Genomic DNA, 72,089 nt, shown 5'->3' with positions numbered 1-72,089 from the left:
CCTAAAGGATGATGCCCTTATCTGTAAAGTTGATTAATTGTATGACGATACAAGTTGATCAATTCCTTGAAATTGAACAATTCATTTGTGAGAGAGAGAATATTGATTTCTTATTTTAATGAGATTAAATAAGATTTATTTTAGTAATAAATTGGCTTTATTACTAAAATTGTTTATTGTTTGAGAAACAATAGACATAAGAATGAATGGTTAATTATAATTACAAGATATTGTGAAATATAATTATATGACCCATTTTATTTATGTGATCAAGTATCACTAGTCAATTTGTTGGAAGTAATTTAATTAATTTATAAAAATAATATTTATGTGATAAATATGCATTTAATTAATTAATAACATGTAACATACTACATGTGACATATTGTGTGACAAATGACAAATTGACAAAATAAAATGGTAGTCCATTTTACATACATGGACCGAAATAGAGGGAGTTATGGTGGATTATGGGTGAATTATTTTATGTGATAGAATATTATATTCATGCCTACACCATGTAGCTTACAAACCTACTCTTACATCTCTTACACAGCCTATTACCTTGTGAAGAGAAAAAGGATAAAGTAAGATGCCATCCTAGGCATTTGGTGAGGCTTCAAACCGTGTTCCCTCCTTCATTTAGAGAGAATTAGTTCTCTTATTTTATTCTTACACATCACATGCCAAAGTTTATGCATTATTCTCTCTTCTCTCTTTAATCTTCATCTAAAATATGAGAAGATTCAATCAAATTGTTCATATCAAATTACTAATATTATTAGTGTAATATATGAGTATTGGTAATCAATTTTAAGGTAAACTACTAAACAAATATCTAGCAAATATTATTTAGTGGGGATAAGGGATAATCTTGGGTGCAATCAAGAGGAGAATCTCTACTTTGGGATTTTTGGAGGATCATCCTAATATTCATTATAGCTCAAGAACTAACAAGTAGGAGATCTTGTTGGTGCCCAAAATGGCCGAAAATTTGATGGTGAGAAAACGATTTTCTCATCTTTTGTTATTTAGTTTGCATGCATAAGATCCTTAAGTTTTTATGACTAAAACTTTAAACTAAAATATATGATATTTAAAATATGATTTCCAACAAGTGGTATCAGAGATTTATGGTTGCTGCATGCAAGATCGGGATCGTTTTTCCGAGATAATACGATTAACGAATAAAAACTTGAAATTTGTGTTTTATGTTGATAAATCACGAAATAACTTTGCATGTTAAAAATTTCTGGTCCTAAGTGATTTTTAGGACATTTTGGTTTATTTATGGATTTTTATTGTTCATTTTTTATATTATTGGCATTAAAATGTGATTTTTATGAGGAAAATGTCATTTTTGGACGAAAAATAGCTAAACTTCGAATTTTCTAGTGGTTTTTGGATATGTTTTCACATATATTATCTACTGATGGCCTGTAAATTTTCATGTTAAAATGAGTTGTTTTGCTCGAAATATGGATTCTTTAATTTAAAATCGTATTTAAATGGGTAAATAGGTTAATATGAGTTATATTTCGAATATGGTCATGAAAAATTAGTATCTTGTCACATGCAATTTTACAAGATGTGTGTAAAATATTTGGCTATAATGAAGTCTTTTTGCATGATTTATGAGTTTTTGATGAAACATCACATAAATAGTGACTATAATTAGTAATAATGCTAAAACATACTTCATGACTAAAGGAAAAACGTCACATGTTGCATTTTATAATATATTTCAGATCTAAAAGTGAAACGTTGATGAAAATAATTTTTCTCAAATTTTTATGGTCATAATTGTTAAAACCGATAAACCGCAACATTGTTTTTTTTTCTCGATAAATTTTCGAAATTTTTAACCTAAGTTATGAACATTATGAGTGTCATTGTATTTTTCCAGAATGTTCATGAGTTTAAATTTCAAATTTTGAAATTATTTGAAATTTTTATAATTTAATTTGGAGTTTACAATATATAATTGTATTTTTGGGTCCATTATGAACAATATTAAGAAATCAAGTTTAATTATTGTCAAAATGTTAGTGGAGACTAAGTTTTGAGTCCTGAGATGGTTAGGGTAATTAACTTGTACATAAATATGAATTTATGTAATTATTGTGATTTTAACAAGTTATAATCACGCAAATCCATAAAAACCGATAAAATATACGATATTGGCTCTTAAAAAGGCGATTTAGCATATAATTGAGCATGTTCATACATATTATAATGCTGCATTTTATTTATGATTGTCATAATTTTGTTTTATATAATTTTTGAATTATGTAATTTTTACTTAGTATGGCCTTAGTTTTTAATTGGTATTACCCGAAATGTATGGGAATATCGATTCGGTTGTATTTATTGTGATCTCGTATCACCGTTTTGTAATTTAATAGATTTATTTTTATTTTTTATTACAAATGTATAATAGGGAATTATGTAATTCATTTTGTAATTTAATTATTCCGGAGTTCCTTGAAGACGGTGTCATTCAAGAAGGCGATCCTTCAAAGAAAGTGTTGCCTTGAAATGCGTCCCAAGACCGAAGCTCAAGGGACCAAAGGAGTTGGTTTCCGAATTTGTAATAGTTTATTAGATTTACTATTTTAGGAAGGCCATACTAGGATTTTATTTATGCTTTGCATTTTATTTATATGTTGCATGCATCGCTAAATCGCCATAACTAAACATGCATTTTTTAATCGAGTAAATCGACCGTGTCAATTATAATTATCGTAGTTCACCGCTTTAGTTCACTTAAATCGTGATAGATAATAAATTGACATGACCTCTCGCTAAAATAAACAATTGAGACTTAGCCTTACCAAAAAGTAGAAACAATGAAAACCTATTTCATGAGGGAGTGCACTCGGCTCTACCGGGGTACAAACCTTGTTACGTAGGGGAAGTGGGTGATAAATGTCTATCCACCGAATTTATGTTAATAAAGGGTATTTCGGCACACCGTGCCCTAAGTTAATATGAATTTGGATCATGAACACATTTATTCGAAATTTGGATTGAACTCAATGAAAGTATTCACGACGATTTCCGGATGTGTTTCGGGCTAGAGATAAATATTAATGTAATTTTATCGACCAAGAGTTCTAAAAGTAGAATCGATTAAAGAGTTAATCCACCGAGTTATGTTAATAAAGGGTATTTCGGCACACCGTGCTCCAAGTTAATATGAATTTGGATCTTGGAATCATTTATCATAGTTGGGTAGAGGTCACTATGTAAATGCTTTACTTGTTATTTACAAGTATTAATAAAATGATAAATGTTAAGTTTTCCACTATTCCGTTATCATATTGTTCAATTTCTTTACCACAATTCATATACGATATCATTTCGATTTTTGATTCAAATCTCCATTAAAACATCGTAACTAAAGACAAAATTTGAATTTTTCTTCTAAAAACCTCGTATTATCCATTGTAAGAGTCTCTTGTGAATAGTATAGATAAAAGTTATTCGTGATCAAAAGGGTTTTTGATTCTTAACTAACATATCTACTTACAATGAATTGGTTTCATATGCTTAATTGAGTTAAGTACTTTGAAACGTTAAATCATTTTGGTGACTAGATTTGTTGGAAATCGTAATAGACCAAAATACAGCAACCACTTCAATGAAAGTTTTAAGACTAAACAAACGAATGAAGAGTAGTCTTAATGAATTTCAATTTTGCTTCTCTTAGCAAAGACTCATTGAAATGAGTGGGAGCATTCTCTTCAACCGTTAAGAAAAGGATAAGGTTTTTAAAGAAGTAAAATTAGAATGGAATTGATACAAGGTAATGTTAAAAGTAAAGTTATTGAGAATAACGATACTAAACCTATCAATCCCGACCGATAAAGTTTCCATTGTCTTAATTGTTGGACGCTAGAAAGGAAACTACCCCAAATTATTGAAGAATCAACAAGTTAATTGTGGGACATCTAATGGGACCTTCTTCTTTAAATGTTTATTTGATTGACATAAATTTTGCTAGTACTACTTCGTCAATATTAGAAACCGGTGGTGGTTTTCATCATTGTATTTGATACATAGGATGATTAGAATATGACGACTAGCAACAATGATGTTGAGAGATAGAGTCATTGTGTACTCAATCTAGTTTTTGGGTTTAGAGTTGTACTTAATTGTGACTATTAAGTGCATAAACTCTAAATAAGAATATAAACTTGTTAAGATACAAAAGAGGTTTCACTTTTGTGACCCTATATACCATGATTTGATGTATGGCTAGCCCATTATCAAGGTGATTATATTCTAAACCAAACTAGAATGATATATCATGTAGATGATGCAAGACTCAAGTTGGTAACCCAAGATTGAACCTTAGATTTTGGAATGGTGAACGCAAAGAGTTATCAAGTACTCTTGAAACCATTAGATCTTATGGTATATGCGTATCTTGTATTCAAAGCAAGATGTCTTGTGCCTTTTGGTCGAAAAGGATATCGAGGTTGTAAATCATTGATCCAAAATAGGTTGATCATTTTCTTTTACCAACGATTTAAGTTGACGCTAATGTGTTCACTTAATAAGGTAAATAGAGAAATCTTTGAAGAAGTTCAAAGAGTTCAAGGAATCACGATTTAGTCGTGATGGGATTATCAAAGTGAAGACTTTGATATAAGCCAAATGAAATGTGATATAGTATCACAAGTTAATCTCTTTTAACACACATTATGGGATAACGTGTTGTTGGATAAGAAATCAAATGCTATTCGATATGGTTTGGACTTCGATCAAGTTACTTTGAGTTACTTGATCCTTTTGGTGATTTTATCATTTTGTCTAAATTATTTTTCCACTAAATCTAAAACGAATCATATGAGATATGAAATGGTAGGGTACCATGTATGTAAGTTTTCAAAAGAAACAAATGCTCATCTTTCCTTACTATAATCACGATTACAACGGGATTGTGGCTCCTGAAGCTGTCTTTCTAGAATACAAGTTCATTTCTAGAAGACGGAGTGGGAGAAATTATTCAAGAGCCACAAAGAATGTTATGTCGCAAGAATTTGGTCTTTCTTGGCTACATGAGACGTTTTGTGTAAAACGTTGTTTCTTCAAAACCTAGGAGGTTAAAGTCATCACTTGTTGAAGATGATGAATTAGTGTTACTTTTAGAAACTAAATAGCTTGTAACTTACAAAGAAATTGTTTGATTCAAGTTGATTACTTCTGGAAAGTAATGAACATATGACTTACATAAGAGTGTTTAAGTCACAACTCAATACAAGGCTTAGAGCCATGAAAATCCGAAATAAAATTCCAAGTGAATTGTTAGATATCAAAGCTTGATTGGTAGCAAGAGGTTTTGCACTAGTTGAAATGCTTAAGTCTATTTGGATCTTCTTAGGGATTGTGTTTCATTATGAGATATATAGCGAGTGAATCTAAAACCCACTTCTTCAATTAGAAGGAAAGTATTCAATACATGTCTTGAGTTTTGTAGATTCTTGCAATCCTAAGATAATGTGAAACTTAAGAGAGGGTCTTGAGTAGGACATCAATGAGTTGGAATCAATGATTGGATCATGGTATAAAAATTTTCCCGATAAGTCAAGAAGTTGTGTTTATACATGAAGTTTAGTGGGAGTTACGAAAATTTTAGTAGTCTTATATGTGGATGACATATTGATCATTGCGAATGATTTAAGACTTTGGAGAAATATACTACATCTTTAATATCCGGATTTATGGAGATAAATCTATATGATATTAATGTCAAATAAGGAGTCTTATGTTGATAAGATTCATGACTAGTTCAATCGAATTGAACATATTTGATTGATTCCATTTTCTTCCGCTGCCGAATCAATTAAATAGGAAATGATGTATAACACTTCATATAGTTTGAGTATGATGAATTGTTTCAAATCGAATTTAAGTAATATTTACCAAGTAAGCCATAAAGATTACCATTAAGTGCTTGCATTAGCATTAAGGATGTAAAGCAAAGTGTTTTTGATGCAATTTTGTGTAAGGGTGTTACACAAATGACAATTGACTATTGAGATTGAGCATGGTTTCCGACAAAACCATAATCAAAACACATTAGGATGGTTAAGATACCATTATGGCTGTGTTATTTAAGAAATAGATTTTCTAGAATCGTTCTAGGCAATAAAGAACAATGAGAAATATTTACAACGGAAATTGAGTACACTCGCAATCATGGGATGTGCAAGAGGAGTGAGTCCCGCACACCGTGAAAACAGTGGGAGCTATTTTAAGGCAAGAAAGCTTATGTCTAGATTGGATCTAGACACTTACTCAGAAAGTTTTGTAATGCAAATGTATACATTACGAAAGGAAAACAAGTATGTAGCAAGGTTGAGCAGGGAGTTGCTATTGTTGGAATATGTGTCCTCCGACAATAATGCGATCACAATTGTCGATCATATTGATCACATATTTAAATCTCATAACAAGAATACGAAAGGGATGATACATTACATATATAGTCAACTGGTCCACACATATCGGTAATGATTGGCTGGCTAGAGTTTGACATTACTATCGTGCGACGGTGGTGATCAGTTGATCCCTTGAGGTCACACCTAAAGGACGATTCCCTTAATTGAAAAAGGTTAATTAATTGTATGTCGATACAGATTAATTAATTCCTTAAAATTGAACAAATTTTATCATAAGAGAGAAAATGACATTTTATTATAATGCGATTAAATAAGATTTTATTTAGTAATTTAAGAAGTTATATTACTAAAATTAATCGGTGTTTGCGAAACACGCGAGATGAGAATGATAAGTTAGTTATAATTACAAGATGTTGTGAATTATACTAACTAGTATTTAAATGACCATTTTATGAGAAAGTAATTTTGAATTACTAATCAATTTGTTAAATGTGATTTATTTAATTTGTAAATGATATTTAATTTGTTAAATATGCATTTTAAATTAAAACATGACATAAGACATGTCACATGTCACATGACATCCAATTGTACAATTGACAAAAATAAAATGGACTCCATATTACACATATTAACCGAAATATTGGTGGGCATTTTAGAAGTTTTGTCTTATTCATTTGTCTTATTCATTTGTCTATGACACTTGATAGTGACTTGACTATGACAAAGCCTTACACTAATTAGTCTTGTGAAGACAAAAAGGAAAAAGGAGAAGGTCCTAAAGGAGCCCCAACCCACCGGTTTTGTGTCGCACAATTGAGAGAATTTTTTCCTCAATTTTTCCATTCTCTCATGTTTTATGAAAAACCAACATTCTCTCTCTTGTTCTTCATAAAGTCAAGTTTTATGAATCAAATTTGTACAAATCAATCACTAATAATACTAGTAGTAGTATATGAGTATTAGTAACCGATTTTAAGGTAAACCACATTACAAATATCTAGTACATATTATTTTGTGGGATTTTGGGATAGTCTTGGGTGCTACTTATTGGAGGGCTTCTATTTTAAAGTCATGGATGATCATCCTAATGTATTTTCTAGCTCAAGAACAAATGAAGGTAGGTGACCTTCATTTGTGCCCTTTTGGCCGAATTTATGATGGTGAGAAAATGATTTTCTTATCTGTTCTTATTTAGTTTGCATGCATAAGATCAACAATTTATTTTATGACTAAATAAATTAATTCATATATGAATATGTAAATTAATGAGATTAATGATTTCCAACAAGCGGTATCAAGAGCCTTAGGTTGTTTGCATGCAAATCGGTTATTGTTTTTCCGAGTTCTACGATTAACAAACAAAACTTATAAATTTGTGTTTATTATGAAATATCACGAAATTTATTTTCATGTTAAAGTTTCTGGTCCTAAAATGTATTTAGGATATTTTGGTTTATTTATAGATTTTATTGTTCATTTTATATAATAATGGCATTAAAATGTGATTTTTATGATAAAAATGTCATTTTTGGACTAAAAATAGCTAAACTTCGATTTTTCCAGTGGTTTTTGGATATGTTTTCACATATGTTATCTACTGATGGCCTGTACATTTTCATAATAAAATGAGTTTTTATGCTCGAAATATGGATTTTTCAAGTTAAAATCGTATTTAAATGGGAAAATAGGTTAATATGAGTTATATTTCGAATCTGGTCATGGAAATTTAGTATGTTGTCACATGAAATTTTACAAGATGTGTGTAAAATGTTTGGCTATAATGAAGTCTTTATGCATGATTTATGATTTTTTGATGAAAAATCACTTAAATAGTGACTTTAATTAGTAAAAATGCTAAAACATACTTCATGACTAAGGAAAAACGTCACATGTTGCATTTTATCATATATTTCAGCTCTAAAAGTGAAAAGTTAATAAAAATAAATTTTCTCATATTTTTATGGTTATAATTGATAAATCCGATAAACCGCAACATTGTTTTTCTCGATAAATTTTTAAAAATTTTTAACCTATGTTTTTGAGCATTATGAGTGTCATGGTATTTTTCTAGAATGTTCATGAGTTTAAATTTTAAAATTTGAAATTATTTGAAATTTTTATGATTTAATTTGAAGTTTATGGCAAAATTTTGTATTTTGAGTCTATTTATGAACAATATTAAGAAATATAAGTTAATTATTGTCAATATGTTAGTGGAAACTAATTTTGAGTCCTAAGATGGTTAGGGTAATTAACTTGTACATAAATATGATTTTATGTAATTATTGTGATTTTAAAAGGTTAAATCACGCAAATCCGTAAAAACCGATTAATATACGATATTGGCTCCTTAAAGGCGATTTAGTATAAAATTGGGCATGTTTATACATATTATAATGCTGCATTTTCTTTATGATTGTCATATTTTAATTTTATGTAATTTTTGAATTATGTAATTTTACTTAGTATGGCCTTAGTTTTAATTGATATTACCCGAAATGTATGGGAATATCGATTCGGTTGTAATTTATTGTGATCTCGTATCACCGTTTTGTAATTTAATAGATTTATTTTATTTTAATTACAAATGTATAATAGGAAATAATGTAATTTATTATGTAATTTAATTATTCCGGAGTTCCTTGAAGACGGTGCCACTCGAGAAGGCGATCCATTAAAGAAAGTGTTGCCTTGAAATGCGTGCCAAGACCGAAGTTCAAGGGACCAAAGGAGTTAGTTTCCGAATTTGTAATAGTTTATTAGATTTACTATTTTAGGAAGGCCATACTAGGATTTTATTTATGCTTTGCATTTTATTTATATGTTGCATGCATTGCTAAATCGCCATAATTAAAACATGCATTATCATTTTAAATCGAGTTTATCGACCGTGTCAATTACAGTTATCATAGTTCAACGCTTTAGTTCACTTAAAACGTGATAGATACTAAATTGACATGACATCTCGCTAAAATAAACAATTGAGACTTAGCCTTACCAAAAAGTAGAAACCATGAAAACCTATTTCGTGAGGGAGTGCGCTCGGCCACACCGGGGTACAAACCTTGTTAGTAGGGGAAGTGGGTGATAAATGTGTATCAACCGAATTCATATTGATGAGGGATGAATCGGCTACCCCGTGCCCAAGTTAATGTAAATTTGGATAATGGACACATTTATTTGAAATTTGGATTGAGCTCAACGGAAGTATTCGTGACCGTAGTCGCATGTGTTCCGGGCTATAGATAAATATTAGAGTAATTTTATCGACCGAGAGTTCTAAAAGTAGAATCGATTAAAGAGTTACTCCACCGAGTTTTATTGATGAGGGATGAATCGGCTACCCCGTGCCCAAGTTAATATGAATTTGGATCTCGGAATCATTTATAATAGTTGGGTAGAGGTCACTATATAAATGCTCATATCTTGTTAAATTATTTACAAGTATTATTATAACGATAAATGTTTTGTTTTCATTATTCCGTTACCATATTGTTCTATTTCTTTACCTCAATTTATATACGATATCATTTCGTTTTTAGTTCAAATCTTCATTAAAATATCGTAACTAAAAACAAAATTTGAATTTTTCTTCTAAAAACCTCGTATTATCCATTGTAAGGATCTGTTGTGAAGAGTATAGATAAAAGTTATTCGTGATCAAAAGGGTTTTTTTTTCTTGACTAACATATCTACTTACAATGAATTGTTTCTCATATGCTTAATTGAGTTAAGTACTTTTTGAAACGTTTTGGTAACTAGATTTGTTTGAAATCAAAATTGACCAAAATACCGCAACGACTTCAATGAAATTTTTAAGACTAAACAAATGAATTGAAGAGTAGTCTTCATGAAATTCAATTTTGCTTCTCTAAGCAAAGACTCATTGAAATGAGTGGGAGCATTCTCTTAAACCGTTAAGAAAAGGACGAAGTTCAAAGAAGTAAAATTAGAATGGAATTGATACAAGGTAATGTTAAAAGTAAAGTTATTGAGAATAACGATACTAAACCTATCAATCCCGACCGATAAAGTTTCCATTGTCTTAATTGTTAGACGCTAGAAAGGAAACTACCCCAAATTATTGAAGAATCAGCAAGTTAGTTGTGGGACATCTAATGATACCTTCTTCTTTAAATGTTTATTTGATTGACATAAATTTTGCTAGTAATACTTCGTCAATATTAGAAACCGGTGGTGGTTTTCATCGTTGTATTTAATACATAGGATGATTAGAATATGACGACTAGCAACAAATGATGTTGAGAGATATAGTCATTATGTAATCAATCTAGTTTTGGGTTTATAGTTGTACTTAATTATGACTATTAAGTGCATAAACTATAAATAAGAATATAAACTTGTTAAGATACAAAAGAGGTTTCACTTTTGTGACCCTATACAGCATGATTTGATGTATGGCTAGCCCATTATCAAGATGATTATATTCTAAACCAAACTAAAATGATATATCATGAAAATGATGTAAGAATCAAATTGGTAACCCAAAGATTAAACCTTAAATTCTGGAATGATGAATGCAAAGAGTTATCGAGTACTCTTGGAACCATTAGATTGTTAATCTTATGGTATATGCGTATCTTGTATTCAAAGCAAGATATCTCGTGCCTTTTGGTTGAAAAGGAGATAGAAGTTGTAAATCATTGATCCAAAATAGGTTGATCATTTTCTTTTACCAACGATTTAGGTTGACGCTAATGTGTTCACTTAATAAGGTAAATAGAGAAATGTTTGAAGAAGTTCAAAGAGTTCAAGGAATCACGATTTAGTCGTAATGGGATTATCAAGTGAAGAATTTGATATAAGCCAAATGAAATGTGATATAGTATCACAAATTAATCTCTCTTAGCACACATAATTGGATAATGTGTGGTTGGATAAGAAATCAAACGCTATTCGATATGGTTTGGACTTCGATCAAATTACTTTGAGTTACTTGATCCTTTTGGGGATTTTGTCATTTTGTCTAAATTATTCTTCCACTAAAATCTATAACGAATCATATGAGATATGAAATGGTAGGGTACCATGTTTGTAAGTTTTTCAAAAGAAACAAATGCTCATTTTTCCTTACTATAATCACGAGTACAACGGGATTGTGGCTCGTTAAGCTGTATTTCTAGAATACAAGTTTATTTCTAGAAGACAGAGTGAGAGAAATTAATCAAGAGCCACAAAGAATGTTATGTCACAAAAAATACTCTACATGAGACGTTTTGTGTAAGACGTTGTTTCTTCAAAACCTAGGAGGTTAAAGTCATCACTTATTGAAGATGATGAATTAATGTTACTTTTAGAAAGTAAAGAGCTTGCAACTTACAAAGAAATTGTTTGATTCAAGTTGATTACTTCTGGAAAGTAATGAACATATGACTTACATGAGAGTGTTTAAGTCACAACTCAATACAAGGCTTAGAGCCATGAAAATCCGAAATAAATTCCAAGTGGATTGTTAGATATCAAAGCATGATTGGTGGCAAAGGGTTTTGCACTAGTTGAAATGCTTAAGTCTATTTGGATCTTCTTAGGGATTGTGTTTCATTATGATGATATACATATAACGAGTGAATCTAAAACCCACTTCTTCAATTAGAAGGAATTTATTCAATACATGTCATGAGTTTTGTAGATTCAATAATGTGAAACTTAAGAGAGGGTCTTAAGTAGGACATCAATGAGTTGGAATCAATGTTTTGATCATGTTATAAAAATTTTCTCGAGAGGTCGAGAAGTTGTGTTTATACATGAAGTTTAGTGGGAGTTACGGAGTTTTAATTAGTCTTATATGTGGATGACATATTGATCATTGCGAATGATTTAATACTTGGAGATATATGTAATACATCTTTAATATCCAGATTTATGGAGATAAATTCACATGATAATTAGCGTCAAATAAGAAGTCTTATGTTGATAAGATTCATGACTAGTTCAATCAAGTTGAACATATTTGATTGATTCCATTTGCTTCCGCTGTCGAATCAATTAAATAGGAAATGATGTATAACACTTCATATACTTTGAGTATGATGAATTGTTTCAAATCGAATTTAAGTAATAGTTACCAAGTAAGCCATAAAGATTACCCTTAAGTGCTTGCAGAAGTGTTAAGGATGTAATGCAAAGTGTTTTTGATGCAATTTTGTTTAAGGGTGTTACACAAATGACAATTGACAATTGAGATTGCGTATGGTTTCCGACAAAACCATAATCAAAACACATCAGGATGGTTAAGATACCATTGTGGCTATGTTATTTAAGAAATAGATTTTCTAGAATCGTTCTAGGCAATAAAGAACAATGAGAAATATTTACAACGGAAATTGAGTATACTTGCAATCATGGGATGTGCAAGAGGAATGAGTCCCGCACACTGGGAAAACAGTGGGAGCTATTTTAAGGCAAGAAAACCTATGTCTAGATTGGATCTAGACACGTACTCAGAAAGTTTTGTAATGCAAATGTATACATTACGAAAGGAGAACAAGTATGTAGTAAGGTTGAGCAGGGAGTTGCTAAGACCTACTTACAATGCCTATTCATAGGCTTAACATGATGAGTCATGTCATTTTAATTGGATTGAGATGAACAACTACATACAAGATCAAATTAGATTAAAATATGAAGTAGTAATCAGGTATTGACTATTCATATGTGAATCATATTTGTCGTTCGAGTTTTTAAATCTAAAAACTCCTTTTATACTTTTGTTACATCCAAACGGGTTGTAGAGACAATATTGAACCCCGTTAAAGTGAACCCGGATTAACATAGTATTTGCCCATAGTCACTTGTATGAGGTGACGTCTCGAAGTGACTATAGTGTGATGCGATTGATGGCAAGTTCAGTGCCATACAGTCATGTGAGATGACTAGTCGATCACATAGGCAGACTGTTAGGAACACTTTGTCGGGCAGTGACCGCTTATAGAGTTCTGGCAAATTTATATAGCCTGGTCGTGGCGAGAGCTACTATAGTATTCTAATGAATCGATTCTTTTGACTAAAGACTGTTTGCCTAAGATGGCACAGTTTCAGATTAGCTTTGATTTATGTTACTACGACCTTCGTAAATGGGTTCAAATGGGCATATTTTGGGTTATGATGGTTGTGTCTAGTCGAAGGGAATAGTGCGATAGGAATTGTCTACCCCTTGTCAGGGTTAAAACAATATCTCAGGGCCACTCGAGGAGTAATGAACTGGAAATGCGTGGCCACGCTCGGAAGGTTTCTATGGTAGAAAATTTCAGTCAATCAGTTATTCTCCAGATCGAGGAAACCACTCTCGATATGATCACTTGCAAGTACGACCCGAAAGATACCTTGCATTGAGTGGGAGATAGTAATAGGACAAGAGAATTGGTGACGCACACTTGTCGAGGACAAGTGGGAGATTGTTGGAATATGTGTCCTCCGACAATAATGCGATCACAATTATCGATCATATTGATCACATATTTAAATCTCATAACAAGAATACAAAAGGGATGATACATTACATATATAGTCAACTGGTCCACACATATCAGTAATAATTGGCTGGCTAGAGTTTGACATTAATGTCGTGCGACGGTGGTGATCAGTTGATCCCTTGAGGTCACACCTAAAGGACGATTCCCTTAATTGAAAAAGGTTAATTAATTGTATGTCGATACAGATTAATTAATTCCTTAAAATTGAACAAATTTTATCATAAGAGAGAAAATGACATCTTATTATAATGTGATTAAATAAGATTTTATTTAGTAATTTAAGAAGTTATATTACTAAAATTAATCGGTCTTTGCGAAACACGCGAGATGAGAATGATAAGTTAGTTATAATTACAAGATGTTGTGAATTATACTAACTAGTATTTAAATGACCATTTTATGAGAAAGTAATTTTGAATTACTAGTCAATTTGTTAAATGTGATTTATTTAATTTGTTAAATATGCATTTTAAATTAAAACAAGACATAAGACATGTCACATGTCACATGACATACAATTGTACAATTGACAAAAATAAAATGGACTCCATATTACACATATTAACCGAAATATTGGTGGACATTTTAGAAGTTTTGTCTTATTCATTTGTCTTATTCATTTGTCTATGACACTTGATAGTGACTTGACTATGACAAAGTCTTACATTAATTAGTCTTGTGAAGACAAAAAGGAAAAAGGAGAAGGTCCTAAAGGACCCCCAACCCACCGGTTTTGTGTAGCACAATTGTGAGAATTTTTTCCTCAATTTTTCCATTCTCTCATGTTTTATGAAAAACCATTATTCTCTCTCTTGTTCTTCATAAAATCAAGTTTTATGAATCAAATTTGTACAAATCAATCACTAATAATACTAGTAGTAGTATATGAGTATTAGTAACCGATTTTAAGGTAAACCACATTACAAATATCTAGTACATATTATTTTGTGGGATTTTGGGATAGTCTTGGGTGCTACTTATTGGAGGGCTTCTATTTTGAAGTCATGGATGATCATCCTAATGTATTTTCTAGCTCAAGAACAAATGAAGGTAGGTGACCTTCATTTGTGCCCTTTTGGCCGAATTTATGATGGTGAGAAAACGATTTTCTTATCTCTTCTTATTTAGTTTGCATGCATAAGATCAACAATTTATTTTATGACTAAATAAATTAATTCATATATGAATATGTAAAGTAATGAGATTAATGATTTCCAACAACTAAGACCTACTTACAATGCCTATTCATAGGCTTAACATGATGAGTAATGTCATTTCAATTGGATTGAGATGAACAACTACATACAAGATCAAATTAGATTATAGAATATGAAATAATAATCAGGCATTGACTATTCATATGTGATAATCGCATTTGTCGTTCGAGTTTTACTTTTAAACTCTTTTATTATACTTTGTTAAGTCCAAACGGGTTGTATGACGATATTGAACCCCGTTAAAGTGAACCCGGATTAACATAGTATTCGCCCATAGTCACTTGTATGAGGTGACGTCTCGAAGTGACTAGAGTGTGATGCGATTGATGGCAAGTTCAGTGCCATACAGTCATGTGAGATGACTAGTCGATCACATAGGCAGACTGTTAGGAACACCTTGTCGGGCAGTGACCGCTTATAGAGTTCTAGCAACTTTATATAGCCTGGTCGTGGCGAGAGCTACTATAGTATTCTAATGAGTCGATTCTTTTGACTAAACACTGTTCGCCTAAGGTGGCACAGTTTCAGATTAACTTTGATTTATGTTACTACGACCTTCATAAATGGGGTCAAATGGGCATATTTTGGGTTATGATGGTTGTGGCTTGTAACACCCCGTAATTTCCAAGTCATCCTAAATAATAAAACTCATATTTTTAAATAATAAGGATGATTCACAATAAAATTTTATCCTTTAAAATCTATTATTTTTCGACAATGATATCCAAATACCCATCCTAAACTTACACTCCTTATGCCGACGAATAACTACTTCGTCGTTGATGCTAATTTTATGATATTTTAAAGACAGATTTAGCTCTTGATCATAAAATGAAAGTTGTAGATATTTCTTTTAACTTTCCAACGCCACCGAAAACACCTCAATCAGAGTTATGTAGAGGAAATTATGCCCGAAATACGAAAGGCTATCGCAGAAATCCGCGAACAAGACCCACCCTCGTTATTCCTCTTTTCACCTTGAATTATCATTTACCTCATCACCTAGGCACATGGCAAGTTGGCAACTTGTTTTTTTTTCCTTGGAGCCCAAGGCCTACCCTCATAGGCATGTGACTACTTTACTTAAAGTAATAGCCTAAGGTTTAGCCTTAATCATTCCCTTAACCTATTCCTTTTTAGCCTCCTACTCATCTATAACTTACACAACACAATTTGCACCCACAAATCTCTCCTTTTTGCCGTGAGCTTCTACCCTAATTCTCTACATTTTATTTCTTCCATTCTAACATCTCTTTCATCTTATTCCTTAGTAAGTGTAAGTGATTATTTAGTTCCCATCCTTTTAATAGTTTTTTTTTTAGAGTAGTATTTAATTAATTGTTTTTCATTCTTATGTTTGTTCAAGAAGGTGATCAAGAGACATTGGTTGAGGGAGATCATTTGGGTTGATCTTATAACACTATCCTTCTTATTTACTAATCTTAATCTCTATCAAGGTAATTAGGTTTTCTCCTTTCTATGATTTTTGAATTTCAAGTGCTTTTATGAGGTTATAATAAGATTGATAATATATATGATGTTTAAAATCATGGAAATATATGAGATTCATGATTTATATAATAAATAGTAGTTTTCATTATTTTGTGATGAATATATACTTATTTAAATGTTTTCTATGATTTATTTGTATTTTTTATGTGATTTAACAATCTAAACAATATGTAAAATATATGGATGATTATAAAAATTATATTTTTGATTATATTCTGATTTATTATCATTATTTATGAGTTTGCATGTGATTATTTTAGTTCTATAATTATCATATATTTATTTGTTGTTATTTGATATTTAATCACGGTTTTATGTGATAATCGTCTAATAAATATATAAAACATAAAATAATTTCGAAAAATTTACTTCCTTAATTTTATTCTGGCCTATTATAATTTACATAATATTTAAATTGATTATTTTATTTTTATAATTATTATTGCTCTTATTTAATATATATTCGTGTTTTATGCAATTAATCTCAAGTAAATATGTAAAATACTTAAATAAATGTTAAAATTGAATGTTTTATCATAATATGACTTGTTTTAGTGTATTAATGTTTTTCATGTCCATTTTGTAATTTTTATAATCACTTTTGAATTTTATAACTAATTAGTCCATAAATAAGGTTTAATTGTGTTAGAATAATAAATAAATATAAATAAAATATTTACAATTTATTTTTATGCATATTCTGTCCTATACTTATGAAAAATAAATTATTAATAGTCGTGACACAATTTGCTTAATTATTTCTTTATTTTTGCATGAAATCGTCTATTAAATGCTATTTTAAGTTAAATATATGAAATGAGGTTAAATAATTTATTAGGTACTGTTTTTATTGAATTTATAGGTCCTTAAAATGTCTATTAATTTTGCATGGACAGAATATAACTTTTGTTTAATTGTTTAGAATTAATAGGTGTTTAATTATTTGAATTAATAAATGTTTATTAAGGAAATAAGTAATAATATATTTGATGTTATCATGTCTTGTGAATATATTCTCCATAAAGATGTTTATAATGTGAGATTACAATAATGTATGTGTTAAGAATTGATTGTCACTTCTACAATGCTAAATGTCATGTATATGCTTTTTGTGATATTGCCTTTCGTAAATTATATATTGACATGAGTGTCTCTTGTTTTATATTGGAAAAGTTGAACTTATACTCTAGCTTTGACGACCATTATTGAATTTCATTTGATATTATTTATCGCTCAGTTATGAGCATTTTGGCATGTTAACATGAGGTTATTCATGGTGCACATTTGTTATCTTTTGGACCTTCTTCCATTTTATATATGGTTTAGTTAGAGTATAAGATATCGAGTAGATTTCGAGTTATTGGTCTACTTGAGAAGAGCAATACCAAATCTGGGCGGCAGGTTTCGAGGTTATTGGCCTACCTAGTACCCTGGCATGGTTTCAGGTTATTGGCCTGCTATGGGTTGACCGTCCTTTTTGGATACTCTTATGAGTCTATGGATATGTCGTTTGGGGGTCAAGGGTCCGCACTTTTACGCCTTGACTGGTTAAGGGTCCGCACATTTACGCCTTAACTAGACATTATGTCCCTCGAGAGTCTGACCAGTCTTAGACACGGGTTCACGGTTATGTGTCCTGCCGTAGGGTTATTTTGGTGTCAGGTTATTGACACCAAGGTTTAGGGTTTCAGGTTATTGGCCCTAGACGGTGCTCGTTCTTGTCTCGTGTTTTTCTATGTATTTATGGTCCAAGATTTGGATGTGTTTACCACTCGTATATTATCATTACTCATTTCATATGTCATTCGGGTAAATTGGTGTTATTTCTTTTTCATTATGACCACCTTCTTTTACAGTATTTCGTATAATCATGTAAGTGACATGAAACTTGTAAGTTGTTACACATTTTAATTAATCATGTGGTATCATTATTACTCACTCATTTGTGATTATATACCTTAATATTAAATTTCCTTGAAGTTCACATGTTTTCATATTTTGAATGGATTATATGTTGTCTCTTATTATTTGCTCATAATTGTTTCTTGAAATTTCTTAAGTCATGGTTGGGAGCACTCCTAGTTACTCCCCACTGACGGTGGTTGTTGATATTTTTTTTTCAGGTTGATGTGCTTCTTGGTCATGGATGGGTTTTGAGAGAGAGATAATAAATAATAGTTATGATGTTTAGTAATCGAACCTTGTTGTTTTATTTTGGACGGGTTTTTTCATTCCCGAGAGTAGTTGTATGCATAGTTAACTATTACTTTATATATTTCGGTAGCACCCGGATTTATCGTCATGGTGTTTCCGCCACCATGGACTTTTATTAATATAAAATGCAATATTTATCTAGCTTATTTGTATTACTAAATCCGGGATTGTTACATGGCTAGTCGAAGGGAATAGTGCGATAGGAATTGTCCACCCCCTTGTCAGGGTTAAAACAATATCTCAGGGCCACTCGAGGAGTAATGAACTAGAAATGCGTGGCCACGCTCGGAAGGTATCTATGGTAGATAAATTCCGGTCAATCAGTTATTCTCCAGATCGAGGAAACCACTCTCGATATGATCACTTGCAAGTACGACCTGAAAGACACCTTGAATTGAGTGGGAGATAGTAATAGGACAAGAGAATTGGTGACGCACACTTGTCGAGGACAAGTGGGAGATTGTTGGAGTGTCCCCGACAATAATGCGATCACAATTGTCGATCATGATGATCACATGTTTAAATCTCATTTTTAAGAATACATAAGGGATGATTCATTTTATAGTCAACTGATCAACATTAATCGGTAACGATTGGCTTGCTAGAGTTTGACGTTCTTTGTCGTGGGGACGGTGGTGGTCATTGATCCCTTAAGGTCACACCTAAAGGATGATGCCCTTATCTGTAAAGTTGATTAATTGTATGACGATACAAGTTGATCAATTCCTTGAAATTGAACAATTCATTTGTGAGAGAGAGAATATTGATTTCTTATTTTAATGAGATTAAATAAGATTTATTTTAGTAATAAACTGGCTTTATTACTAAAATTGTTTATTGTTTGAGAAACAATAGAGATAAGAATGAATGGTTAATTATAATTACAAGATGTTGTGAAATATAATTATATGACCCATTTTATTTATGTGATCAAGTATCACTAGTCAATTTGTTGGAAGTAATTTAATTAATTTATAAAAATAATATTTATGTAATAAATATGCATTTAATTAATTATTAACATGTAACATACTACATGTGACATATTGTGTGACAAATGACAAATTGACAAAATAAAATGGTAGTCCATTTTACATACATGGACCGAAATAGAGGGAGTTATGGTGGATTATGGGTGAATTATTTTATGTGATAGAATATTATATTCATGCCTACACCATGTTGCTTACAAACCTACTCTTACATCTCTTACACAACCTATTACCTTGTGAAGAGAAAAAGGATAAAGTAAGATGCCATCCTAGGCATTTGGTGAGGCTTCAAACCGTGTTCCCTCCTTCATTTAGAGAGAATTAGTTCTCTTATTTTATTCTTACACATCACATGCAAAAGTTTATGCATTATTCTCTCTTCTCTCTTTAATCTTCATCTAAAATATGAGAAGATTCAATCAAATTGTTCATATCAAATTACTAATATTATTAGTGTAATATATGAGTATTAGTAATCAATTTTAAGGTAAACTACTAAATAAATATCTAGCAAATATTATTTAGTGGGGATAAGGGATAATCTTGGGTGCAATCAAGAGGAGAATCTCTACTTTGGGATTTTTGGAGGATCATCCTAATATTCATTATAGCTCAAGAACTAACAAGTAGGAGATCTTGTTGGTGCCCAAAATGGCCGAAAATTTAATGGTGAGAAAACGATTTTCTCATCTTTTGTTATTTAGTTTGCATGCATAAGATCCTTAAGTTTTTATGACTAAAACTTTAAACTAAAATATGTGATATTTAAAATATGATTTCCAACAATTTCATCTTGTAGCATGTCGAGGAACACTAGAACCGGCCATGGGAGGAATGCCCGCCAACCACAACAAGAGGCACCACCTGCCATTGCCCTTCTGGGCTATCCCGTGATAGCCTTTGGGAGCGAAGATCACCGGAACAACTTTGAGGTTCTAGCCACTAGAAGGATGGCCGCAACAAAGTGTATATCGGTGCTTGCTTTGGAGGCATTAGGAATAGAGAGGGAGTTATATGACATCTTTTCGGTTCTTGGATTGGAGGGATTGTACAACCTAGAGTAAATAAGCTACCATAACCTCACTCTCGAGTTTTTAAACCATTTCACCTTGTTGGGGTTGGTGTCCTCCACAGTTAGTGCAATGACATATAAATCTCTAAAAGGATTAAAGGGTATACTTTTGTATTATTATCAGTTGGTCCACGTTTATCAATAACGGTTGGCTTGCTAGATAAGTTTGACGTTATTGTCATACAAATGGCGGTGATCAACTGGTCCCTAAAAGTCACACCTATAGGATACGTTTGAGAGATGTGACGGTATGAAAATACAGTCATGTTGATGCCTAATATGACTAAGCGGTTAGTCGGAGTTATTGACTAATAATTAGTCAAACGCGATGTTGAGATAATTATTTAATACCGATTAAATAATACTGGCTAAGGTGAATTAAGCGGTTAATTCGGAAATTGAATATAAACGGTTATATTTAATTAATGTATATTGAATTAATTAATTATACAATATTGTCATTGTCGGACAAGTATTAATATGTCGATCGGTTCATGTTACTAGTCGATATTTTAAATATCCGATAACGGATGACGATTTATAATAAAAACCCGTCATATACATTTAGCAAAACGAGTCGGACCACGAGTTAAATAAGGAGAAAGTGGAAAGCCCACTCCCTCCCTGAGGAACCGGTCGGTCGACCGAATAGAACAAAAGGAGAGTCCTTCTCTCCTTTTTACCTAATCATTCTCATTTGAAGAAAAATTAGAGTTTTGGAGCCTTTTTCTATGAAATTCTAGATCTCACATCAGAAAACTCACAAAAGCTCTCTCAATATTGCAAGGCAATCGGAGAGCAATTTCTAGCACAAGGGGCATAGTCTCAGACGATCTTGGGTGCAACGATTAGGAGGAAATCTGCGTTGATTTCTGTTCTTAGGCCGATTTTACACAGGACCCGAGGTTGAATCTTATTCTTTTATCGTTTCTCTTGTTTTTCGTTTATGACCATTAATCACATGATAAATTACGTTATAGTCCTTAGTTTTAAGGGGTTTTATACGGATATTACCCTACAAGTGTTGTCAGAGCGAGGCCACGTAAATTTTCATCGTGATTTTCATAAAACGATTTGAATCGATAATTTTGCCTTGAAAGCCGTGATATGTTGTTCACGTCTGATTTTCTGTGCTGTTGTAAACAGCCGGCCGAACTGATCAGTCGATCGAGGTCTGATCTTCTGTCTTTGTTGTAAACATCGGCCGAACCGATCGATCGATCGAGGACTGTAGTGTCTCGATCGATTGGTTTTGTTTTCGATTTGTTTTTGCATATTGTTTTATAAACGGTCTTTATAGCCATATGTTAAGGTTTTGTCAATTGTAGATTTAATTTAATACGAATTAGGTCAAAATTGCAATTGGTTTTGTTTTATCAAATCGATTTCACGAGGGTTTTATTTTTCGATCGAGAGGTAAAGTGTTTTGGCAGCGCTGAAAAATTATTTTTCCATGTTTTATTTTTCCTTTTGGCCATAAAATGTACATTATACGGATTTTGTACACTCGCTTGATTGTGAAACGGTTCACACACGTACCATTTAGTTATTTTAAAGCGGTTTAAAGTAACGGATTGTAATGGTTTAAAATTAAGTTTATAAAAGCGGTTTTGTCACATGATTTTAATCGTTAAAAGGTGGTTTGGATAAATTTAACATAATTACGGAATTATGTCACGAATAAATTTTGTTTTAGTTGATGCATTTTTATTTATCGTTACTTTTGAATGCCATGAATGTTTTTTTATTACGTATTTAATTTTACAAACGGTTGTAACTTAGTGTGGCCTTAGTAGAACGTGTTACCGTAATGATGGAACACGGTCTTGGTTGTATTTTGAGATCTCGCATCTCCGTTTTGGTTTTTTCCTTGTAATTACAGTGTTAATTTAGAATGTAAATAGGTTTATATTTTGTAATTTTTGAATTGTAATTTTGACGAGACCAAAGATGGAGATCGGATGCTCACTCCCGCTGAATGAACAAAGATGAAACATCAAGACAAGCTTCTCGGGTCCAACGGTGGATTCCAAAGTTGTATTATGTTAATTCTGCTAGGATAGGCCACACTAGGACTTTTATTTACGTTTTGCATTTTTTTTTATGTTTTTCATCGTAACGATAGTTTGCATCATATTCCGCCTAAAACCAAACCACCTAATATTTGCATGAAATTTGACTCATATAGAGGTTACGCGTTAGTTTTCTATGACATACGAATGTCACACGGTCTTAATAAGCCATCACCTAAGTTAATTCATTCACGTAATGCTACATTTTCGTTCACTTAAAAATGAATTAAAACTAAGTTGATGGGATCTTCCTCGTATAACCAAAAATTGAGAATAGTCTTTATAGGTCAAACTCCAATGAATCCCTTCTTCGTCGGTAGGCATAATATGACCCCTTCTACGTCGGGTAAGTTGGAACTGATTGACCTATTTTATCTCAACACTATGGTCACTCGTACGATCCTGTGATTATGGTGGACTAAAGATAGGATTTACGGAAATCTATCGACCAAGAGTTCTAACTGTAGAACTAGCCAAACAGTTGGCTTATCAATTTACGGAAATTAAGTCTTGGGATCACTTGTATAATTCTTGAGGTAGATCGATTATACAAGTGCAATGAGTCTACACGTTAAAATGAATTTTAAATAGACTTAAATCACCTCGATGAGTTGCTTATTTCGTTTTGTTTTTCCTTTCTTTTTCAGTGTAGATCACGATCATTTAAACTGCTAATAACAAAATGGCTGGCCGTACGGACGACCCAATGCCAAGTGCCACATTGGACGTGAGTCCTGGCTTCGGATCTTCATGAATCAGATGAATCAGTCTACTCGACTGAAGAATGATGGATCAAACTTCGCGGACTGGGAGGCGGCATTACGGAATGCTGCCATTGCTAGACGGGAAGCTTAAATATCTGATAGAGCCCATCCCGCCAAACCCAGGCCCCACGGCTGGAGCTAACGAGATCGCCACGTATAGCGATTTCGTCATGGAAGCGGGTGCGATAAAGAACGTACTCATTTTTGCAATGGAATCCAATTTGCAGAAACGCTTCATAGCCCAAGGTGCAAACAATATTTTCACCACGCTCACTAAGGAATTCTCGAAAGCACCGAGAATCGTGACCTATGAGCATACCTGTCGCTTCTTTGAGGCGAAACTCCAGAAGGGCCAACCGGTTAGCCCACACATTCTCAGCATGATTGAGAATGTCGAGAAACTGGAGGCACTTGATTGTAAGATCAGCGAGAACATCGTGATTGACCGCATGCTTCATTCACTCCACGATGGTTTTGCGCTCTCTAGAGCCAATTACTATATGAATGATTTGAAGAAAAGTCCCCATGCACTACACTCCCTTCTCGTACAGACCGAGAAGGACATGAAGTTTAGTGGGACCCTGAAACAGGATGTTCTCGTTGTGTCAAACAAGGGCAAGGGTAAGGGCAAAGCTCGAGCGGACCCTAGCGATCGTAAGCCGAGTTTAAGAAGTCGGGATCAGGAAAGAGTGGACCTGGTGAGTCGAGCACCTCACTAGGCGCGACAAAGAGCAAGGACGGTAACATGGAATGCCATCATTGCCACAAGACTGGGCATTGGAGGCGTACATGTCCTGTATACCGTGAGGACATCAAAGTAGGTCGCGTTACTCCTGTTGGTATGTCTACTTCTTCTTCTTTTATTCATATGATTGAGATTAACAACGCAAGTTACGGAACTTGGGTACTAGATACTGGTTGTGGTTCTCATCTGTGCAATCATGTGCAGGGGCTCCGAAACATCGAACCCCTCGTAAAGGGTGAGGTGGACCTGCGTGTCGGGAATGGAGCACGAGTGGCTGCCGTCTCGAGGGGAACATATGTGATTCACTTCCCGGTGGTTTGAGTTATTTTTATATAACTCGCTATTATGTACCCAGTCTATCTAAAAACATTATTTCGGTTTACGCACTTGACAAACTTGGTTTTTCATTTGTAATAGAGAATAATAGCTGCATTTTCTCGTTACACGATATGATTTATGGCAAGGCAGTCTCCATGAATGGAATTTATGTTTTAGATCAGACCACCGAAATATTGCACGTAATGAATAAAAAGTTAAAGGTTGGTGACAAAGATCAAACTTATCTATGGCAATCGCCGTATGGGACACATTAATCGAAACGCGTTAAACGGCTCATACGAATGGAGCTATCTCGGCCTTTGATTTTGAATCATTTGGCACGTGTGAATCATGTCTCATTGGTAAGATGACTCGAATTTCCTTCAAAGGTGTTGGAATGCGCGCTGCTGACCTATTAGGACTCATACATACGGATGTGTGTGGACCTATGTCAATCACCGCACGAGAAGGCTATAGGTATTTCATCACTTTCACGGACGATTTAAGTAGATATGGCTATGTCTACTTGATGAAGCATAAAAGTGAGTCCTTTGAGAAATTCAAAGAATACCAGAATCGGGTACAGAACCAACTGGGTAGAAAGATTAAAACACTACGATCAGACCGTGGTGGCGAGTATCTTTCACACGAGTTTGATCAACACCTTAAGGACTGTGGGATTGTCTTACAGTTAACTCCACCTGGAACACCTCAGTTGAATGGTGTGTCCGAACGGAGAAATCGAACACTACTTGATATGGTTCGATCCATGATGAGTCACACCGTATTGCCTGATTCATTGTGGTGTTATGCTCTTCTGTCAGCTACTCTAATACTTAACCGAAGTCCGTCTAAAGCTGTTGACAAGACTCCATATGAACTATGGAAGGGAACGGTCCCCAATTTGTCCTTTATACGGGTTTGGGGCTGCGAGGCTTATGTCAAGTGGAGACACGAGGATAAGCTCGGCCCACGATCGGTCAAGACGTACTTTATAGGTTATCCTAAAGGAACATTTGGTCATTACTTCTATTCGCCAACCGAACAACGTGTATTTGTTGCGGCTAGTGCGACATTCTTAGAGAAGGAGTTTCTCGAGAACGCGAGGAGTAATAGAACCTTCGAACTGTCGGAGATTCCAGAACCAAATGCCGAGCAACCATTGGAGGAACCAGTTCCTTCAATCCCGGCTGCGGTTAGTATTCCTGAGGAACCTAGGAGGTTGGGTAGAGTCTCTATTCCTCCGGACAGATACATTGGTATTGTCGAGAAACATGACATAGATGACATTCTGCTCTTAACGAGTAGTGAACCCGCAACCTATAAAGGTGCCATGACTAGTTCCGACTCAAAGCTATGGCTTGAGGCCATGCAATCCGAGATGGACTCTATGTATGAGAACAACGTATGGGATCTTGTTGACTTGCCTGCTAAGGTTCGTCCCCTTCAATGCAAATGGCTTTACAAGATAAAGCATTATGTGGAAGGTTAACAAGATATCTATAAAGCACGACTAGTCGCTAAAGGTTTCACCCAAGTGCCAGGTGATACGGTCGTTTTGTACCAAAAATAAAATACCTAAGTACAACTAACAGAAGTCAGCGGTAAGTAGGGTCGATCTCCACAGGGAGGCGGTGTACTATCTATTTGTCTATTTATCTGTCTAAATGTCACTAATGGGGGTTTTGATTGATTGTGTTGACTAAACTAAAAAAAAGCTAAAGAAGAGAAATGAATAAGAGAATTTAACAGCAAGAGAGAAGGGAGTATGCTAGGAGTCGGTCCACCGTGGCAGCTATCAGATCTCATACTATCAGCAATACTAAGGCGATTAGACTATTGATAAGAAGAGCTATGGTCGTCACCTTTCGGTCCTTAAACCGCCCTAGAGTGTAAACAGCTTAACTTTCGCCCTCACTGCAATACCCTATTGTAATTAAGCAAGCCTTCCCTTCCAATCTTTCGATCTAGGTCGGGGTTAACTAAATTTATGGTCTCCTGCATGCATTCATTCGACCGGATAACAGTTAAATTGCCTAATACAATTCCTATCGCAAGGCTAATCTATTTAATACAGTTAAAGCATTGCTACCACGGCTTCCCTAATCCTAACATACTAGGGGGAATTAGCTACTCATGATAAAATAAACAAGAACAATAATAAAAGAAGAAATAAACATTAAAAGTGAATAAGGGAAGAAGAATTACTGAAATTAAGCGATCCGGAAATGAACAGGAAGAAAAGTAACAGTGTATAGAGAAAAGAGAAGAGCAACGTGATCCTTGGATTCTGGATGATTCCAAATGACATCCCTAACTCCTATTTATATATGAATATGTAAAGTAATGAGATTAATGATTTCCAACAACTAAGACCTACTTACAATGCCTATTCATAGGCTTAACATGATGAGTAATGTCATTTCAATTGGATTGAGATGAACAACTACATACAAGATCAAATTAGATTATAGAATATGAAATAATAATCAGGCATTGACTATTCATATGTGATAATCGCATTTGTCGTTCGAGTTTTACTTTTAAACTCTTTTATTATACTTTGTTAAGTCCAAACGGGTTGTATGACGATATTGAACCCCGTTAAAGTGAACCCGGATTAACATAGTATTCGCCCATAGTCACTTGTATGAGGTGACGTCTCGAAGTGACTAGAGTGTGATGCGATTGATGGCAAGTTCAGTGCCATACAGTCATGTGAGATGACTAGTCGATCACATAGGCAGACTGTTAGGAACACCTTGTCGGGCAGTGACCGCTTATAGAGTTCTAGCAACTTTATATAGCCTGGTCGTGGCGAGAGCTACTATAGTATTCTAATGAGTCGATTCTTTTGACTAAACACTGTTCGCCTAAGGTGGCACAGTTTCAGATTAACTTTGATTTATGTTACTACGACCTTCATAAATGGGGTCAAATGGGCATATTTTGGGTTATGATGGTTGTGGCTTGTAACACCCCGTAATTTCCAAGTCATCCTAAATAATAAAACTCATATTTTTAAATAATAAGGATGATTCACAATAAAATTTTATCCTTTAAAATCTATTATTTTTCGACAATGATATCCAAATACCCATCCTAAACTTACACTCCTTATGCCGACGAATAACTACTTCGTCGTTGATGCTAATTTTATGATATTTTAAAGACAGATTTAGCTCTTGATCATAAAATGAAAGTTGTAGATATTTCTTTTAACTTTCCAACGCCACCGAAAACACCTCAATCAGAGTTATGTAGAGGAAATTATGCCCGAAATACGAAAGGCTATCGCAGAAATCCGCGAACAAGACCCACCCTCGTTATTCCTCTTTTCACCTTGAATTATCATTTACCTCATCACCTAGGCACATGGCAAGTTGGCAACTTGTTTTTTTTCCTTGGAGCCCAAGGCCTACCCTCATAGGCATGTGACTACTTTACTTAAAGTAATAGCCTAAGGTTTAGCCTTAATCATTCCCTTAACCTATTCCTTTTTAGCCTCCTACTCATCTATAACTTACACAACACAATTTGCACCCACAAATCTCTCCTTTTTGCCGTGAGCTTCTACCCTAATTCTCTACATTTTATTTCTTCCATTCTAACATCTCTTTCATCTTATTCCTTAGTAAGTGTAAGTGATTATTTAGTTCCCATCCTTTTATTAGTTTTTTTTAGAGTAGTATTTAATTAATTGTTTTTCATTCTTATGTTTGTTCAAGAAGGTGATCAAGAGACATTGGTTGAGGGAGATCATTTGGGTTGATCTTATAACACTATCCTTCTTATTTACTAATCTTAATCTCTATCAAGGTAATTAGGTTTTCTCCTTTCTATGATTTTTGAATTTCAAGTGCTTTTATGAGGTTATAATAAGATTGATAATATATATGATGTTTAAAATCATGGAAATATATGAGATTCATGATTTATATAATAAATAGTAGTTTTCATTATTTTGTGATGAATATATACTTATTTAAATGTTTTCTATGATTTATTTGTATTTTTTATGTGATTTAACAATCTAAACAATATGTAAAATATATGGATGATTATAAAAATTATATTTTTGATTATATTCTGATTTATTATCATTATTTATGAGTTTGCATGTGATTATTTTAGTTCTATAATTATCATATATTTATTTGTTGTTATTTGATATTTAATCACGGTTTTATGTGATAATCGTCTAATAAATATATAAAACATAAAATAATTTCGAAAAATTTACTTCCTTAATTTTATTCTGGCCTATTATAATTTACATAATATTTAAATTGATTATTTTATTTTTATAATTATTATTGCTCTTATTTAATATATATTCGTGTTTTATGCAATTAATCTCAAGTAAATATGTAAAATACTTAAATAAATGTTAAAATTGAATGTTTTATCATAATATGACTTGTTTTAGTGTATTAATGTTTTTCATGTCCATTTTGTAATTTTTATAATCACTTTTGAATTTTATAACTAATTAGTCCATAAATAAGGTTTAATTGTGTTAGAATAATAAATAAATATAAATAAAATATTTACAATTTATTTTTATGCATATTCTGCCCTATACTTATGAAAAATAAATTATTAATAGTCGTGACACAATTTGCTTAATTATTTCTTTATTTTTGCATGAAATCGTCTATTAAATGCTATTTTAAGTTAAATATATGAAATGAGGTTAAATAATTTATTAGGTACTGTTTTTATTGAATTTATAGGTCCTTAAAATGTCTATTAATTTTGCATGGACAGAATATAACTTTTGTTTAATTGTTTAGAATTAATAGGTGTTTAATTATTTGAATTAATAAATGTTTATTAAGGAAATAAGTAATAATATATTTGATGTTATCATGTCTTGTGAATATATTCTCCATAAAGATGTTTATAATGTGAGATTACAATAATGTATGTGTTAAGAATTGATTGTCACTTCTACAATGCTAAATGTCATGTATATGCTTTTTGTGATATTGCCTTTCGTAAATTATATATTGACATGAGTGTCTCTTGTTTTATATTGGAAAAGTTGAACTTATACTCTAGCTTTGACGACCATTATTGAATTTCATTTGATATTATTTATCGCTCAGTTATGAGCATTTTGGCATGTTAACATGAGGTTATTCATGGTGCAAATTTGTTATCTTTTGGACCTTCTTCCATTTTATATATGGTTTAGTTAGAGTATAAGATATCGAGTAGATTTCAGGTTATTGGTCTACTTGAGAAGAGCAATACCAAACTGGGCAGGTTTCAGGTTATTGGCCTACCTAGTACCCTGGCATGGTTTCAGGTTATTGGCCTGCTATGGGTTGACCGTCCTTTTTGGATACTCTTATGAGTCTATGGATATGTCGTTTGGGGGTCAAGGGTCCGCACTTTTACGCCTTGACTGGTTAAGGGTCCGCACATTTACGCCTTAACTAGACATTATGTCCCTCGAGAGTCTGACCAGTCTTAGACACGGGTTCACGGTTATGTGTCCTGCCGTAGGGTTATTTTGGTGTCAGGTTATTGACACCAAGGTTTAGGGTTTCAGGTTATTGGCCCTAGACGGTGCTCGTTCTTGTCTCGTGTTTTTCTATGTATTTATGGTCCAAGATTTGGATGTGTTTACCACTCGTATATTATCATTACTCATTTCATATGTCATTCGGGTAAATTGGTGTTATTTCTTTTTCATTATGACCACCTTCTTTTACAGTATTTCGTATAATCATGTAAGTGACATGAAACTTGTAAGTTGTTACACATTTTAATTAATCATGTGGTATCATTATTACTCACTCATTTGTGATTATATACCTTAATATTAAATTTCCTTGAAGTTCACATGTTTTCATATTTTGAATGGATTATATGTTGTCTCTTATTATTTGCTCATAATTGTTTCTTGAAATTTCTTAAGTCATGGTTGGGAGCACTCCTAGTTACTCCCCACTGACGGTGGTTGTTGATATTTTTTTTTCAGGTTGATGTGCTTCTTGGTCATGGATGGGTTTTGAGAGAGAGATAATAAATAATAGTTATGATGTTTAGTAATCGAACCTTGTTGTTTTATTTTGGACGGGTTTTTCATTCCCGAGAGTAGTTGTATGCGTAGTTAACTATTACTTTATATATTTCGGTAGCACCCGGATTTATCGTCATGGTGTTTCCGCCACCATGGACTTTTATTAATATAAAATGCAATATTTATCTAGCTTATTTGTATTACTAAATCCGGGATTGTTACATGGCTAGTCGAAGGGAATAGTGCGATAGGAATTGTCCACCCCCTTGTCAGGGTTAAAACAATATCTCAGGGCCACTCGAGGAGTAATGAACTAGAAATGCGTGGCCACGCTCGGAAGGTATCTATGGTAGATAAATTCCGGTCAATCAGTTATTCTCCAGATCGAGGAAACCACTCTCGATATGATCACTTGCAAGTACGACCTGAAAGACACCTTGAATTGAGTGGGAGATAGTAATAGGACAAGAGAATTGGTGACGCACACTTGTCGAGGACAAGTGGGAGATTGTTGGAGTGTCCCCGACAATAATGCGATCACAATTGTCGATCATGATGATCACATGTTTAAATCTCATTTTTAAGAATACATAAGGGATGATTCATTTTATAGTCAACTGATCAACATTAATCGGTAACGATTGGCTTGCTAGAGTTTGACGTTACTGTCGTGGGACGGTGGTGGTCAGTTGATCCCTTAAGGTCACACCTAAAGGATGATGCCCTTATCTGTAAAGTTGATTAATTGTATGACGATACAAGTTGATCAATTCCTTGAAATTGAACAATTCATTTGTGAGAGAGAGAATATTGATTTCTTATTTTAATGAGATTAAATAAGATTTATTTTAGTAATAAACTGGCTTTATTACTAAAATTGTTTATTGTTTGAGAAACAATAGAGATAAGAATGAATGGTTAATTATAATTACAAGATGTTGTGAAATATAATTATATGACCCATTTTATTTATGTGATCAAGTATCACTAGTCAATTTGTTGGAAGTAATTTAATTAATTTATAAAAATAATATTTATGTAATAAATATGCATTTAATTAATTATTAACATGTAACATACTACATGTGACATATTGTGTGACAAATGACAAATTGACAAAATAAAATGGTAGTCCATTTTACATACATGGACCGAAATAGAGGGAGTTATGGTGGATTATGGGTGAATTATTTTATGTGATAGAATATTATATTCATGCCTACACCATGTTGCTTACAAACCTACTCTTACATCTCTTACACAACCTATTACCTTGTGAAGAGAAAAAGGATAAAGTAAGATGCCATCCTAGGCATTTGGTGAGGCTTCAAACCGTGTTCCCTCCTTCATTTAGAGAGAATTAGTTCTCTTATTTTATTCTTACACATCACATGCAAAAGTTTATGCATTATTCTCTCTTCTCTCTTTAATCTTCATCTAAAATATGAGAAGATTCAATCAAATTGTTCATATCAAATTACTAATATTATTAGTGTAATATATGAGTATTAGTAATCAATTTTAAGGTAAACTACTAAATAAATATCTAGCAAATATTATTTAGTGGGGATAAGGGATAATCTTGGGTGCAATCAAGAGGAGAATCTCTACTTTGGGATTTTTGGAGGATCATCCTAATATTCATTATAGCTCAAGAACTAACAAGTAGGAGATCTTGTTGGTGCCCAAAATGGCCGAAAATTTAATGGTGAGAAAACGATTTTCTCATCTTTTGTTATTTAGTTTGCATGCATAAGATCCTTAAGTTTTTATGACTAAAACTTTAAACTAAAATATGTGATATTTAAAATATGATTTCCAACAATTTCATCTTGTAGCATGTCGAGGAACACTAGAACCGGCCATGGGAGGAATGCCCGCCAACCACAACAAGAGGCACCACCTGCCATTGCCCTTCTGGGCTATCCCGTGATAGCCTTTGGGAGCGAAGATCACCGGAACAACTTTGAGGTTCTAGCCACTAGAAGGATGGCCGCAACAAAGTGTATATCGGTGCTTGCTTTGGAGGCATTAGGAATAGAGAGGGAGTTATATGACATCTTTTCGGTTCTTGGATTGGAGGGATTGTACAACCTAGAGTAAATAAGCTACCATAACCTCACTCTCGAGTTTTTAAACCATTTCACCTTGTTGGGGTTGGTGTCCTCCACAGTTAGTGCAATGACATATAAATCTCTAAAAGGATTAAAGGGTATACTTTTGTATTATTATCAGTTGGTCCACGTTTATCAATAACGGTTGGCTTGCTAGATAAGTTTGACGTTATTGTCATACAAATGGCGGTGATCAACTGGTCCCTAAAAGTCACACCTATAGGATACGTTTGAGAGATGTGACGGTATGAAAATACAGTCATGTTGATGCCTAATATGACTAAGCGGTTAGTCGGAGTTATTGACTAATAATTAGTCAAACGCGATGTTGAGATAATTATTTAATACCGATTAAATAATACTGGCTAAGGTGAATTAAGCGGTTAATTCGGAAATTGAATATAAACGGTTATATTTAATTAATGTATATTGAATTAATTAATTATACAATATTGTCATTGTCGGACAAGTATTAATATGTCGACTGGTTCATGTTACTAGTCGATATTTTAAATATCCGATAACGGATGACGATTTATAATAAAAACCCGTCATATACATTTAGCAAAACGAGTCGGACCACGAGTTAAATAAGGAGAAAGTGGAAAGCCCACTCCCTCCCTGAGGAACCGGTCGGTCGACCGAATAGAACAAAAGGAGAGTCCTTCTCTCCTTTTTACCTAATCATTCTCATTTGAAGAAAAATTAGAGTTTTGGAGCCTTTTTCTATGAAATTCTAGATCTCACATCAGAAAACTCACAAAAGCTCTCTCAATATTGCAAGGCAATCGGAGAGCAATTTCTAGCACAAGGGGCATAGTCTCAGACGATCTTGGGTGCAACGATTAGGAGGAAATCTGCGTTGATTTCTGTTCTTAGGCCGATTTTACACAGGACCCGAGGTTGAATCTTATTCTTTTATCGTTTCTCTTGTTTTTCGTTTATGACCATTAATCACATGATAAATTACGTTATAGTCCTTAGTTTTAAGGGGTTTTATACGGATATTACCCTACAAGTGTTGTCAGAGCGAGGCCACGTAAATTTTCATCGTGATTTTCATAAAACGATTTGAATCGATAATTTTGCCTTGAAAGCCGTGATATGTTGTTCACGTCTGATTTTCTGTCTTTGTTTGTAAACAGTCGGCGAACCGATCATCGATCGAGGTCTGATCTTCTGTGCTGTTGTAAACAGTCGGCCGAACTGATCAGTCGATCGAGGACTGTAGTGTCTCGATCGATTGGTTTTGTTTTCGATTTGTTTTTGCATATTGTTTTATAAACGGTCTTTATAGCCATATGTTAAGGTTTTGTCAATTGTAGATTTAATTTAATACGAATTAGGTCAAAATTGCAATTGGTTTTGTTTTATCAAATCGATTTCACGAGGGTTTTATTTTTCGATCGAGAGGTAAAGTGTTTTGGCAGCGCTGAAAAATTATTTTTCCACGTTTTATTTTTCCTTTTGGCCATAAAATGTACATTATACGGATTTTGTACACTCGCTTGATTGTGAAACGGTTCACACACGTACCATTTAGTTATTTTAAAGCGGTTTAAAGTAACGGATTGTAATGGTTTAAAATTAAGTTTATAAAAGCGGTTTTGTCACATGATTTTAATCGTTAAAAGGTGGTTTGGATAAATTTAACATAATTACGGAATTATGTCACGAATAAATTTTGTTTTAGTTGATGCATTTTTATTTATCGTTACTTTTGAATGCCATGAATGTTTTTTTATTACGTATTTAATTTTACAAACGTTGTAACTTAGTGTGGCCTTAGTAGAACGTGTTACCGTAATGATGGAACACGGTCTTGGTTGTATTTTGAGATCTCGCATCTCCGTTTTGGTTTTTTCCTTGTAATTACAGTGTTAATTTAGAATGTAAATAGGTTTATATTTTGTAATTTTTGAATTGTAATTTTGACGAGACCAAAGATGGAGATCGGAAGCTCACTCCCGCTGAATGAACAAAGATGAAACATCAAGACAAGCTTCTCGGGTCCAACGGTGGATTCCAAAGTTGTATTATGTTAATTCTGCTAGGATAGGCCACACTAGGACTTTTATTTACGTTTTGCATTTTTTTTTATGTTTTTCATCGTAACGATAGTTTGCATCATATTCCGCCTAAAACCAAACCACCTAATATTTGCATGAAATTTGACTCATATAGAGGTTACGCGTTAGTTTTCTATGACATACGAATGTCACACGGTCTTAATAAGCCATCACCTAAGTTAATTCATTCACGTAATGCTACATTTTCGTTCACTTAAAAATGAATTAAAACTAAGTTGATGGGATCTTCCTCGTATAACCAAAAATTGAGAATAGTCTTTATAGGTCAAACTCCAATGAATCCCTTCTTCGTCGGTAGGCATAATATGACCCCTTCTACGTCGGGTAAGTTGGAACTGATTGACCTATTTTATCTCAACACTATGGTCACTCGTACGATCCTGTGATTATGGTGGACTAAAGATAGGATTTACGGAAATCTATCGACCAAGAGTTCTAACTGTAGAACTAGCCAAACAGTTGGCTTATCAATTTACGGAAATTAAGTCTTGGGATCACTTGTATAATTCTTGAGGTAGATCGATTATACAAGTGCAATGAGTCTACACGTTAAAATGAATTTTAAATAGACTTAAATCACCTCGATGAGTTGCTTATTTCGTTTTGTTTTTCCTTTCTTTTTCAGTGTAGATCACGATCATTTAAACTGCTAATAACAAAATGGTCTGGCCGTACAGACGACGACCCAATGCCAAGTGCCACATTGGACGTGAGTCCTGGCTTCGATCTTCATGAATCGGATGAATCGTCTACTCGATCAAGAATGATGGATCAAACTTCGCGGACGGGAGGCGGCATTACGGAATGCTTGCCATTGCTAACGGGAAGCTTAAATATCGATAGAGCCCATCCCGCCAAACCCAGGCCCCACGGGCCGAGCTAACGAGATCGCCACGTATAGCGATTTCGTCATGGAAGCGGGTGCGATAAAGAACGTACTCATTTTTGCAATGGAATCCAATTTGCAGAAACGCTTCATAGCCCAAGGTGCAAACAATATTTTCACCACGCTCACTAAGGAATTCTCGAAAGCACCGAGAATCGTGACCTATGAGCATACCTGTCGCTTCTTTGAGGCGAAACTCCAGAAGGGCCAACCGGTTAGCCCACACATTCTCGGCATGATTGAGAATGTCGAGAAACTGGAGGCACTTGATTGTAAGATCACGAGAACATCGTGACATTGACCGCATGCTTCATTCACTCCACGATGGTTTTGCGCTCTCTAGAGCCAATTACTATATGAATGATTTGAAGAAAAGTCCCCATGCACTACACTCCCTTCTCGTACAGACCGAGAAGGACATGAAGTTTAGTGGGACCCTGAAACAGGATGTTCTCGTTGTGTCAAACAAGGGCAAGGGTAAGGGCAAAGCTCAGGCGGACCTAGCGATCGTAAGTCGAAGTTTAAGAAGTCGGGATCGGAAAGAGTGGACTGGTGAGTCGAGCACCTCACTAGGCGCGACAAAGAGCAAGGACGGTAACATGGAATGCCATCATTGCCACAAGACTGGGCATTGGAGGCGTACATGTCCTGTATACCGTGAGGACATCAAAGTAGGTCGCGTTACTCCTGTTGGTATGTCTACTTCTTCTTCTTTTATTCATATGATTGAGATTAACCACGCAAGTTACGGAACTTGGGTACTAGATAATCGGTTGTGGTTCTCATCTCGTGCAATCATGTGCGGGGGCTTCAAACATCGAACCCCTCGTAAAGGGTGAGGTGGACTGCGTGTCGGGAATGGAGCACGAGTGGGCGCCGTCTCGAGGGGAACATATGTGATTCACTTCCCGGATTTGAGTTATTTTTATATAATCGCTATTATGTACCCAGTCTATCTAAAAACATTATTTCGGTTTACGCACTTGACAAACTTGGTTTTTCATTTGTAATAGAGAATAATAGCTGCATTTTCTCGTTACACGATATGATTTATGGCAAGGCAGTCTCCATGAATGGAATTTATGTTTTAGATCAGACCACTGAAATATTGCACGTAATGAATAAAAAGTTAAAGGTTGGTGACAAAGATCAAACTTATCTATGGCACTGCCGTATGGGACACATTAATCAGAAACGCGTTAAACAGCTCATACAGAATGGAGCTATCTCGGCCTTTGATTTTGAATCATTTGGCACGTGTGAATCATGTCTCATTGGTAAGATGACTCGAATTTCCTTCAAAGGTGTTGGAATGCGCGGCTGACCCTATTAGGACTCATACATACGGATGTGTGTGGACCTATGTCAATCACCGCACGAGAAGGCTATAGGTATTTCATCACTTTCACGGACGATTTAAGTAGATATGGCTATGTCTACTTAATGAAGCATAAAAGTGAGTCCTTTGAGAAATTCAAAGAATACCAGAATCGGGTACAGAACCAACTGGGTAGAAAGATTAAAACACTACGATCAGACCGTGGTGGCGAGTATCTTTCACACGAGTTTGATCAACACCTTAAGGACTGTGGGATTGTCTTACGATTAACTCCACCGAACACCTCGGTTGAATGGTGTGTCCGAACGGAGAAATCGAACACTACTCGATATGGTTCGATCCATGATGAGTCACACCGTATTGCCGATTCATTGTGGTGTTATGCTCTTACATCGCTACTCTAATACTTAACCGAAGTCCGTCTAAAGATGTTGACAAGACTCCATATGAACTATGGAAGGGAACGGTCCCCAATTTGTCCTTTATACGGGTTTGGGGCTGCGAGGCTTATGTCAAGTGGAGACACGAGGATAAGCTCGGCCCACGATCGGTCAAGACGTACTTTATAGGTTATCCTAAAGGAACATTTGGTCATTACTTCTATTCGCCAACCGAACAACGTGTATTTGTTGCGGCTAGTGCGACATTCTTAGAGAAGGAGTTTCTCGAGAACGCGAGGAGTAATAGAACCTTCGAATCGTCGAGATTCCGGAACCAAATGCCGAGCAACCATTGGAGGAACCAGTTCCTTCAATCCCTACTGCGTTAGTATTCCTGAGGAACCTAGGAGGTTGGGTAGAGTCTCTATTCCTCCGGACAGATACATTGGTATTGTCGAGAAACATGACATAGATGACATTCTGCTCTTAACGAGTAGTGAACCCGCAACCTATAAAGGTGCCATGACTAGTTCCGACTCAAAGCTATGGCTTGAGGCCATGCAATCCGAGATGGACTCTATGTATGAGAACAACGTATGGGATCTTGTTGACTTGCCTGCTAAGGTTCGTCCCCTTCAATGCAAATGGCTTTACAAGATAAAGCATTATGTGGAAGGTTAACAAGATATCTATAAAGCACGACTAGTCGCTAAAGGTTTCACCCAAGTGCCAGGTGATACGGTCGTTTTGTACCAAAAATAAAATACCTAAGTACAACTAACAGGAAGTCAGCGGTAAGTAGGGTCGATCTCCACAGGGAGGCGGTGTACTATCTATTTGTCTATTTATCTGTCTAAATGTCACTAATGGGGGTTTTGATTGATTGTGTTGACTAAACTAAAAAAAAGCTAAAGAAGAGAAATGAATAAGAGAATTTAACAGCAAGAGAGAAGGGAGTATGCTAGGAGTCGGTCCACCGTGGCAGCTATCAGATCTCATACTATCAGCAATACTAAGGCGATTAGACTATTGATAAGAAGAGCTATGGTCGTCACCTTTCGGTCCTTAAACCGCCCTAGAGTGTAAACAGCTTAACTTTCGCCCTCACTGCAATACCCTATTGTAATTAAGCAAGCCTTCCCTTCCAATCTTTCGATCTAGGTCGGGGTTAACTAAATTTATGGTCTCCTGCATGCATTCATTCGACCGGATAACAGTTAAATTGCCTAATACAATTCCTATCGCAAGGCTAATCTATTTAATACAGTTAAAGCATTGCTACCACGGCTTCCCTAATCCTAACATACTAGGGGGAATTAGCTACTCATGATAAAATAAACAAGAACAATAATAAAAGAAGAAATAAACATTAAAAGTGAATAAGGGAAGAAGAATTACTGAAATTAAGCGATCCGGAAATGAACAGGAAGAAAAGTAACAGTGTATAGAGAAAAGAGAAGAGCAACGTGATCCTTGGATTCTGGATGATTCCAAATGACATCCCTAACTCCTATTTATAAGAAAATAGGAGTAGGATTAAACCTAATTAACGAATTAAAGCTTAAAAGCCCAACCCGTAGCAAAGTCCACTCGATCGACCACTTAAATCACTCGATCGAGTGAACTTGACTTCAAATGACTCGATCGACCTAGAATAGTGCTCGATCGAGTAAGGCTATAAAGGAAATGGTCGATCGAGTAAGAAATGTGCTCGATCGACTGATTATTGACTCCTAGACCACTCGATCGACTAATAAATCACTCGATCAAGTGGTTCTTGACTTCAGCAGCTCATCATACTCGTTAGTTGACTTTGACTTGTCCTTTTAGCTTCCGAAACACCTTCACGCATCCCAAGACAGCAATATTTCCGCTCCAAATCATCTCTTCCTCCAAATGCATGCTAAATGGACGGTAAATGACTTGATTTTGCTACTTTCGGTTTCATTCCTACAAATAAGACAAAATACACCAAAATAGCATATTCGAGGCATTTCGTAGCATAAAACCACGATAAAAGCACAGAAATACGTGCGTAAAATAGGCTAAAAAGACTATATAAAATGCACGTATCAAATCTCCCCAAACCAAACCTTTACTCGTCCTCGAGTAAACTAAAATGCAACTAAAGGAACGGAAAAAGATAACTCAGAGCTAGCTACAAATGCCCACTTAAGCCAATTTAATGCAGGCAAACTAACACTTATAGCAGAACAGTCAAATGCAAACGAGTTATAGGATGTTTATAAATAAAGCTGAACCGTCGACCTTGCAAGACCTTTAATAATGGACTCTCACGGGTCACTCTTCTCTCATGAAGCAAAGGGTAAGCATATATATGTAAGAGAGAAGAAGAAAAATAGTCGCTCACCTAGACTACGACCCACATAAACATGCATGCAACTAAAATGACAGACAATTCTAGCTACCGAACATACATTCCAACCAATCAAGGTCCTGTCACAGCCGAGGGCTTACAAAAATATGGTAAAGTGAGGCAATGGGTAAGAAAAGGCAAAACATTTATGGGAATGTGGAGGTATAGGTGATCAAGCTAGTACCTAAACAAAACCATATGAGACATATCCATTTCTTAAGCAATTATGAATTAAGCACATGCCCTTCAATTGGCACAAAATCTCACCAAACCAAACTGGAAATACTCCTCAAATGATATAAGATAGAACATAGGAGCAGAAACCGACTCAACAACCAACATTTTTTTTTTCTTTCTTCCTATTTTTTTTTTTTCGGTTTCCTTCTTTTCTTTTCTTTTTTTTTTTTTTCATTTTTTCATTTTCTTTTTTTTTTTTCACGTCATTTTTTTCATCATCCTCCTTTTCTTCATAAAATACCAACTCCGAATCAACAGAATATGCGCCAAACTTGATACAATAGACAATATACCGCAAAACAATCTAAACTAGCTTGACAAGGCAGGCTAAATTTGGATGTAGCTAAGGGTCAACAGGCAAATTTGGCTAATGTGGAGTTTATGGGTAAAAATGAAAGAAGGGGAATTTTGTAAGCACCTCCCTGCATGTGACACCAACCACTAACCCGAATGTATGACAGCAAAAAGCAATTGAATTTCATATACGTGCAAATTAATGATACATGTTATGCAAGGAGTAACTACTCACAATCCTACATGAAACTGGTCATAAATGACACCAGTTTATAAGGCTCTAATTCCTTAGAATTTATAAGTAGGTTGCCAAAATTTCAGGTCAAGTCTATTCATTCAGCTAAATTTAACATTAACTCGTAGATATGCAATAAGACAAAGCTAATAAGATAATAGTTCAATGCAAGGCTTAAGCAAAAAGACAGATATAGTGCAATTTCATCATTGAAATCTACCGTTCCGACTCAACCTATATGCTAAAATAAACATGAAATTTTTTGAATTTTTAACAATTTTTTTGATTTTTATTGGATTTTTGAATTTTTATGAAATAAATAAAAATGCAAACATAAATTAAATGTGATAACTGAAATGCAATAAAAAACAAAATGCAGACACAGATATGGATGTATAACCTCCCCAAACCAAACCGTACAATGCCCTCATTGTACCAAAACATGGAAAGGAATTGCAAACTAAAAGAGAAAGAGAGTAAATGCGGAAAACTCACAAGATTGCGCGAATAAGGGGCCTCCCCAAACCAGCCAGCAACATGGGAGGTCACTAATAGCTCCGAAACATCGTCACAAGAAGCTAATCCAAGTCAAAAGCGTGAAGGGGCGTCCAAAAACTGCTCGATCGAGTAAAATAGCAGTCGATCGAGTGGTTTCTCTTTTTTTTTTCAGGTGGTCGATCGAGAGGAAGGTCTGCTCGATCGAAGGGAATTGCCGGCAAAAGTGCTCGATCGAGTAGTTTGACTACTCGATCGAGTGATTCTCAGCTAGTACCTGCAAAACGCAATGAAAAACAGCCCGCAAACTAACAAGACAAGCATACTGAGATAGTTTTATGGTATAAGAACCATTTATTACAACTGAGATAAAATAAAAATGCAAAATAAAATCGCCGGGTTGCCTCCCGGGTAGCGCTAGCTTCAGTCAGGTCCCAGCTCGACCTTCTTTTCTTTGAGCCTCTATAATTAGCTACGATCAAAACAGCTCAAAGCACGCAAAGAACTTTGTCAAATAGGCTGCGCATGTGCTACACAACAAAGATAAGTAGCACCAAAGTGGAATACAGAAATAGGAAATGAAATTATGTAAGCATTTAAGTCTAACAAATTTCCTATGTGAGCTCCTAAATTTATCCACAAAATAAAGGAGCGCGGGAGCAATTGTCAATATATGGGGGTCTGATTCAGATTAACAGTTTTGAGATGATAAGGACAGTGAAAATTCTTTAAATTAATCGACCATATGAGAGGAGGTATAACTTTAAAAGAAACAGCACGAGTCAAACGAGGCAAAATACTATTAGAACAAACAATAATAAAATTATCGTTTACTACCTCAGATCGGTCGCTCACAATGGCGGAATCATAGGTAAAAGAGCTTATTACCTCTTCCGTGCTAGGAGCAATTACCGTCTCAACTGCTTCTTCATCAACCTCCTCAGTGGAATCCATCCCGTAGATCGCAGCTTCAAGTGTATCCGACTCGGCTGTGAATAGGGGAGGTTTACCATAACCTTCATCATCGTCAGACTCGTCATCCAAATCAAACCAAAATGACGAACCAAAGCTCCCAATGGCCATTTCAGTCGATCGAGCAGAATAATCACTCGATCGACCAACTTCCTCCCGCATCTCACTCGATCGAGTAACAACATCACTCGATCGAGAACTATCCTCCTGCATGTCACTCGATCGAGAAGGGATATTACTCGATCGAGGACTGTCTTCTGGAAATTCACTCGATCGACCATTATAAGTCACTCGATCGAGTGATTCTTCCTGCATAGAGCTGAAATCTTCACGTGGGGCAGTGAAATATGAAAGGAACTCGTCGTCCGAGTCACAGAAGTCATCCTCAACATTGGGCAACACGGTTTTCCCAGAGGAGAAACCGCTCTCAACAGGGTATACCTCTTCTTCTTGCATCTCAGCTGCTAACTGAGCAACTACAGACTCGAGCTCAAGGATTTGAGCATCCGCACGTCTATCACTCTCTTGCCTCACTCGATCATAATTCTGCACTTGAGATGCAAGTATCTTCATTAAAGACCTCAGTTCTGCAACCTCTTCTTCTTGTATCTCGGCTGCTAACTGAGCAATGTCAGTTTCGAGCTTTTCAAGTCGCGAAGAAGTGCGTCTATCATGATATTGCCTCTCTCGGTCACGATCTTGCAATTGAGATGCAAGTGTCTGCAATAAGGATTTCAGCTCCGCAATCTCTTCTTCTTGTATATCAGGAGGATCTTGTTGCGGCGGCCATTGATAGGGTGGATGTGGCGGCACAACTACAGCTGCATTGTGCTCAGCAGAACCACATCTCCCGTAGTAGATCACCGGCTGTTCCATATAATGGGACATAGGTGATGGGTCAAAGGTACTCAAGCCTTCCCTTTGACTGTCTTTCACCTAGAACTGTCTAGGTAGTACCTGTAAGGCCTATCAAAACAGCACTCAAAGAAAAAGATTAAAACGGCCTCAAGGGAAAAATCCCCTGAGGCTAAAAACAGGTAAAACTAAACAAATAAATAAATAGATTGCCTCCCCGGCAACGGCGCCAAAATTTGATACGGTCGTTTCGTACCAAAAATAAAATACCTAAGTACAACTAACAGAAGTCAGCGGTAAGTAGGGTCGATCTCCACAGGGAGGCGGTGTACTATCTATTTGTCTATTTATCTGTCTAAATGTCACTAATGGGGGTTTTGATTGATTGTGTTGACTAAACTAAAAAAAAAGCTAAAGAAGAGAAATGAATAAGAGAATTTAACAGCAAGAGAGAAGGGAGTATGCTAGGAGTCGGTCCACCGTGGCAGCTATCAGATCTCATACTATCAGCAATACTAAGGCGATTAGACTATTGATAAGAAGAGCTATGGTCGTCACCTTTCGGTCCTTAAACCGCCCTAGAGTGTAAACAGCTTAACTTTCGCCCTCACTGCAATACCCTATTGTAATTAAGCAAGCCTTCCCTTCCAATCTTTCGATCTAGGTCGGGGTTAACTAAATTTATGGTCTCCTGCATGCATTCATTCGACCGGATAACAGTTAAATTGCCTAATACAATTCCTATCGCAAGGCTAATCTATTTAATACAGTTAAAGCATTGCTACCACGGCTTCCCTAATCCTAACATACTAGGGGGAATTAGCTACTCATGATAAAATAAACAAGAACAATAATAAAAGAAGAAATAAACATTAAAAGTGAATAAGGGAAGAAGAATTACTGAAATTAAGCGATCCGGAAATGAACAGGAAGAAAAGTAACAGTGTATAGAGAAAAGAGAAGAGCAACGTGATCCTTGGATTCTGGATGATTCCAAATGACATCCCTAACTCCTATTTATAAGAAAATAGGAGTAGGATTAAACCTAATTAACGAATTAAAGCTTAAAAGCCCAACCCGTAGCAAAGTCCACTCGATCGACCACTTAAATCACTCGATCGAGTGAACTTGACTCAGAAACAGCTCGATCGACCTAGAATAGTGCTCGATCGAGTAAGGCTATAAAGGAAATGGTCGATCGAGTAAGAAATGTGCTCGATCGACTGATTATTGACTCCTAGACCACTCGATCGACTAATAAATCACTCGATCAAGTGGTTCTTGACTTCAGCAGCTCATCATACTCGTTAGTTGACTTTGACTTGTCCTTTTAGCTCCCGAAACACCTTCACGCATCCCAAGACAGCAATATTTCCGCTCCAAATCATCTCTTCCTCCAAATGCATGCTAAATGGACGGTAAATGACTTGATTTTGCTACTTTCGGTTTCATTCCTACAAATAAGACAAAATACACCAAAGTAGCATATTCGAGGCATTTCGTAGCATAAAACCACGATAAAAGCACAGAAATACGTGCGTAAAATAGGCTAAAAAGACTATATAAAATGCACGTATCACCAGGTTTGCACTACGATGAAAGTTTTGCACCCGTAGTCATGCTGCATTCCATTCGGATTATCTTAGCGATTGCCGCTTTTCATGACTATGAAATTTGGCAGATGGATGTGAAAACCGCCTTCTTAAACGGTTATTTGGAGGAAGAGTTGTACATGGTACAACCCGAAGGTTTCATCGATCCTGAACATCCTAAGAAAGTGTGCAAGCTTAAGCGTTCCATTTATGGACTTAAGCAAGCTTCTCGGAGTTGGAATCATCGTTTCGACCAAGTGATAAAAGAAAATGGATTTACTCGATCGGTCGAGGAACCATGTCTATATATCAAGTCGAGTGGGAGCAAGATTGTCTTCCTAATATTGTATGTTGATGACATACTCCTGATTGGGAATGACATACCTCTCTTAACTTCGGTAAAAGTATGGTTGAAGAACCATTTCCAGATGAAAGATCTGGGTGAGGCACAAAGAATTTTGGGCATCCGTATCTATCGAGATAGATCACGTCGGATGTTATCTCTCGATCAGAGTCTTATATAGACAAGATTCTAGAGAGATTCAAAGATGACTAACTCCAAAAGGGGTTTCTTCCTATGGCTCCGGGGGTGCATTTGAGCAAGTCTCAGGCACCAAAGACACCGGAAGAGATAGAGCGCATGACCCGGATTCCTTATGCTTCGGCTATAGGATCAATCATGTATGTCATGATATGCACACGTCCGGACGTGGCATATGCATTGAGTATGACAAGTCGATTCCAACAAAGATCCAGGTGAATCACATTGGATGGTCACAAGAACATTCTTAAGTACCTACGGAGGACTAAAGATTGGGCATTGACTTATGGAGGCGATCAAAAGCTATGCGCAACCTTCTGCAGATGCTAGCTTCCAAACGGATCGAGATGACTCAAAATCTCGATCTGGATTTGTTTTTACTCTTAATGGCGCCGCTGATCACCGGAAGAGTTCCAAACAAAGTGTTACAAAGAGATTCTACGACGAGTCCGAGTACTATGTCGCGTCTGAAGGCGCAAAGGAAGCGATATGGATGCGTCAATTCTTACAAGGACTATCAGTAGTGCCTAGTTCGAATGACCCGATCACCATCTATTGCGACAATAGAGGTGCCATCTTCCAGGCTAAGGAGCCTAAGTCTAGCAACAAGTCTAGACATGTACAACGGAAAGCTCATCTAATCCGAGATTACGTGGAGCAAAAGGAGGTAGTGATAGAAAAGATTGCTGCAGATGATTATATAGAAGATCCTCTCACTAAACCATTACGACAAGATAAGCATGAAGGGCATGTTATTTCCATGGGAATTAAATGTGTTCCTGAGTTGTAGTACTCTTTTATGGATTAGATTCTTTTTCTCGTGTACTCTATACGACATCATCGTTTTGATATTTATATATTTTGTTTTTAATGTGGAGTTGTACGACAATTTTGAACACCACAAAGTGAATCAACAAACATTATATTATGGTCCTTAATTGCCCACGTGAGTGATAACTCGCAATTATTTTGTGACGTTGGTTGATGGTGGGTTCAACGAACCATAAGTCAAACGGTTGACTGACCAATCACGAGAGCGAGTTATACGGATATCTCGTAGGACACAATTGTGACATCGACGTGGAGTCCTAAATGTTTTATAACATTCGGTGCCGGTCGTGGATAGGACCTCCATGGTGATCCTAAGAGTCGATTCTTTTGACTATCGACTGTCTCTTGAGATTAAGGCAGATTTTGGGTGACTTTGGTTTCTTTCTCACGGTCATCCGTAACAGGGGGCCAAGTAGATTTTTTCTCGGTCATTTCATGCGTGTGCTTAGATCGGCGGAGTCGAGTTGAAGGAAATATTCAGCCTTTATCGTGTACTCGATATTTCTCGGGGCCACTCGATGAGTCAGAATCAAATGCATGGCCATGCTCGAATACGGATTCGTTTTATCAATTAAGTTACTCTCTAGTCGGGGAAACCACTCTTGATACAGATCGATTGTAAAATACGACCTTTGCGGATACGGATCTGCAAATTTTTTTACATTGAGTGGGAGAAATTTTAAATGGATATGAGAATCGGTTATCGTACATACACTTGTACGGACAAGTGGGAGTTTGTTGGAGCCGGTGTCCTCCAGTTAGTGCGGATAACGTTATTGCACGTACACTTGTACGGACAAGTGGGAGCTTGTTGGGGTTGGTGTGCTCCATAGTTAGTGCAATGACATATAAATCTCTAAAAGGATTAAAGGGTATACTTTTGTATTATTATCAGTTGGTCCACGTTTATCAATAACGGTTGGCTTGCTAGATAAGTTTGACGTTATTGTCATATAGATGGCGGTGATCAACTGGTCCCTAAAAGTCACACCTATAGGATACGTTTGAGAGATGTGACGGTATGAAAATACAGTCATGTTGATGCCTAATATGACTAAGCGGTTAGTCGGAGTTATTGACTAATAATTAGTCAAACGCGATGTTGAGATAATTATTTAATACGGATTAAATAATACTGGCTAAGGTGAATTAAGCGGTTAATTCGGAAATTGAATATAAACGGTTATATTTAATTAATGTATATTGAATTAATTAATTATACAATATTGTCATTGTCGGACAAGTATTAATATGTCGACTGGTTCATGTTACTAGTCGATATTTTAAATATCCGATAACGGATGACGATTTATAATAAAAACCCGTCATATACATTTAGCAAAACGAGTCGGATCACGAGTTAAATAAGGAGAAAGTGGAAAGCCCACTCCTCCCGAGGAACCTGGTCGGTCGATCGAATAGAACAAAAGGAGAGTCCTTCTCTCCTTTTGACCTAATCATTCTCATTTGAAGAAAAATTAGGGTTTTGGAGCCTTTTTCTCTGAAATTCTAGATCTCACATCAGAAAACTCACAAAAGCTCTCTCAATATTGCAAGGCAATCAAAGAGCAATTTCTAGCACAAGGGGCATAGTCTCAGACGATCTTGGGTGCAACGATTAGGAGGAAATCTGCGTTGATTTCTGTTCTTAGGCCGATTTTACACAGGACCCGAGGTTGATTCTTATTCTTTTATCGTTTCTCTTGTTTTTCGTTTATGACCATTAATCACATGATAAATTACGTTATAGTCTTTAGTTTTAAGGGGTTTTATACGGATATTACCCTACACACCTATAATAAGGATACCATGTCGTAAGATTTAGGCTCATAAATACTACCTTCAACTTAGCTAGTGACGCCTTGGCCGACCACTTGGGAGTAGGTAAGCGAGTCGAGGGTCACCATGACAAGATTGAGAAAGACATGAAAGCTTCGAGGTATTTTCACCTCTATACAAGTAAGGGAAAAACCGGTGTGAGTAACATGAAAATAAGTGATGTAGAGCACCCCGTCCTAAAGATCTTCATGCCCTCCTTGACCAAGCTCGTTTATGAGAGGAGATACCCGAGCAAACTCAACTCCACGGAGGTGTTGATCTTGAGTTCTTAGCTTAACCCCCGCCATGAGGAGCGTTTCTACTTTAACGCTATATCTATGGTGTGCCTTGCCTTTGAGAGGATGATCGAATCGGACAAGTGCTCCTTAGACCGTGGGGCCTTGGTGACTTGGTTAGCTAAGAATTTGTTAGATTATGAGTCGGGGGAGGTTGACGCGCCTATGTTTATGTTGGAGTAAGTGTCCCCGACAATAATGCGATCACAATTGTCGATCATATTGATCACATGTTTAAATCTCATTTTAAGAATACGTAAGGGATGATTCATTATATAGTCAACTGATCAACATTAATCGGTAACGATTGGCTTGCTAGAGTTTGACGTTACTGTCGTGGGACGGTGGTGGTCAGTTGATCCCTTAAGGTCACACCTAAAGGATAATGCCCTAATCTGTAAAGTTGATTAATTATATGACGATACAAGTTAATCAATTCCTTAAAATTGAACAATTCAATTTGAGAGAGAGAATATTGATATCTTATTATAATGGGATTAAATAAGTTTTATTTTAGTAATTGAAATATATTTTATTACTAAAATTGTTTATTGTTTGTGAAACAATAGAGATGAGAATGAATGGTTAATTATAATTACAAGATGTTGTGAATTATAATTAAATGACCCATTTTATTTATGTGATCAAGTATCACTAGTCAATTAGTTGTATGTAATTTAATTAATTCATAAAATGATATTTATGTGATAAATATGCATTAAATTACTTAATAACATGTATCATACTACATGTGACATATTGTGTGACAAATGACAAATTGACAAAATAAAATGGTAGTCCATTTTAAGTAAATGGACCGAAATGAAGAGGGTCTAGTGGATGGTGGTGATTTATTTTAATAAGCTAAAACAAACATCATCATAACACTACTTACCTAGCCTTACATGCCTAAGGTTTTGATAAGAACAAAAGGAAAAAGGGAAGGACCATATATTGGTCTCCCAACCTCCCAAAACCGTGACCCCCTTTAACATACTAGAGATTTTGTTCTCTACCTATTCAAGTCATGCTTGTTTATTCATACACATGCATAACTTTTCTCTCTCATATATTTTTGTTCATCCTTCTCTAAAAACTTGAGAAATGATGATCCAATTTGTTCAATTAGATTACTAAAATTATTAATGTAATATATGAGTATTAGTAATCAATTTTAAGGTAAACTACTAAACAAATATCTAGCACATATTATTTAGTAGAGATAAGGGATAATCTTGGGTGCAATCAAGAGGAGTGGCTTCTATACTTGAAGTCTTTGGAGGATCATCCTATTACTCATCATAGCTCAAGAACAAGTGAAGGTAGGAGACCTTACTTGTGCCCATAAACCGAAATATTCAATGTAAGGAACCGGTTTTCCTCTACACTTATTTATATGTTTTGCATGCATAAGATCCTTAAGTTTTTATGACTAAAACTTTAAACTAAAATATGTGATATTTAAAATATGATTTCCAACAAGTGGTATCAGAGCCTTAGGTTGTTTGCATGCAAATCGGTTTATAGTTTTTCCGAGTTATATGATTAACATACAAAACTAATTAATTTGGTTTTATGAAGATATACCTAAAAATAACCTTGCATGTTAAAAGTTTCTGGTCCTAAGTGATTTTTAGGACATTTTGATTTATTTATGGATTTTATTGTTCATTTTATATATTATTGGCATTAAAATGTGATTTTTATGATAAAAATGTCATTTTTGGACGAAAAATAGCTACACTTCGAATTGTAAAGTGGTTTTTGGATATGTTTTAACATATATTATCTACTGATGGCCTGTAAATTTTCATGATAAAATGAGTTGTATTGCTCGAAATATGGATTTGGTAAGTTAAAATCGTGTTTAAATGGGTAAATAGGTTAATATGAGTTATATTTCGAATCTGGTCATGGAAATTTAGTATGTTGTCACATGCAATTTTACAAGATGTGTGTAAAATATTTGGCTATAATGAAGTCTTTATGCATGATTTATGAATTTTTGATGAAAAATCACATAAATAGTGACTATAATTAGTAATAATACTAAAACATACTTCATGACTAAAGGAAAAACGTCACATGTTTCATTTTATCATATATTTCAGATCTAAAAGTTAAAAGTTGATGAATATAATTTTTCTCATATTTTTATGGTTATAATTGTTAAAATCGATAAACCGCAACATTGTTTTTCACGATAAATTTTCGAAATTTTTAACCTAAGTTTTGAACATTATGAGTGTCATGGTATTGTTCCAGAATGTTCATGAGTTTAAATTTCAAAATTTGAAATTATTTGAAATTTTTATGATTTTGAGGTTTATAGCATAAATTTTGTATTTTTGGGTCCATTTATGAACAATATTAAAAAATCAAGTTTAATTATTGTCAAATGTTAGTGGAGACTAATTTTGAGTCCTAAGATGGTTAGGGTAATTAACTTGTACATAAATATGAATTTATGTAATTATTGTGATTTTAAAATGTTAAATCACGCAAATCCGTAAAAACCAATTAATATACGATATTGGCTCTTAAAGGTGATTTAGCATAAAATTTGGCATGCTCGTACATATTATAATGCTGCATTTTATTTATGATTGTCATATTTCAATTTTATGTAATTTTTGAATTATGTAATTTTACTTAGTATGGCCTTAGTTTTTAATTGGTATTACCCGAAATGTATGAGAATATCGATTCGGTTGTAATTATTGTGATCTCGTATCACCGTTTTGTAATTTAATAGATTTATTTTTATTTTAATTACAAATGTATAATAGGAAATTATGTAATTCATTTTGTAATTTATTATTCCGGAGTTCCTTGAAGACGGTGCCACTCGAGAAGGCGATCCATTAAAGAAAGTGTTGCCTTGAAATGCGTGCCAAGACCGAAGTTCAAGGGACCAAAGGAGTTGGTTTTCGAATTTGTAATAGTTTATTAGATTTACTATTTTAGGAAGGCCATACTAGGATTTTATTTTTATGCTTTGCATTTTTATTTATATGTTGCATGCATCGCTAAATCGCCATAACTAAACATGCATCTTATATCGAGTTTATCGACCGTGTCAATTACAATTATCGTAGTTCACCGCTTTAGTTCACTTAAAACATGATAGATAATAAATTGACATGACCTCTCGCTAAAATAAACAATTGAGACTTAGCCTTACCAAAAAGTAGAAACCATGAAAACCTATTTCATGAGAGAGTGCACTCGGCCCTACCGGGGTACAAACCTTGTTACGTAGGGGAAGTGGGTGATAAATGTCTATCCACCGAATTTATGTTAATAATGGGTATTTCGGCACATCGCGCCCTAAGTTAATATGAATTTGGATCATGGACACATTTATTCGAAATTTGGATTGAACTCAACGAAAGTATTCACGACGATTTCCGGATGTGTTTCGGGCTAGAGATAAATATTAATGTAATTTTATCGACCAAGAGTTCTAAAAGTAGAATCGATTAAAGAGTTAATCCACCGAGTCATGTTAATAAAGGGTATTTCGGCACACCGTGCCCCAAGTTAATATGAATTTGGATCTTGGAATCATCTATCAAGTTGGGTAGAGGTCACTAGATAAATGCTATAAAACTTGTTTAAATTAAAATTTACAAGTATTATTAAAACGATGAATGTTTTGTTTTTCATTATTCCGTTATCATATTGTTCTATTTCTTTACCTCAATTTATACGATATCATTTCGCTTTTAATTCAAATCTCCATTAAAACATCGTAACTAAAGACAAAATTTGAATTTTTCTTCTAAAACCACGTAATGTCCATTGCAAGGATCTCTTGTGAAGAGTATAGATAAAAGTTATTCGTGAGCAAAAGGTTTTTGATTTTTGACTAACATATCTACTTACAATGAATTGTTTCTCATATGCTTAATTGAGTTAAGTACTTTGAAACGTTAAATTATTTTGGTAACTCGATTTGTTGGAAATCAAAATTGGCCAAAATACCGCAACCACTTCACGATCAATGAAAGTTTTAAGACTAAACGAATAAATTGAAGAGTAGTCTTCATGAAATTCAATTTTGCTTCTCTAAGCAAAGACTCATTGAAATGAGTGGGAGCATTCTCTTAAACCGTTAAGAAAAGGATAAGGTTTTAAGAAGTAAAATTAGAATGGAATTGATACAAGGAAATGTTAAAAGTAACGTTATTGAGAATAACAATACTAAACCTATCAATCCCGACCGATAAAGTTTCCATTGTCTTAATTGTTGGACGCTAGAAAGGAAACTACCCCAAATTATTGAAGAATCAACAAGTTAGTTGTGGGACATCTAATGCGACCTTCTTATTTAAATGTTTATTTGATTGACATAAATTTTGCTAGTACTACTTCGTCAATATTAGAAACCAGTGGTGGTTTTCATCATTTTATTTGATACATAGGATGATTAGAATATGAGGACTAGCAACAATAATGTTGAGAGATAGAGTCATTGTGTACTCAATCTAGTTTTTGGGTTTAGAGTTGTACTTAATTGTGACTATTAAGTGCATAAACTCTAAATAAGAATATAAACTTGTTAAGATACAAAAGAGGTTTCACTTTTGTGACCCTATACACCATGATTTGATGTATGGCTAGCCCATAATCAAGGTGATTATATTCTAAACCAAACTAGAATGATATATCATGTAGATGATGCAAGACTCAAATTGGTAACCCATGATTGAACCTTAGATTCTTGAATGATGAACGCAAAGAGTTATCGAGTACTCTTGAAACCCTTAGATCTTATGGTATATGCGTATCTTGTATTCAAAGCAAGATGTCTCGTGCCTTTTGGTTTAAAAGGAGATCGAGGTTGTAAATCATTGATCCAAAATAGGTTGATCATTTTCTTTTACCAACGATTTAAGTTGACGCTAATGTGTTCACTTAATAAGGTAAATAGAGAAATCTTTGAAGCAGTTCAAAGAGTTCAAGGAATCACGATTTAGTCGTGATGGGATTATCAAAGTGAAGACTTTGATATAAGCCAAATGAAATATGATATAGTATCACAAGTTAATCTCTCTTAACACACATTATGGGATAATGTGTGGTTGGATAAGAAATCAAACGCTATTCGATATAGTTTGGACTTCAATCAAGTTACTTTGAGTTACTTGATCCTTTTGGGGATTTTATCATTTTGTCTAAATTATTTTTCCACTAAATCTAAAACGAATCATAAGAGATATGAAATGGTAGGGTACCATGTTTGTAAGTTTTCAAAAGAAACAAATGCTCATTTTTCCTTATTATAATCATGAGTACAACGGGTTTGTGGCTCGTGAAGTTGTCTTTCTAAAATACAAGTTTATTTCTAGAAGACAGAGTGGGAGAAATTATTCAAAGAGCCACAAAGAATGTTATGTCGCAAGAAACTGGTCTTTCTTGGCTACATGAGACGTTTTGTGTAAGACGTTGTTTCTTCAAAACCTAGGAGGTTAAAGTCATCACTTGTTGAAGATGATGAATTAGTGTTACTTTTAGAAAGTAAAAAGCTTACAACTTACAAAGCAATTAATTGACTCATGTTACTTCTAGAAAGTAATGAACATATGACTTACATGAGAATGTTTAAGTCACAACTCAATACAAGGCTTAGAGCCATGAAAATCCGAAATAAAAGGCTTGATTAGTGACAAAGGGTTTTTGCACTAATAAAGAGAGATTTCAAAGCTTGATTGGTAGCAAAGGGTTTTGCACTAGTTGAGAAGCTTAAGTCTAAGGATTGTATTTCATTATGATGAGATATTTAGCGAGTGAATCCAAAAACCCACTTCTTCAAGGAAGAAATGTATTCGATACATGGTATGAGTTTTTTGCAATCCTAAGATAATGTGCAACTTAAGAGATGGTCTTGAGTAGGACATCAATGAGTTGGAATCAATGATTTGATCATGGTATAAAAAATTTCCCGATAAGTCGAGAAGTTGTGTTTATACATGAAGTTTAGTGGGAGTTACGAAAATTTTAATAGTCTTATATGTGGATAACATATTGATCATTGCGATTAAAACTTTGGAGAAATATAGTACATCTTTAATATCCGGATTTATGGAGATAAATCTACATGATATTAATGTCAAATAAGGAGTCTTATGTTGATAAGATTCATGACTAGTTCAATCGAATTGAACATATTTGATTGATTCCATTTGTATCCTCTGCCAAATCAATTAAATAGGAAATGATGTACTCTCTCCATACCAGACAAATGGTAACATGGTAAAAAATGGGGTTTTTAAGAAAAGAGGGTAAAAGTAGGGGTAAAGAGAGAAAAAAATATGTGGGGTATGTAATTGTGGGTTTAATTTTGGGTTGATAGGTGGGGTATGTAATGGCATTTTGTGTAAATATAAAAAAGGTATAAGGATAACTTGGTAATGTTGTGGGCCAAATAAGGAATGTTACCATTGGTGTGGTACGACCGTATTAGGTAAGTGTTACCATTGGTCTGGTATGGAGGGAGTATAACATTTCATATACTTTGAGTATGATGAATTGTTTCAAATCGAATTTAAGTAATATTTACCAAGTAAGCCATAAAGATTACCCTTAAGTGCTTGCAGACGCATTAAGGATGTAAAGCAAAGTTTTTTTGATGCAATTTTGTGTAAGGGTGTTACATAAATGACAATTGACAATTGAGATTGCGCATGGTTTCCGACAAAACCATAATCAAAACACATCAGGATGGTTAAGTTACCATTGTGGCTATGTTATTTAAGAAATAGATTTTCTAGAATCGTTCTAGGCAATAAAGAACAATGAGAAATATTTACAAGGGAAATTGAGTACACTTGCAATCATGGGATGTGCAAGAGGGATGAGTCCCGCACACTGTGAAAACAGTGGGAGCTATTTTAAGGCCAGAAAGCCTATGTCTAGATTGGATCTAGACACGTACTCAGAAAGTTTTGTAATGCAAATGTATACATTACGAAAGGAAAACAAGTATGTAGCAAGGTTGAGCAGGGAGTTGCTAAGACCTACTTACAATGCCTATTCATAGGCTTAACATGATGAGTCATATCATTTCAATTGGATTGAGATGAACAACTACATACAAGATCAAATTAGATTATAGAATATGAAATAATAATCAGGCATTGACTATTCATATGTGATAATCACATTTGTCGTTCGAGTTTTACTTTAAAACACTTTTATTATACTTTGTTACATCCAAACGGGTTGTATGACGATATTGAACCCCGTTAAAGTGAACCCGGATTAACATAGTATTCGCCCATAGTCACTTGTATGAGGTGACGTCTCGAAGTGACTAGAGTGTGATGCAATTGATGGCAAGTTCAGTGCCATACAGTCATGTGAGATGACTAGTCGATCACATAGGCAGACTGTTAGGAACACTTTGTCGTGCAGTGACCGCTTATAGAGTTCTGGCAAATTTATATAGCTTGGTCGTGGCGAGAGCTACTATAGTATTCTAATGAGTCGATTCTTTTGACTAAAGACTGTTCGCCTAAGATGGCACAGTTTCAGATTAGCTTTGATTTTTGTTACTACGACCTTCGTAAATGGGGTCAAATGGGCATATTTTGGGTTATGATGGCTGTGGCTAGTCGAAGGGAATGGTGCGATAGGAATTGTCCACCCCTTTGTCAGGGTTAAAACAATATCTCAGGGCCACTCGAGGAGTAATGAACTGGAAATGCGTGGCCACGCTCGGATGGTATCTATGGTAGATAATTCCGGTCAAATCAGTTATTCTCCAGATCGAGGAAACCACTCTCGATATGATCACTTGCAAGTACGACCCGAAAGACACCTTGCATTGAGTGGGAGATAGTAATAGGACAAGAGAATTGGTGACGCACACTTGTCGAGGACAAGTGGGAGATTGTTGGAGTAAGTGTCCCCGACAATAATGCGATCACAATTGTCGATCATATTGATCACATGTTTAAATCTCATTTGAAGAATACGTAAGGGATGATTCATTATATAGTTAACTGATCAACATTAATCGGTAACGATTGGCTTGCTAGAGTTTGACGTTACTGTCGTGGGACGGTGGTGGTCAGTTGATCCCCTAAGGTCACACCTAAAGGATGATGCCCTAATCTGTAAAGTTGATTAATTATATGACGATACAAGTTAATCAATTCCAATAGTAATAAAATAGCTATGAGAGATAAACAAGAGAGAGAAAGCTCTAAAACTTTTGCATAGATTTTAGGGTTTATCAGCATGGCAGTCATGAAATTTACAACTAACAACAGATTTACTCCGTTGAAATCTATTACCAATTCGTATCAAAATCCAAAAAATGATCTTCTTTCTTCTAAACGTTCTTCCTCGTCGCAACAAAAAACTAAAGGTACTAACTTTGAAGGTCCAGGGTTAGCTGATGCCCAAAAGATAGCTTCTTTAAGGGAGTTAAATGGAATCCCTGTTCTTGACATGTCTGATGCAACGGCGGAAGTTACTGGTGCTGGGTGGATATTGCATAAGAATGGAAAAGATGTTCCTGTATTGGAGACGATAGATGAGGAGGAAGATGTGACATGTCTTCTTCAATTTACGTCTGCTGACATAAAAAAAGAGGTAGACTTTTGGAATAATGCTGTTTTTTGTTACATTTTAGGCGCTAATCCACCTTGGGAGTTGGTTGAATCGTTCATATATCGAGTTTGGGACAAGTTTGGTATTGACAGAGTCTCCTTCTTGGATAATGGTGCTTTTCTTGTAAGATTTACCACAGTGGGGGCAAGGGATGCTCTGTTAAAGTCTGTTTATTATCTTTTTGATAACAACCTGTGGTTATCAAACCATGGGTTCTGGATATGGAACTGGTTAAGGCTAAAGTGGAAACTGTACCTGTGTGGGTTCGTTTATCTGGGGTTCCTCTGAAGTTTTGGGGGGATTGTTTGTCTTCTATTGCAGGTTTAGTGGGTAAATTTGTTCAGGAAGACAAGGACACACATGATAAAGTTCGTTTAAGCTTTGCTAGGGTCTTGGTGGAATTACAAATGGATCAGGAATTACCTGATAAAGTTAAATTTTTGGATGAAACTGGCAAGGTTGTTTCTGTTGGTGTTGATTATGAGTGGATGCCTAGGTCTTGTACTAGCTGTAATGGTATAGGCCATAATGCTACTCAATGTAGGAAACCTGGAAGGCCATCTGCTAAAAAAGCTCAGAAAGTGAAGGGTGTGCAGCAACAGAAACAGGTTTGGAGACCTGTACAAAAGCCTCCTGTGCAGAGTACAGTGTCCCCTCCACCTTTTACCTCTGCAGCATTCCCTCCTCTGTCTAGTGTTAGGGCTACTCCTAGTGTGAGGCCAACACCTGCTAAACAAATAATGAAAAATACTAGGCAGGAGGGCATTGTGGGGATAAGGTTATCTGATAAATTTTCAAAATATACTTTTGTGGATGTTCTGGTAGCTAACACTCCTACTGGTATAGTTGGTGACAGTGGGAAAGACCCTCCTCAAACTGTTAACAATGCATAACATCGGTTTTTGGAATGTTAGGGGTCTAAATGACCTGAATAAACAGAAAGTAGTTAAATGGTTTTTGCACAATCATGGGGTTGGTTTGTTTGGTCTTATTGAAACAAAGATCAAACCTAATAATCTTCTTAAAAAGAATACCTCTCTTTGTGATGGTTGGAGTATTACTACTAACTGTAGTTGGCATAAGGGTGGGAGAATTTGGGTGTTCTGGAAACCTAATCTCTTTGATTTGCAATTTCTTTCATATGGAGCTCAACATATCCATATGTATGTCCACTCTAGAGTTGATAATAAGAAGTTTTACCTTACAATGATTTATGCATTCAATGACTTGAATGAGAGAATTGCCTTATGGAATTTTTTGAAACTACAGTCTCAGACCTGTGTGTCACCTTGGTTATGGATGGGGGATTTTAATGCTGTTTTATCTCCTATTGAGAGACTGGGTGGAAGCACTACTGAAGCAGAAATGAAGCATTTTCAGGAGTGTGTTTCACTTTGTGGAATGGAGGACATCAATGCTACAGGGGCTCTATATACTTGGTCTAATAAGCAGGAACCTAATGCTAGAGTTTATAGCAGGTTAGATAGAGCTATGGGCAATCAGGAATGGCTTGATGATTTTGGTGATTATATGGCTCATTTCCATCCTGAAGGATTGTTTGACCATTGCCCGTGTACAGTGGTGAATAGGAAAGCTGAATTTGATGGTAGACGAAGTTTTAAGTACTTTAATATGTGGGGGCAGCTGATTCTTTCAAGGCACATGTTGCAAGTGTGTGGAATCAGAAATATAAAGGCACTAAGATGTTTTCTATGGTGAAGAAGCTAAAAGCTTTAAAACCTGTCCTCAAGAAGCTGAATACTACCTGTTTTTCTGATATAGAGAACAGCACCACCATAGCTAGTAGAGCTTTGGAGGAGATACAAGAGAAGTTAGTTGATAATCCAAGGGATTTTGATTTGATTCAACAGGAACTTGATCTGTCTGGTGATTTAAAGGGGCTCATTACAGCTAGGGATAGTTTCCTTACTCAGAAGGCCAAATTGCAGTGGTCTCTAGAGGGGGATCTGAATACTTCCTATTTTCATCGTGCAATTAAGAAAAGGATTATGTTGAATAAGGTTTTCCAGATTGAGGATATGCAGGGTGTTCTTTGTACTGAAGGTGGTTCTATTCAGGATGCATTTTTAACTTATTATCAGAAGCTGCTAGGTACTCAAAATCCTACTGATCAAGTTAACTTTGGCTGTGGTCAGAAAGGGTCCTTGTTGTTCTGAGGACCACTGGTCTATTCTGGCAAAACCAGTAACTAGTGCTGAGGTTAAAGCTTGCCTGTTTAGCATTCCAAGCTGTAAATCACCTGGTCCTGATGGCTATAATAGTCAGTTTTATAAAGATGCTTGGGATGTGGTTGGGGATGAGATTTGTGCTTCCATTATTAACTTCTTTGATTCTGGTCAGCTACTTTCTCAGATTAATGCTACTGTCATAACTTTGATCCCTAAAATTGATAGGCCAACTAGTGTTGTGCATTACAGGCCTATCTCTTGCTGTAATGTACTTTATAAAGTCATCTCCAAAATCTTGTGTGCTAGGTTGGCCTTGGTACTGCATGATATCATAAGTAAAAATCAGGGGGCTTTTGTTAAAGGTAGAAGTATCCTAGAAAATATCCTTATTTGTCAAGACCTGGTTAGAATGTACAATAGAAAGGCTGCATCTCCCAGGTGTATGTTTAAGCTAGATCTTCAGAAAGCCTATGATTCCATTGAATGGGGTGATACCTGTCGAAGTAAGTACCAAAAATAATATTTATAAATTCCAAACTACTGCTAGCAAGCGGTAGTAAGGGTCGATCCGCAGGGAGGTAGGGAGATAATAGTTGTTTCAAATTTTAGTCTAACAGTAACTATTGTGGGGGTTTTGATAAGAATTGAATCTAAATCTAATGACATAAATTAAATAAATAAATAAAGATTGCAAGGGACGGTAAACAATGATAAAAGAAATGCTAAGACGGTCGGTTCACTATAGCTGCGATGGCACATAATCCTAGGTAACTTCGAAATACGGTCGCGAAGGATGGGGAAAACAAGTCCTCTCGGTCCATGTCAAAAAGTAACTACCTCTCGGCCTATGCTACTAATCCCTAAGTCTCATTAATACTAACTCTCGTTCTTGATTAATGATTCCTAATGCAAACTAAATCACGTTATCTCTCGATCTTAGCAATTTAGTCGTTTTAATTCGTTAATTATTGCCCATTCCTATCTCTCGATCTACGGGATGGTCAAGTTTAAGCATCTATCAAGTCTCCTCTCGGTCTCATTGAAAGATAAAGCACTTAACGAAACAAACAAAGAAAAACCAGACGCTGAAGTCGATCGATCGACCAACTATCCCAAATCGATCGACCAACGGCAATCGATCGACCGACTGGTTAAGCCAGTCGATCGACCAAGCCCTAATGCGAGGTCACCTATTCTAATGCCATCTACGCCATAGATCCCCTACATCTTAGTGAAGGGTACTTAGCTACTCATACTAGAAATATTGGAAGCAACAAAATCAACAATTAAAGCTAACGAATTCATACTTGAATTAATAAAATGAACAATTAACATAAAACGATAAATTTGGCTTCGGGCGATCTAACCTAGCAATTCTTATACTACGAAGGAAAGCAGTAAAACTGAATAAAGGAACAGAGGATACCGTGTAAAGGAATTGAAAAGAGAAGATCGAAAACCGAATGCGAAACTAGAGACTTTATTAATGGAAATAATCTAAACTAATGTATCTCAGAGAACTCGATGATCAAAATCAATGCTTATTCTGAAAACTAAGGATACATTATATAGAAATAATCCTGCGTAACCTTTATTCCTAAACCTAATCACAATGGGCTTTGGAATTCTCGATCTTTTATTTTGCGTCAGACCCGTGGAGTAGTCGATTGACCACTATGGCGGTCGATCGACCAAAGGTCTTGAATGCACTGCATTCGACGATTCCTGCAGCGCACCGATCTTAAAACAGCTGCCATTTCTTCGTTACTTGGTCAAATCAGGCGTTCTACGTGGCGTTGGAAAGCTAAGAGGATAAGATTTCATCTCCAATTGGAATCACTTGATTATCTGCTCTAGAACTCGAGATATAGCCATCTGAACGAGGCTGCAATATCGTAAAATGCTTCTTTGCTTGTTAAACTCGTACGCACCCTTGCTTTTGCTATCTTTAGGCCTTGAAACGCGCACCAAGCTCATTCTTCGAGTCAATACTCCATGTCAAATGCAATGCTAAGTACTTAGGGACGGATTCGGCTTATTTTCTACTGAAATCTTCATATTCTTACAAAATCACAAGAAAAGGAAGAAATACACGAAACAAGGGAAATAGTAGCATAAACTACTCAATTGAGCTCTGAAATACGTGTAAAGTAGGGTGTAAAACATCATATAAATGATACGCATCAAACTTCCCCAAACCAAAACCTTGCTTGTCCCCAAGCAAGAAGTAGACTCGATCCTAAAACCTAATGGAACGAGTTCAATCTCAGAGCGAAATGCAAACTGTCAAGCCTAAACCAATTTAATGCAATAACTAACAATCAATTAGCAATGTGAGTCATGCAAACGAGTTATGATGTCGTTAAAAATTCGCTGAACCATCAACTGTAGAGACTTATCAAATTGGACTCTCGCGGGTCGCTCAAAACACTCAAATAAGCACAAGGTGAAAATATGTAAAAGATAGAAAGAAGTAAAATTTGTAAAGACTCTCACCTAACTACGACCTATGAAAACATGCCTGCAACCTAATATGAAAGTAATCTCTACAACCGTACATACGCATTCCAAACAAACAGATGACCATGACACATGCCGAGGTGAATATGGATATGTGAGGTAATGGGTAAGAAGAGGCAAAACATTTATGGGAATGTGGAGGTATAGGTGATCAAGCTAGTACCTAAACAAAACCATATGACAACATCCAACTTCTTGCTCAAAATCAACAATAAAACCCAGTGCTAATTATCAAGCACAAATCTCGCAACTTCCATAAAAGTCAACTCCCCAAAGAATATAGATGATAACATGGGAGTGAAAATCACCAAATCATAATAATTGAAACATATGATTTTTTCCTTTTTTCTCGGGCTGCAGTCGATCGACCAAAAGAAGCAGTCGATCGACCACCCTCTTCAGTACAGCACACTTTTTTTCTTTTTCGAATCATTTTTTCTTCTTTTTTTTTTCTTTCTTTCATTTTTCAATTCTTTTTCCTCCTTCATTCTTTTTCCAACATCATCTCAATGAGAGCATATAACCAAACCGCAATAAACAAATTCCCAAAAACTAAGACTACTAGCTTGACAAAGGCAGGCTGAATATAGGATGTAGTTTATGGGACAAGAAGGCAATTTGGCTTTGAGGGGCTCATGGGTAAAATGAAAAAAAGGGAACCTCTACCACATGTGTCAACAAACCACAAACCGAATGCATACAGGTATTAAGCAGATTAAGTTCATATTTATGCAAATTTATGTAACATGCCTCATAAGGAGTAACTACTCACATATTAGATAAACTGGTCATGAATGCCACCAGTTGTAAGCTCTAATAACTCAGAATATATAAGTAGCTTGCCAAATTTCTAAGTCAAGTCTCAAGTTCAGCAAGAAATTTAACGAAAACTCGTAGACTACGCATATATGATTCTACTAATAACATGTTAATCAAGCAAGGCTTAGGCAAAAACAGGTAAAAATGCAATGTCATCATAGAAATACTACCGTTACGACTCAACCTACATGCTAAAATAAATTTTTGAAATTTTTGAAATTTTTGAAATTTTTGAAATTTTTGAATTTTTTGATTTTGAATTTGTATGTATAAATGTGAAATGAACAACAATGCAAGACAAAATGTAAACGTGAATGCAAGCAAATGAAATGCGACGCAAAACCCTTCCCCAAACCAAATCGCACAATGGGGATGTCCCCATTGTGCAAAATCATGTAATGAAAATAGCAAAGGAAATGGGATTTTGCGGTAAAATAAATAAAAGACATGAAATTTAACTTGGAAACTCACAAGACTTTAAGCGCAGAAAAAGGAAACCTCCCCAAACCAGCGTGAGCTAGGAGGTTTCGGTAGCCAGCAGTGCTTCCAAAAAGTACCTGAAAAGACAAACAAGTACGCGCGTAATTTCGAGAAAACAATGTTGAAACGCAAAATTATGTGCAAGAATAAGAAAAACAGAAGAAATCAGAAATTAGGCGGAGAATAAAGTGAAGGGAATACTCCCTTAACTCCGCAAATCGATCAAACACAGCAGGGGATTGATCGATAACAATCTGACGAATAAAAGGCGGTCGATCGACCATAGCGAGTGATCGATCGGCCAGTGGACACGAACGAAGCTCTCAGAATCGTAGCGATCGATCGATCGACCAAGAAGGCCATTCGATCGATGAAAATCCTGTTTATAAGTTCGATTTCTTCGAATTAGCTCAATAAATTGAGCCATTATGGTCTATAAACCTGCGAATGCACATAATAACGCGCCCAAAAATTGCGCAAACCCAAAAACACAGTCTAAAGTTTATAAAAATCCTAAGCAAACCAAACTAAGCGAAGTTTCGCGCACACGAAAAATGATAAATAGTCTAAAAGCAATAAATAGTCTTTAAAAAGGGTCTAAGAAACGAATCAACGGAAACTGCGGAAAATCTCCGACCAAGGCTTCTGTCTACATGAAGTAGCTTCCGCAGTACTCATCTCAAAAGCTGGACTCCACTCTACTCCGACTGGGATGCTCAATGGATCATCTCTAGCATCTTCCCAAGCATGACCATCATCTCCTAGCTCTTCACACTCAAGATCCGACTCCGAAATTTTGACTGACTCCTTCTTCTTGGGATCCTCATCTGGCTCCTCATCAGTTGGATAGCTAAGACATCCTAGACCGCCTCTCTGAACAATGGGCTCCTTCAAAGATGGAGCAATGAGCGGCTTCTCCTTCCCCAAACCAGTTCCTGCAATATTCAAAACAGAAGAATCTTCCTCCAATTTGCTCCCAATCAAAGCGGAGGTGTCATGACAGAATAGGTACGGGTAAGGAAGTGGGAATGTCGAGAAAGTACAAAATAAGATTTCTTTTCAGAAATCATATTACAGGTCATGGGCCACATGGGGTCTTTCTTCCTAGGGGACTGGGCAAACATAATAGAGTGCTTCCCTACCTTAAATCTCAAAGTTCTTTCCCCTACATTAATTATTGCACCAGCAGTGTGCAAAAACTGTCTTCCCAAAATAATTGGGGTGTTGACATCTTCAGGAATATCCAAAACAACAAAGTCAACAGGGAAAAAGAACTTTTCAATTTGAACAGGCACATTCTCTAAGACCCCTACTTTGCCGAATCTGAACGGTCGACCATTTGCACAAATCATGTCAGTAATGGCAAATCTAGTCAATCCCAACTTCTTAGCCAGACTCAAAGGCATAACACTGACACTAGCCCCTAAATCACATAATGCCTTCTCAATTGAGAAGGTACCAATGCTACATGGGACAGAAAAACTACTTGGGTCAGACAGTTTATGAGTAGCAGTGTGAGTTAAGTACGAACTAGACTCTTCAGTTAAATGCACCGACTCCACAACATTCAAAGACCTCTTCTTAGCTAGCAACTGTTTCATGAACTTCGTATATGCAGGTATTTGATTAACTAGCTCTAAGAAAGGAATTTGCACGTTAAGACTACGCACGACATCTTTAAATTTATCGAATGTTACCTCATCTTTGGTCGGCACCAGTCTTTCTGGATAAGGGACTGTCAGAAGTAGCTTTGCCCTCTCCTCTAGGTCTCTCACACTGGCATTAGTGGACTTAGGCTGAAAATCCACTACTCTGTCTTTGTTGTAACTTGACCCTTCTTCAGACCGTCTTAGGAATGAACCATTAACCGTCGTAGGGTCATACCTTAGAACTGGAACTGAACCATCAGCATTCGGATCTTGCCTCATTAATTTTGGAGTCGTCTCATCCCGAAACAAGAAATCCCTCAAGTTATCTGGCATTGGAGGACGAATTGGATCACTTTCAGCAACGATGTCAGTCGATCGACCATGAATGTCAGTCGATCGACTGACCTCTACAGGAACAGAAGCCGTGTCTTTGCGCGAACTAGTCGATCGACTGGGTATGTCAGTCGATCGACTGTGATTACTGTTGATCGCCTTTTTCTCCCCCTTTTTCTTCTTCCCCTTTTCAGCAACTTTCTCGGGTCCATCGAGAGCAGACTCGCTCCTCAGCGTCATTGCATGTACGGTCTCAATATGCTGATTCAGAGAGTGAAATTGACTCGGTATCTCAGCTGCATTCTTGTCTAATGTAGCAATTTGAGATATCAGCTTTGCAATTAAGGCCTGATTCGCCGCATTGCTTTTCTGTACCTCCACCATAAGAAGCTGCACTAGACTCGTCAACTCTGCAACTTCGTTTTTCAACTCTTGCTCTGACAGAGTGGATGGTGGTGGGGCTTCATAAGGAGGCACATATGGTTGATGCGGTGAAGCAGGAGTGTAATTATACGAATTGTCGAGCTGAAGTTGATGAAAAGCAAACATCTTCTCCATAGGGTGCCCGCATGCCTCAGATGTGTGTCCCACTCCGCCGCATCTCACACAAAACAGCACCTGCTGCTCCTGATAATGGAACATGAGTGGACTCTCCTGAAGTACTGCAAATAAACAACATTAAAGAAGAAGATAAGAACTGCCTCAAGGTACTCGGTCTTCCCTTGAGGCGAAAAACAGACTAAAATGAAAAACAACTAAAACTAGCGCTGCCTCCCCGGCAACGGCGCCAAAATTTGATACCTGTCGAAGCGAGTACCAAAAATAATATTTATAAATTCCAAACTACTGCTAGCAAGCGGTAGTAAGGGTCGATCCGTAGGGAGGTAGGGAGATAATAGTTGTTTCTAATTTTAGTCTAACGGTAACAATTGTGGGGGTTTTGATAAGAATTGAATCTAAATCTAATGACATAAATTAAATAAATAAATAAAGATTGCAAGGGACGGTAAACAATGATAAAAGAAATGCTAAGACGGTCGGTTCACTATAGCTGCGATGGCACATAATCCTAGGTAACTTCGAAATACGGTCGCGAAGGATGGGGAAAACAAGTCCTCTCGGTCCATGTCAAAAAGTAACTACCTCTCGGCCTATGCTACTAATCCCTAAGTCTCATTAATACTAACTCTCGTTCTTGATTAATGATTCCTAATACAAACTAAATCACGTTATCTCTTGATCTTAGCAATTTAGTCGTTTTAATTCGTTAATTATTGCCCATTCTATCTCTCGATCTACGGGATGGTCAAGTTTAAGCATCTATCAAGTCTCCTCTCGGTCTCATTGAAAGATAAAGCACTTAACGAAGCAAACAAAGCAAAACCAGACGCGAAGTCAGTCGATCGACCAGCTATCCCAGTCGATCGACCAACGACACTCGATCGACCGACCGTTAAGCGATCGATCGACCAAGCCCTAATGCGAGGTCACCTATTCTAATGCCATCTACGCCATAGATCCCCTACATCTTAGCGAAGGGTACTTAGCTACTCATACTAGAAATATTGGAAGCAACAAAATCAACAATTAAAGCTAACGAATTCATACTTGAATTAATAAAATGAACAATTAACATAAAACGATAAATTTGGCTTCGGGCAATCTAACCTAGCAATTCTTATACTACGAAGGAAAGCAGTAAAACTGAATAAAGGAACAGAGGATATCGTGTAAAGGAATTGAAAAGAGAAGATCGAAAACCGAATGCGAAACTAGAGACTTTATTAATGGAAATAATCTAAACTAATGTATCTGTAGAACTCGATGATCAAAACTGAATGCTTATTCTGAAAACTAAGGATACATTATATAGAAATAATCCTGCATAACCTTTATTCCTAAACCTAATCACAATGGGCTTTGGAATTCTCGATCTTTTATTTTGCGTCAGACCCGTGGAGTGGTCGATCGACCACTATGGCGATCGATCGACCAAAGGTCTTTGAATGCAATGCATTCTGACGATTCCTGCTGCGCGCACCGATCTTAAAACAGCTGCCATTTCTTCGTTACTTGGTCAAATCAGGCGTTCTACGTGGCGTTGGAAAGCTAAGAAGATAAGATTTCATCTCCAATTGGAATCACTTGATTATCTGATCTAGAACTCGAGATATAGCCATCTGAACGAGGCTGCAATATCGTAAAATGCTTCTTTGCTTGTTAAACTCGTACGCACCCTTGCTTTTGCTATCTTTAGGCCTTGAAACGCGCACCAAGCTCATTCCTCGAGTCAATACTCCATGTCAAATGCAATGCTAAGTACTTAGGGACGGATTCGGCTTATTTTCCACTGAAATCTTCATATTCCTACAAAATCACAAGAAAAGGAAGAAATACACGAAACAAGGGAAATAGTAGCATAAACTACTCAATTGAGCTCTGAAATGCGTGTAAAGTAGGGTGTAAAACATCATATAAATGATACGCATCAAACTTCCCCAAACCAAACCCTTGCTTGTCCCCAAGCAAGAAGTAGACTCGATCCTAAAACCTAATGGAACGAGTTCAATCTCAGAGCGAAATGCAAACTGTCAAGCCTAAACCAATTTAATGCAATAACTAACAATCAATTAGCAAGGTGAGTCATGCAAACGAGTTATGATGTCGTTAAAAATTCGCTGAACCATCAACTGTAGAGACTTATCAAATTGGACTCTCGCGGGTCGCTCAAAACACTCAAATAAGCACAAGGTGAAAATATGTAAAAGATAGAAAGAAGTAAAATTTGTAAAGACTCTCACCTAACTACGACCTATGAAAACATGCCTGCAACCTAATATGAAAGTAATCTCTACAACCGTACATACGCATTCCAAACAAACAGATGACCATGACACATGCCGAGGTGAATATGGATATGTGAGGTAATGGGTAAGAAGAGGCAAAACATTTATGGGAATGTGGAGGTATAGGTGATCAAGCTAGTACCTAAACAAAACCATATGACAACATCTAACTTCTTGCTCAAAATCAACAATAAAACCCAGTGCTAATTATCAAGCACAAATCTCGCAACTTCCATAAAAGTCAACTCCCCAAAGAATATAGATGATAACATGGGAGTGAAAATCACCAAATCATAATAATTGAAACATATGATTTTTTCCTTTTTTCTCGGGCTGCAGTCGATCGACCAAAAGAAGCAGTCGATCGACCACCCTCTTCAGTACAGCACACTTTTTTTCTTTTTCGAATCATTTTTTCTTCTTTTTTTTTTCTTTCTTTCATTTTTCAATTCTTTTTCCCCCTTCATTCTTTTTCCAACATCATCTCAATGAGAGCATATAACCAAACCGCAATAAACAAATTCCCAAAAACTAAGACTACTAGCTTGACAAAGGCAGGCTGAATATAGGATGTAGTTTATGGGACAAGAAGGCAATTTGGCTTTGAGGGGCTCATGGGTAAAATGAAAAAAAGGGAACCTCTACCACATGTGTCAACAAACCACAAACCGAATGCATACAGGTATTAAGCAGATTAAGTTCATATTTATGCAAATTTATGTAACATGCCTCATAAGGAGTAACTACTCACTATTAGATAAACTGGTCATGAATGCCACCAGTTGTAAGCTCTAATAACTCAGAATATATAAGTAGCTTGCCAAATTTCTAAGTCAAGTCTCAAGTTCAGCAAGAAATTTAACGAAAACTCGTAGACTACGCATATATGATTCTACTAATAACATGTTAATCAAGCAAGGCTTAGGCAAAAACAGGTAAAAATGCAATGTCATCATAGAAATACTACCGTTACGACTCAACCTACATGCTAAAATAAATGTGCAAATTTTTGAAATTTTTGAAATTTTTGAATTTTTTGATTTTGAATTTGTATGTATAAATGTGAAATGAACAACAATGCAAGACAAAATGTAAACGGGAATGCAAGCAAATGAAATGCGACGCAAAACCCTTCCCCAAACCAAATCGCACAATGGGGATGTCCCCATTGTGCAAAATCATGTAATGAAAATAGCAAAGGAAATGGGATTTTGCGGTAAAATAAATAAAAGACATGAAATTTAACTCGGAAACTCACAAGACTTTAAGCGCAGAAAAAGGAAACCTCCCCAAACCAGCGTGAGCTAGGAGGTTTCGGTAGCCAGCAGTGCTTCCAAAAAGTACCTGAAAAGACAAACAAGTACGCGCGTAATTTCGAGAAAACAATGTTGAAACGCAAAATTATGTGCAAGAATAAGAAAAACAGAAGAAATCAGAAATTAGGCGGAGAATAAAGTGAAGGGAATACTCCCTTAACTCCGCAAATCGATCAAACACAAAGAAGGGAATGATCGATAACAGTCTACAAAGATGTAAAGGCGGTCGATCGACCATAGCGAGCGATCGATCGACCGAGTGGACACGAAAACGAAGCTCTATCTTTAGCGATCGATCGATCGACCAAGAAGGCGGTCGATCGATGAAAATCTCTTTGTAAGTTCGATTTCTTGAATTAGCTCAATAAATTGAGCCATTATGGTCTATAAACCTGCGAATGCACATAATAACGCGCCCAAAAATTGCGCAAAACCCAAAAACACAGTCTAAAGTTTATAAAAATCCTAAGCAAACCAAACTAAGCGAAGTTTCGCGCACACGAAAAATGATAAATAGTCTAAAAGCAATAAATAGTCTTTAAAAAGGGTCTAAGAAACGAATCAACTAAATCATGCGGAAAATCTCCGACCAAGGCTTATGTCTACATGAAGTAGCTTCCGCAGTACTCATCTCAGAAGCTGGACTCCACTCTACTCCGACTGGGATGCTCAATGGATCATCTCTAGCATCTTCCCAAGCATGACCATCATCTCCTAGCTCTTCACACTCAAGATCCGACTCCGAAATTTTGACTGACTCCTTCTTCTTGGGATCCTCATCTGGCTCCTCATCGGTTGGATAGCTAAGACATCCTAGACCGCCTCTCGAACAATGGGCTCCTTCACGGATGGAGCAATGAGCGCTTCTCCTTCCCAAACCAGTTCTGCAATATTCAAAAGAAGAATCTTCCTCCAATTTGCTCCCAATCGGGGCGGAGGTGTCATGACAGAATAGGTATAGGTAAGGAAGTGGGAATGTCGAAAAGTACAAAATAAGATTTCTTTTCAGAAATCATATTACAGGTCATGGGCCACATGGGGTCTTTCTTCCTAGGGGACTGGGCAAACATAATAGAGTGCTTCCCTACCTTAAATCTCAAAGTTCTTTCCCCTACATTAATTATTGCACCAATGTGTGCAAAAACGGTCTTCCCAAAATAATTGGGGTGTTGACATCTTCAGGAATATCCAAAACAACAAAGTCAACAGGAAAAAGAACTTTTCAATTTGAACAGGCACATTCTCTAAGACCCCTACTTGGTGAATCTGCAGAACGGTCGACCATTTGCATCATCATGTCAGTAATGGCAAATCTAGTCAATCCCAACTTCTTAGCCAGACTCAAAGGCATAACACTGACACTAGCCCCTAAATCACATAATGCCTTCTCAATTGAGAAGGTACCAATGCTACATGGGACAGAAAAACTACTTGGGTCAGACAGTTTATGAGTAGCAGTGTGAGTTAAGTACGAACTAGACTCTTGATTAAATGCACCGACTCCACAACATTCAAAGACCTCTTCTTAGCTAGCAACTGTTTCATGAACTTCGTATATGCAGGTATTTGATTAACTAGCTCTAAGAAAGGAATTTGCACGTTAAGACTACGCACGACATCTTTAAATTTATCGAATGTTACCTCATCTTTGGTCGGCACCGTCTTTGGATAAGGGACCGCCGTCAGAAGTAGCTTTGCCCTCTCCTCTAGGTCTCTCACACTGGCATTAGTGGACTTAGGCTGAAAATCCACTACTCTGTCTTTGTTGTAACTTGACCCTTCTTCAGACCGTCCTAGGAATGAACCATTAACCGTCGTAGGGTCATACCTTAGAACCGGAACTGACCCATCAGCATTCGGATCTTGCCTCATTAATTTTGGAGTCGTCTCATCCCGAAACAAGAAATCCCTCAAGTTATCTGGCATTGGAGGACGAATTGGATCACTTTCAGCAACGATGTCAGTCGATCGACCATGAATGTCGATCGATCGACCCGACCTCTCTGAGAATAAAGCCGTGTCTTTGCGCGAACTGGTCGATCGACTGGGTATGTCAGTCAATCGACTGTGATTACTGTTGATCGCCTTTTTCTCCCCCTTTTTCTTCTTCCCCTTTTCAGCAACTTTCTCGGGTCCATCGAGAGCAGACTCGCTCCTCAGCGTCATTGCATGTACGGTCTCAATATGCTGATTCAGAGAGTGAAATTGACTCGGTATCTCAGCTGCATTCTTGTCTAATGTAGCAATTTGAGATATCAGCTTTGCGATTAAGGCCTGATTCGCCGCATTGCTTTTCTGTACCTCCACCATAAGAAGCTGCACTAGACTCGTCAACTCTGCAACTTCGTTTTTCAACTCTTGTTGTGACGGAGTGGATGGTGGTGGGGCTTCATAAGGAGGCACATATGGTTGATGCGGTGAAGCAGGAGCGTAATTATACGAATTGTCGAGCTGAAGTTGATGAAAAGCAAACATCTTCTCCTTAGGGTGCCCGCATGCCTCAGATGTGTGTCCCACTCCGCCGCATCTCACACAAAATAGCACCTGCTGCTCCTGAGAATGGAACATGAGTGGACTCTCCTGAAGTACTGCAAATAAACAACATTAAAGAAGAAGATAAGAACTGCCTCAAGGTACTCGGTCTTCCCTTGAGGCGAAAAACAGACTAAAATGAAAAACAACTAAAACTAGCGCTGCCTCCCCGGCAACGGCGCCAAAATTTGATACCTGTCGAAGTGAGTACCAAAAATAATATTTATAAATTCCAAACTACTACTAGCAAGCGGTAGTAAGGGTCGATCCGCAGGGAGGTAGGGAGATAATAGTTGTTTCTAATTTTAGTCTAACGGTAACAATTGTGGGGGTTTTGATAAGAATTGAATCTAAATCTAATGACATAAATTAAATAAATAAATAAAGATTGCAAGGGACGGTAAACAATGATAAAAGAAATGCTAAGACGGTCGGTTCACTATAGCTGCGATGGCACATAATCCTAGGTAACTTCGAAATACGGTCGCGAAGGATGGGGAAAACAAGTCCTCTCGGTCCATGTCAAAAAGTAACTACCTCTCGGCCTATGCTACTAATCCCTAAGTCTCATTAATACTAACTCTC

General features: G+C 36.0%; 1 protein-coding gene and 2 long non-coding RNA genes across 5 annotated transcripts; all 3 read left to right on the top strand.

Moving 5' to 3' along the window:
• Positions 1 to 16,312: 16,312 nt before the first annotated feature.
• LOC141614978 (uncharacterized) lies at positions 16,313 to 18,923 on the top strand. Of its 2 annotated transcripts, none has more exons than XR_012529517.1 (3): positions 16,313 to 16,399; positions 16,493 to 16,580; positions 18,759 to 18,923. It is a non-coding gene; the product is annotated as an uncharacterized LOC141614978 (long non-coding RNA). The 2 variants fall into 2 exon arrangements; XR_012529518.1 differs by having other exon boundaries at positions 16,326 to 16,393.
• A 9,439-nt stretch (positions 18,924 to 28,362) lies between these two features.
• LOC141614977 (uncharacterized) lies at positions 28,363 to 31,018 on the top strand. 2 transcript variants are annotated; one of them, XR_012529516.1, is made up of 3 exons: positions 28,363 to 28,446; positions 28,544 to 28,631; positions 30,805 to 31,018. It is a non-coding gene; the product is annotated as an uncharacterized LOC141614977 (long non-coding RNA). The 2 variants fall into 2 exon arrangements; XR_012529515.1 differs by having other exon boundaries at positions 28,363 to 28,452.
• Positions 31,019 to 56,445: 25,427 nt separating this feature from the next.
• Positions 56,446 to 64,454, top strand: LOC141613665 (uncharacterized). The gene is made up of 6 exons (XM_074432407.1): positions 56,446 to 57,079; positions 57,142 to 57,698; positions 57,760 to 58,401; positions 58,506 to 58,932; positions 59,027 to 59,512; positions 64,447 to 64,454. The coding sequence occupies exons 1-6, from the start codon at positions 56,446 to 56,448 to the stop codon at positions 64,452 to 64,454; spliced, it is 2,754 nt and encodes a 917-aa protein (XP_074288508.1).
• The last annotated feature ends 7,635 nt before the right edge of the window (positions 64,455 to 72,089 follow it).

Source organism: Silene latifolia, chromosome 11 (genome assembly GCF_048544455.1).
Source record: "Silene latifolia isolate original U9 population chromosome 11, ASM4854445v1, whole genome shotgun sequence".
Classification (NCBI taxonomy): Eukaryota; Viridiplantae; Streptophyta; class Magnoliopsida; order Caryophyllales; family Caryophyllaceae; genus Silene; species Silene latifolia.
This window is presented reverse-complemented; position numbering and strand designations above follow the sequence as displayed.

Excerpts from the sequence above, each read along its gene's own strand:
- LOC141613665 (XM_074432407.1), top strand. The coding sequence starts at position 56,446 with ATGGCAGTCATGAAATTTACAACTAACAACAGATTTACTCCGTTGAAA. Across the intron at positions 57,080-57,141 it reads AAAGTGGAAACTGTACCTGT|GTTTAGTGGGTAAATTTGTT; the intron begins GTGGGTTCGTTT and ends CTTCTATTGCAG. Across the intron at positions 57,699-57,759 it reads GGAAAGACCCTCCTCAAACT|AAAGTAGTTAAATGGTTTTT; the intron begins GTTAACAATGCA and ends CTGAATAAACAG.